The sequence below is a fragment of the Mus musculus genome, chromosome 8, assembly GCF_000001635.26.
Source record: "Mus musculus strain C57BL/6J chromosome 8, GRCm38.p6 C57BL/6J".
In the NCBI taxonomy this organism is placed as follows: Eukaryota; Metazoa; Chordata; class Mammalia; order Rodentia; family Muridae; genus Mus; species Mus musculus.
This window is the reverse complement of record NC_000074.6, coordinates 101,093,460-101,165,548: the sequence shown is the minus strand read 5'-3', so window position 1 is coordinate 101,165,548 and position 72,089 is coordinate 101,093,460.

Genomic DNA, 72,089 nt, shown 5'->3' with positions numbered 1-72,089 from the left:
ACAAAACAAATAAAAAGAAGAATAAGCAGTAAAGGAACAACACATCGATGCAAGCTTCTTAGAATATTATTTACTTAGGAAATCTCATGAAAACAGTGTCAATCAAACATGAGGCTCCCTTTTGTTTATGATCATACATTTGAAATCTAACAAAAACAAATTAACCAGACTTGGAAAAAAAAAGATGCACACACGTTTGATCCATGGGAATATTAAGGTATAGGAGTATTTAATCAGGTTTTTCTCCAGACATCACTTGGGTCTTACTATATAAGAATACCAGTAGTTCAGCTGCCTCTGGAATGAACAGTACCCAGGGCAACAGATTTGTGACTACAGCTCGATGATTCAGAGAATTATGCCATTACCTCACTGATATGCTTAGAGGAAACTTCCTTAGAGTAATTGATCTGTAGAGTCCTTGTCATTGTTCTAAGAATATGACATCTGATGTCTAGCAATCTGAAAAGTTCTTTACTGGAAGTCAGATACAAAAGATCACCTCAGGCAATTCTGTGCATACATGATATTGAGCAATTGTCATGTGTTCTCTACTCTTTGTTTGACTCAGGCACTAGGATAATCATTTGACTCAATAAAAAGTGCTAGTATTAATCCTCAGAAAACCCATGTTTAAAATTGATCACGTGGTACTTTTGTAAGTTCTAATTAAAATATACATCAACATAAACTCTATTGATCTTAAACAATTATTGAGATATGAGAGCATTTGGAGCAAAGTGGAGAAGTAATGAGAAAGAGATAGCAAAGCCAATTACTCAGATAGTGCAACATATGATCAATAGGTAATGTATGAATTTTCTAAATCACAAAGGATTATCACAATTAATTCATATGCACAGAAAAATATTGCAAGTAATATTTCAAAGAGTAAAAAAAATCACTGTGTTGAAGTAAGATATGTTTATCTCTATTTTTCATCATGAGACTTTTAGTGCTCTTCTGTGGTTATATTAAAATATACAAATACAACTAATGTTAAAATGTTAAAACATAATAATTTAGCCAAATACTATGGGCAATGTAAATGTTAAAGTTTTAATTTCTTCCTGTCTCTTTGCATATCAGGGGTCCTTTTTTATTGCCATGTTTTTCCAATGGCATGATGCATTTTCTCATATCATTATTAATCAATAAGTCTAATTTTGTGCATTTTATGTAATTTTTTATCTCTATATTTCTCTGTGATGATGGGTTTTAATGTAAATTTGTCACAAATTAGAACTACATGTGTAAGGAACATCAATTAAGTAATTTTCCTGATCAATTAACTCAACTTATTTGGGAAGACCCAAAGCAAATGTTGGGAGAACTATCTGATGATTTCCCCAATGGAAAATAACATGTCAGAAAGGTTATCCATATTTTGCATCTTTAGCCTTGTTCCCCTCTTGACAATGATTTGACATATCCTATTGTTTTTGCTATGGATTCCTTCAAGGATATCAAAACAGCTTCTTCTGGAGTTTCATCATTGACTGAGGACAAGTGGTTCTTCAGCCACTCCCCATGTTTCAGTGTCAGATTTGGACTGGTAGGGCACCCTACTTCATGGACTAAATGACTATCAGGTTGGGTTCTCAGGCTCTTCAGTGTGAGAGAGCTTTACTATTTCAGGGTAATATGATTTGATATGTGTGTCTCACTCATGTCATCAAGTCTGTTACTTTAAAGAACCTGGTTTAAACAATTACTGTGCTATATGTGGAAGCAAGGACAACTACATAAGCTAGAGCAATGGATTATGGTGTAAAATTGCCATTTTAAAACCAATAGAAGAAGGAAAAAGGCATAGGTGATGGGAAATACTTTTTGAGTGTATTCCATGAGGATGTTTGTCTAGCTGTATGGAGCTAACATTAACTTCAGCCAATGAATCTGTCTTGACTTTTAATTCTCTTAGCCTCCACCTGTTTTACATTATTTGCATCTATCTGTAGTCTCATTACCATTACCCATTTTTATATTTTTTCTGTACCCTTTCCACCAACTGTAAATGATACTGTGAATGACCCTCTGATCTGAAAGTTCTTCAGTCTTCAGTAAAGCAAACAAATGATGCTAAGTGGTGGAAACATGTGGGTGCTTTAGAAATGAAAAGTCTTGACTTGAAAATTATTTCAGACAATTTTAAATTGCCTTGCTTGAATTCTCTGACAGTTTCCCTGTTTTTTTCAATGGCCAGTAATCCAGCTAGTGAATGTAAAACATCATATTGCAGGAACATGAACATCATGTTTATTCTATGTTGGGCAATGCATTTTCCCAAACTCTAATATGCATACAGAACAACTAGAGATCTAGTTGAAATGATGGAGTTGTTTCAAGGGACATGATGTTGGTTTTGTGATTCTGTATTCCTAGTGAATGTGCAAATATTTCTCCATGTCACTATTTCTTGGACTCAGAATGAGTGGTCATTTTGTATTGGCATAATAATGTACCTTTATTCATTAATGTCAGGATTTGGCAGTGTGCAAGTTCACCTTCTCAACAGTTGATTTTATTATTATAGTAATATCCTCATTTACACTATAGACTGAAGTGGAAGTCTCTGGTAGTATCATGTGAAAGAGACTCATGTGGTTTTGGCTGAGGCAAGACCTGTGGAAGGACACATGAGGTTTGAAGAGAGTATAAACAGGCTTCAACTGGACAGTGGCAAAGTGCTTGCTTGCATAGCTAGCTTTGCATCACTTCCTTGGTCTTGCACCATTGCTGATCTTCCCTTCCTTGCAAGCAGCAAGACAGAGAACTTCTTCTGGTTTCCCAGCTGTTCTTGGTTGCCCCTGCTGACTCATGTTCACGAAGGGCTGGAAGTTTCTGCTTATTCATGCTTCCACTGATGATTCCTGTTTGGTATCCTGACCCTATTGAACTGGAATGCTGGTATTCTATAAAACAGTGATTGGAATTATCCCAAAAGAACTACTTCTAAACAGGTCCACATCTTGTTCTATTTATCGTCATTTCTCCTCTACTTTGGATGGTAGGCTAGAAGTGTGGTTGAAACATTTGAGAACCCTTAGGTTTTAAAAAATCCAAGCCTACAGTAGACTTAATGTTATTTAATTTAATTTGTACTTTACACAATTTTATTAAATATGTTATGAAATGAGCATGTTTACTTATTGCATCAGCTTTATAATTTAAGCCACTATTCAGATAAAAAAGAGAAATCTCTGGGGATCTGGGTGACTATATACCACTGGAAGAACAACCAGAGGGAACTGTATTTGTGTGAATTTTAAACATCTGAGAAGAGAGAGAAGCTTGTCTAGAGTTGCAGCTGTTGGAAGCATTCAGGAGAATGTGTGATATGGTCATTCCTATGGCATCAATTAATCAAAAGAATGTTTCCATAAGGCACAATACTTATCTGGTGCCATGTATTAGAGGAATACTCTTCCATCCACCCCTCTGCTCTCTCTCCAATCACGTGTGTGTGTGTGTGTGTGTGTGTGTGTGTGTGTGTGTGTGTGTGTGTGTGTTTGTAGATGAAACAGACTGAAGATGAGCATTCATTTTTGTCTGCTTTAATTTCACTGTTATTATAAAGAATCTCTGGTCCAGAACTGTGGCTGGCATCAATGCTCTGTTATCTATATCTGTATAGAAATAAGTGGAATCAGCTTGCAGAGCATTATCTGTCTCTCCTCTTTCCAATGCTCACTCAGGAGTTTGGGTGGCTATGCCAGCTGGAATTCAATACATAGTATTCACACACTGTAAATAAACTCTTTTTTTTCAGCCATTCAGTTATGCTCCCTGAAGTATTCATGTCTTAGTGGGTAAAGTTAAATAAAAGGTAGGTAGTGTGTGACTCTCATTTCTTAAAAGAAAGTTAAGTTTGTGAGTGTTCATTCTTTAAAAACATGATGTTGCAACCTTCTCTGTGATATCATTGAAATTTATTTTTGCTTCTTTTAAAACCTGTGAAGTATTCTTTGTCAATATCTAATAATAGAAGTAAATTACTTGGCTTTGCAAAGTTAGCTAATAACTGGTCATGGAAAGTATAATGGAAGTCACATGAAAAGATGAAAAATGAAATGATAACACTGACATATTGACAATGCCTGTTCTACCTTATCAAGACACTCAGTAATTTTATACCCTAGTATGTCATACCTAATTAATCAATGAACAGAGAAGAATCAGTAGTATTCTAATATGGACCTGTACACTGCTACAACACATCATTTGTCGACAAGTCAAAGAAATCTTAGAAGACAATGATTGAAGTGCCCCAATATCAGAAGCTATTTGAATCATTTTTTTTCTTGAATTTATTTATCTGATTTTGTGTGTGTATATATATATACATACATACATACATACATACATATATATGTGTGTGTGTGAGTGTGTGTGTGTGTGTGTGACACAGAGAGAGACAGAGAGAGATGTGTGTGTTATGTGTACACAGGTGAGTTAGCCTACACTTACGTAAGTGCATATGTGGGAATGTGCTACTGATCAAAGGGTCAGTTAACAATTTTCAAGAGCCCCTTCTCTTTTCTCACCATGGTGATCCTGGAGACTGACCTCAGGTCATAGTACTGAGTAGCAAGTATCTTTACATCACTACCAGCTGAGGCATCTCACCTACCCTAATTTAACATTGTTTTTGTTACTCTTTAAGTTAGGCACTGGTTTCAATGTTTTACCTTTTTGTTGTTTTATTATTGCTAGAAATACAATACAAGTATTGTCTTAGTTCATATAAACTTTTTTATAACAAGGGTTTGTTTGTGAGTACATATCATTTTAATCTCCTGATTTTTATTTACACCAAGTTTATGGAAACATTTTATCCAGTACATGTAAGAACTGCACCACTGTCAACAAGCAATACTGTGTTCTCTAAGCCTCAAGTTAGCTGTGCTCTCTCTTTCTATAATACAGCTTTCTATTACATATTGTCTAAGTTTACATAGGGTTTCATTATTTTTTAATTAAATCGATTTTTTTAAAAATTTTGGCAGCAAGGAAATCTCTCTCTCTCTGTCTTTCTGTCTCTGTCTCTCTGTCTTTCTCTGTCTCTGTGTCTCTGTGTGTTTCTGTCTCTGTCTCTCTGTCTCTGTCTCTCTGTGATTGGTGTGAGTGTGTGTATGTGTGTGTGTGTTTATTTAAGCCAAAAAAAAACTGTAGAAATCTGTTCTTACATTCTACTTTGCGAGTTATAGAATATAAAATGTCCAAGTTTCGCAGCAAGTACCTGTTAAGTCACCTTTTCAGGGAATATTCCTTTATTCCATATGCAACGGAACATTAGCTTTCTGTGAAGGGTGAATTTTCAGAAAGATGTGGAGCTAGAAGACAGTTCATTGTCTTAATGAAGACATTGACTTCTCTGTATATCTCTTATTTGTGGCTACCAATTGGTTGTCAAATGTTATTTACCTTTAATAACTTCAATTTTTACCATTGGATGTCAGGAATATTTTTAGTCAGCCCTAATGATATATATTTTGCACACTCTGGCTAGATTTGCATCTTTGAGTTCTACCTAGGGTATAATGAGGTGATAGAATATTTTAAACGACTGCAAGGACAACTTTTGCCCTAGCAAGTCCATCTGTATGCTCTCCTTACTTGAAACATATCTGAAGAAATGTCAAAGAGTTAGTCAGTAGTCCTCCATGTAGAGAGGGCTTCTGAATGTGACCAAAGAAAACTACTTTTGTGTGGGAGTCATTAATGTTTTATAATCACTAAAGGAACCTGTGGAAGTACTCTTGCTCAATGTTGACTAGTGTGGGATGTTTCAAAGGACCTCTTCAGTAGCCATGACCTTCTTTGTGACTGTGCCATGTGTACAAGAAATGCAAGCCTTTAAGAAAACCATTCTACCGTGGGTATCTAGCTCCTTGCATAGTGCTGAATAAATTCTAAAGCCCAGTAAATGCTTGCTAAATTGATGAAATTGGCAACTCACTCACTTTATTCTAATTAAATTTTTTCTCTCTAATTGGAAAATAGCTTTTCATTGAGCACGTTTCAGAAAAAAAAAAAATAGACAAAGAAAATGTAGCCACAAAATGAACCCAGATCTTGCTCAGTTTGATGAGCACATTTTATTATCTACACTTTGCTTGCAATTAGATGCAAAAAAAATCTGATTTTTGTAAACACAGGGGGGATTAAAGTAGGGCATGCTCACCAACTACATGTAAGGCTTTGCAGTTTTGTTACGCAGTTCAGATGAACTGTTTTGGTAGTGTTCTTATTTTGTGTGATATGGTCCTGAGGCATATCCTTTCTGCAGAGGAATTTAGTAGGAGTCATATTTAAATACTTAAGAAAAGATGTTTTGGAACTGTTAGTAAACTTTCCTTTATGCAGACAGGATAACCCACTTCAATTAACTTGCCTAAAGATTTTCATGTCAGCTTAGTTCCTGAATCTTGGAAGCTCATATATGTTTTGTCACAGCTGTGTATGAAATATTGTGTAATTAAATTTTACATTACATCAGACCAAATGCATAATAAAATGTCATCTGGTTAATTTTGGTTTCCAAATGTGTTTTATAGCTAACTCCAAAAAATATTACATGTGATTCATACCGCAAATTGTTATGTATGCATGTACCAGCATATTTATGATATTATGCAGAATGCCAAATGATGTACTAAATTCAAATATGGACATGCTAATTTCCCTTGCATTGACAATATGAGCATTTAAGTATTATTCTTTAATCAGAACACATTCAGCTTGCTAAAGCCATGGAATATGCTTCTCCAAAAATTGTTAATTTTCTTGTATTTTGACTAATAATGAGATAGTCTTTCAAATAAACAAGAAATTAAAGATTTTAATATGGCTATATAAACACATAACCAAAGCCAAGTTTTCAATTTGAGAAGGGACACATATGCAAATATACTGGACCAGATACAACATACCAGAGTATAGGTATCTTTAACATACATGGACAGATTGTCTAATGGTTTTGCCATTAAAGACTGTAGGTAGAATAGAGGACTGTGATATGGATTGTATTTTATGGAAAATTTTAACTCATAAAAGATTCAACTGTTCAAGAGTTGTTTCACCTCATAAGAAAAACAAGGTATTCTTGTAGCCACATGTGGCTCAGGGGTAGGGAATATGTTTACCATGCTCAAGGCCCCAGTTTTAAACAACTGAAGAAAAGGAAATTTTAAAAAATGTCAAATGCTCTTCATTTGATTTTTATTGGAATTTTAAAATGATCTGGAAGTATCTAGTGGTTTAATCATGTTTTTATTAGCTCCTAGGCATTGATTTATTTGCTTTATAATATTTTCTAATTTTATTCTCACCAAACTCATTGTGCTTGCTCTTTTATATTTGTCTACTTTTCTCATCTATTTCTTGTTTTTGTCATTAAAATTATGTATTTGCAACAGATACCTACATTTTCAGGTAGGTATAAATGTTGAGAAGTTTGAAGATACTATATAAATACAAATTAAAAGGAAAAGATTACAAGGTATCTAAATTAAAATATAAGAGTTATATAGGTGAAAAACATTAACATTATTTTCTTGAATATAAAGAAAGCAGAAGTACTGTGGACAGTAATAGAAGATTCTGTAGGAAATCCTTATATAGTCATTAATTCTCCAGCATAGAGTCAAGAAAGGGTGATTAGAGTGTCAATTATAGTGTGCATGTCACTTCAGCCGTTCAAATTCACCCAGGATCATAGCACAGTTATGCAATCTATTTGATATAAGATAAACTACAGTTTTAATACACAAATCATCAGAAAATCTTTCTAAGATAGATAGATAGATAGATAGATAGATAGATAGATAGATAGATAGATAGATAGATATGTAGATAGATAGATAGGTAGAAAGATAGGTAGGTAGGTAGGTAGATAGATAGATAGATAGATAGATAGATAGATAGATAGATAGATAGATAGATAGATAGATAAAGCCAGGGCTTGGTATATGGAAATTGTGAATTTTCCATATATAACTATAACAGATTACCTAAGCCTGACTTAGAATAGTAGTTATAAAAAGGAAAAAAATATTATAAGCCAACTATATATGTGGACACACAAACAAACAGAAGCACACTGTGGGGGGAGAGAGAGAGAGAGAGAGAGAGAGAGAGAGAGAGAGAGAGAGAGAGAGAGAGAGAGAGAGAGGGAGAGAGAGAGAGGGAGAGAGAGAGAGAGGGAGAGAGGGAGAGAGAGAGAGAGAGTCACAGAACAGCTCTACTAGTAGCAGCATTATTTTATTTTTTTTTTGCCAAAAAGCACTGTTTAGGTTTGCATATTTATTCTTAAAACTTAATAATTTTATAATGGTTCTTTAAAGAGTACACATTTACTCACTACCAATTATTGTTCCTTTTCATTTTTCCAACTGGTAAACTTTGCTTAAAAAAACAAAACAAAACAAAAACAAACAAGAAACAACCCCCCCCCCAAAAAAAAAGAAAAAGGAAAACTGTCCCTATCATAACAGCACAATGTTGGAAAGAAAAGGCATGTGCTTCTCTTCCAAAGATATCATGTCCTTGCTTTTGGAATATGTTAAGACAATTTACAAAATAAATATTAAATATGAATATATTGGCACACACTTGTAATCCTATCACTAGGGAGGCTGGAGTTCATAATTAAACCTTGAATGTCATACCTCACATTAATTTAGAGGTTATTCAAATAGAACTAAAGGGATATTCCAGAGAAATATGCTTTCAATGTTCAAGTTTGGGTTTTGAGCAACACAAATTCATTCATAGCAGAAAAGATATCTTTAACAGTCCAATTAAAGCAATTGAATTGGTATATGGTTGCAATTTACATTACATTGCTATTTTTAATGAAGTCATTACCTGCTGAGCATCACCGTGCAAATTATTTGATAATATGAAGCAGTAATTGTCTTATATATTTTTATTTGAACAATTTAAGGGAATCAAGCCACTGCAAAAGAAGAGGATAATTTGAGACTTTCCACAGTAGATGAGAAAGCATGTGAAGTATCTCCACACTATATGCTCTCATTTGTGAGGCCCAGTGAATATAGATTACCAATTAACCATAGCGGCACTCAGAGCTAAGACAAATCACCGGAATAAATTTAGAGTGGACAGTGTACTGTGTAGTCAGCATTGATCAGCTTGGAGGAAAGGACCTGGAAGATATTTTCAACTTGATGTGTTAAGAGAATTCTTAACTAATTCTTTGTCCAATTATACAATGAACTGTCATGTGACCTGCTGGAAAATGGCTAAGGAAGCAATTAGGCCAGGGACAGTTTCCCGAAAAGTCAAAATATTTGGAAATTTGAGGAAAAAAAACATGTTCATAATCTCAGATGATTATAATTTTATTTAGTTCAATAATTATATTTTCTCCATGGGTTGTCATTTATAAATCAGTAACTTCCCACTCAACTATGAACAACTTTGTCTTATTATTCTTTCATTTATATATATATATATATATATATATATATATATATATATATATATATGTGTGTGTGTGTGTGTGTGTGTGTGTGTGTGTGTGTGTGTGTGTGTGTGTGTATGTGTGTGTGTGTGTGTAAATATATATATATATATATATATATTGCAGTTGTTATTCCCCTCCTGATCTGTCCTCTGACTATGAACATCTTAAAGAAAGTTGTGTTTTTTATGTTTATACACTCAAACCAGGACACAGCAAAGGGAGAGTTAAATTGAATAAGGGATTCAATACTTTTCCAGAAAATTGGGAAAAAAATGAATGTATTGCTATTTCCTCATTTTGTCAATATTTCTATAGATTAAAATTTAGTAGAGGAGGATGGGGTTAGAGAGGTGGCTCAATGGTTAAGAGCACTGGTTGCTCTCTCAGAGGATCTGGGTTCAAGTCCCAACATTGGCATAGCCCTTCATACTTGCTGATAATTCCCATTCCAGGTGATTAAACACCCTCATACAGAAATATATGCAGGCAAAACACCAATGCACATAAAATAAAAATAAACATTAAAAAGGTAAAAAGGGAGATTTTTAAAACAAATTTAACACATGAGGAAAATCCCATGTCTGCCAATTTCTAAGCCATAAAGTCAATAAGAGACATTTTGTTGTTTTCAAATTTTTCCTAGAAAATTGACTGTTTTGCTGGTAGGGGGAACTTAAAAAAGAACCCATGCTTATGAAATAGAAAAAAGAAAGTAGAATCATATTTTATTATTTTACTTGGGAATTCATAATTAACAACACACATTTTATTTCTGCTAGGCTCAGGGTATAAATATTTGTGGTGGTTTGACTATGCTTGACCCATGGGTAATGGCACTGTTAAGAGGTATAGCCTTTTTGGAATAGATGTGGTCTTGTTGGAGGAAGTATGTCACTGAGTACTTGGGCTTTGAGGGTTCTTAGTGTTCAAGTTCCACCCAGTGTGGAAAGAGACCCCCCTGCTGGCTGTCCATGGAAGCCAGTCTCCAGCTGCTGCCTTTGGACCAAGATACAGAATTCTCAACTCTTCCAGCACCATATCTTCCTGCATGCTGCCAGGCTTTCCTGCCATGAAAATAAAGGACCTCTAGAACTGTAAGCCAACCCTATTAAATATTTGGTTTTTTGTTGTTGTTGTTGTTGTTGGTGGTGGTGGTGTTTTTTTTTTTTTTTTTTTTTTTTTTTTTTTTTTTTTTTCATGTTGTCTCTTCACAGTAATGAAACCCTAACTAAGACAATATCCAATAGCAGAAGTGTATAAGGCTATTTTATTTAAGACATGAGTTACTTTCACAAAACACAGAATTGTATTTTTTTAACTATAATATATAGTTTTTGAATGATTTGTGAAGTTTTCAGTACTTTTTATATAGTATACATAAAAAATATTAATTCTTCATCTGCATATAAAGATGTATGTACCCATACACAGTTATTTTATGAATGCTCAAGGGCTGGTATGGATTTAGTTCAAGAAATGCACAATCACATGTCAGTGACAGAAGATTTGAAATGAGAAAGCATCATCTAAATATCAATCATCTTTTTCTAAATACCAAAATGTGCATGATTCACAAAATATATAGTATCATTTAATAGTCTTCTCTCTAGTCTTATTTGAAAGGTGTTATAATTCTGGAAGAAAGCACTCCTTACAGGTTTGGTTTTTTTTGTTTTGTTTTGTTTTTGTAAATTTCTTCCTATAAATGCATGTTACATGTTCTGTGCTCAAGGAAATTTATATTAATTATTGACAAAATAAAGCTGTCATTCCTAAATAATGCTTAAGTTACATTATCCTCCATTGCTGATAGTTGTTTATTCTGTGTGAGGCATCTTCCAGGAACTCAGCTGCAGGAACTATGTTTGGGTAAAAGTACTAAAGGCAAAAAAAATAGCCTCAAGGAGTTCTCTGAGAACCCATAAGAAAAAAAAAATCTCCACAAGAGAAAAGAATGTAAGGGTTCTTGTGTTAATACTGAGGGGCCTTCATCATTGCAGGACGAATGAAGAAAGAAACATACATATATTCCTCTGGCATCAGGTATAATGCAAATTAATGTATGGCACTGTTATATAAATTAACAAGACCATGGCTCTATTGGCTTTAAATTACAATTTCAATGTCTTAACATAAAGTAATGAGCAAATCATTTATTAAATGACAAAGGTTTTGCATAACTTGGGAATCTCCCATCTAAACTTTGAACAGTAAATTTGAGAAAACTGTTGGAAAAAATATTTCCAGAAAAACGTATTTTCTAAAACAATGAGACTGACAAATGATTCAAGGGATTTGTACTAAAATATCGAAATGGGGCCTACAGTACAGCATATACTTAATAAATGGTTACTGGGTAAATATTCCTATTTTAATCAAATTATTATAGTATTTGGCAACCAACCATCCATCCACACTTCAACTTACTCCTGTCATATACTAATTTGAACATTTGAAATTCTTTTTAAAGCAAATTTGCATAATGAATTTGACATGTAAGTTCTCTTACTAATTTTGTTTGCTACTTTTATTCAGTATATATTTGGTAATAACTCATAATAGAAAACATCATATAGAAAAAATGTGATCAAAGCCAGCCACACCATCCAGAAAAATCTGAGAAGCTCACTGCAGATCTTCACCAATCTCTCAGCTCTTCCAAACCACCCCCCCTTCAGTCTCAGATCCAGCTCTGGAGCAGGCAACCTGCTTCAGACAATTTCTTGTCCTCCTTGCCTACATCTCAGTGGATCACATAAACCTTCTACAAACATCCTCTACCCCACTTAAGCAAGCACCCAACTCCAACAGGCATTTCTGGGCAACCTATAATCTCTATTGCCAAGGAAGTACTTAGAGTAATTGCAAATCTTCATCTATCTCACCTCTCTAAATTCAGCCTCTTAGGCTCATTCCAACTGTGTATCAAACCATCTGCAGTAGCCTCCCTTCTACTTTGCCCTGCCCCCATCTCCAGTTGATCACACAGATCTTATGCCCAAACTTCCTTCACCCCATGAATCACTGTAGCCCAGACCCCAGATTCAGCTGGCATTCTAAGAAGTTAAACCACCCAAGACTGATAGAGAAGCAAATAAGCCAGCCAGCCAGGTAGGCAAGCTACAGATCTGCACTCTCCCACCACCCCTCTATAATTAATACCCAAGTCTCATCTCAGCTGTGTAGTAGACTAACTGCTGTGGCTTCTCCTCAGTTTCTGCTCCTATTCCTCAAAGACCAAGTGACATCTGGAAAAAAATATGGATCCACTAGAGTCCAGGAGTCCCATCACAGTAGGGTCCCAGTATTGCAACAGCAAAAGCATGAAACAAAAACATTAAATAGCCTGCCTATACACATATGATAGAGGCCCATAAAGAACAAAGGAATAAATCCCTTAAAGAAATCTTGTAAATAAAAACAATGAAAGGAAAAGAATAAAACCACTGAAGACCTGAATGGAGAAACAGAATCAATAAAGAAAAATCAAACTATGAGAGATATGATAGTAAAAATATTAGGAATTAAACAGGAACATTAGAGGAAAGCATCAACAAGAGAATACAAGAGATAGAAGATAGAATTGTAGACATTAAACACACAATAGAAAAAGTGGATGAATCTGTCAAAGGACAGGTTAAACCTAAAAAAAAAAAAAACCCATAGCATAAAACACCCCCAAAATTGGGACATTATGAAACAACAACTCTAAGATGAGTAAGAAAAGAGAAAGGAGAAGAAATCCAGGACATAATTGCAGAAAGTATTTTCAATAAAATCATAAAAGAAATTTTCACTAACCCAAAAATGGATATGTGGCTGTCTATGTAAAAGAAGCACACAGAACATGAAAAATAGTGAACATGGCAAGGATCTGGGAGGATTCAAGGGAAGAAATACCAACACATGATATACTCATACTAAAATGTATTAAATATGTTTTTGCAATTAAAAATGAAAAAGAAGCAAATAACCCGCCCTCAAAAGAACAGTGAATTGTGTTTCTTACACTCAACAGCCAGTTGTATTTTTCCTTTTTTAAATTAATTATTTTTTTACACACCATATTTAATTCCCCTCCCCCAGATCCAACCTCTGACTGTTCCACATCCCATACCTCCTCCCCACACCACTGTCGCCACATGGATGCCCCCACCCCCATCCCACCTGACCTCTAAACTCCCTGGGGTCTCTAGCATCTTGAGGGTTAGGTGCATCATCTCTGAATGAACACAAACCCCGAAGTCCTCTACTTTATGTGTGTGTGTTGGGGGCCTCATATCAGCTGGCATATGCTGCCTGTTTGGTGGTCCAGTGTTTGATAGATCTCGGGGGTCCAGATTAATTGAGACTGCTGGTCCTCCTACAAGACTGCTCTTCTCAGATTCTTTCAGCCTTTCCCAATTCAACAACAGGGGTCAGCTGTTTCTGTCCATTGGTTGGGTGCAAATATCTGCCTCTGACTCTTTCAGCTACTTGTTGGGTCTTTCTGGGGGCAGTCATGATAGACCCCTTTTTGTGAGTGCTCCATGGACTCAGTAATAATATCAGGCCTTGGGACCTTCACTTGAGTGGGATTCCACTTTGGGCCTGTCACTGGACCTTCTTTTCCTCAGGCTCCTCTCCATTTCCTTTCCTGTAATTCTTTCTGACAGGAACAATTATGGGTCAGAGATGTGACTGTGGGATGGTAACCACATCCCACAATTTATGGTCTGTCTTCCTGCTGGAGGTGGGCTCTATAAGTCCCCTCTCCCTACTGTCAGGTATTTCTTTTAAGGTCTCTCCCTTTGAGAGTTTCTCACCTTGAAGGTCTCTGGTGCATTCTGGAGGGTCTCTCCAAGCTCCTGTTTCCTGAGGTTGCCTGTTTCCACTCTCTCTGCTGGCCCTCAGGGCTTCAGTACTTTTCCAACATACAATACCAGATCAGGTTCCCCCCTCCCCTCAACCCCTACCCCACCTCATCCACTTTCCCTCCCAGGTTCCTTCCACCCTCCCCACTTGTGATTGCTTTGTTCTCTATCCAAAGTAGGACTGAGGTGTCCTCACATTAGACTTTCAGCTTGTTGAATTTTTTGAGTTCCATGGACTGTACTTTTATTTTATTTTATTTATTTAATTATTTATTTTTGGCTAATATCTACTTATTAGTGAATACATACCATGCATGCCCTTTTGTGTCTGAGTTGTGTCAGGATGATATTTTCTAGTTCCATCCATTTGCCTGCAAAACTCAAGATATCCTCATTCTTATTAGCTGAGTAGCATTCTGTTGTGTAAATGAACCACATTTTCTGTATCCTTCTGCCGTGGGACATCTAGGTTGTTTCCAGCTTCTGACTATCACAGATAAGGCTACTATGAACATACTGAAACACTTGGCCCTGTGGCATAGTGAGGCATCTTTTGGGTGTATTACCAAGTATTTTTTTTTTTTTTTTTTTTTTTTTTAGACAGGGTTTCTCTGCGTAGTCCTGGCTGTCCTGGAACTCACTCTGTAGACCAGGCAGTTCTTGAACTCAGAAATCTGCCTGCCTCTGCCGACCAAGTGCTGGGATTAAAGGTCTGTGCCACCATTGACTGGCTAGTATTTTTCAATCCAGCTGTCTACCCAACATCTAAATAATGCAAAGCCAAGACCATTGATACTTAATGTTGTTATTCAGAGGTATTTTCTAATTTAAGTAATTAGGTTGCATGGTTGTGGGTTTTTTTTTTTCATACTAAAATTAGGAGTGTCCCAGTTTATTTTTTTTTTTAATTTTGTACATGATAAATTTCTTTCTTCCTTCCTTCCTTCCTTCCTTCCTTCCTTCCTTCCTTCCTTTCTTTCTCCTCTCCTCTCCTCTCCTCTCCTCTCCTCTCCTCTCCCCTCCCCTCCCCTCCCCTCCCCTCCCCTCCCCTCCCCTCCCCTCCTCTCCCCTCCCCTTTCCTTCCCTTCCCTTCCTCTCTTTCTTTTTCTTATGAAATTTATCCTTTCGGTGCTTATGAGACTATTTCTATATTTGTTTTAAATGTAACTCTTGAAGTATTGGGTTGGTGGTTATAAACTGACTTAGTTTATACTTGTCTTGAAATGTTATTATTTTCTGTCAACGTTAAAAGATAGCATTGCTGTACAGAGTAATCTTGTTTGGCAGTTATTTACTTTTAAGTCTATAACTATATCATTTCTTGGTTTCCTGGAAGATAGAGTATCTGATAAGATATTTAATGTTATTTTGATGTTTATGCATTTGTGGATAACTTGGCATTTTCCCCTTACAGCTTTTAGTATGTTTCTTTGATTTGTACTTTTGATATCGTGACTATAAATGTCATGGAGAACTTCTGCCCTGGTCATGTCTATTTGAGGTTATAAATAACTCTTGTGCTTGCATTTCTTTCTTGAGATTTTGCAATTTTTTCTGATATAATTTCTTTATGCTTGTTTGTTTCCTATTTTGAATCATTATTTATTTTAAAGGAAACATTTGAATACTTCACTCAGAATTTTATTTTTCCACTTAGTAGTTGAAAGTTGGAATGAAAAGGTTATTTTTATGTTTTAGTTTTTTCATTTCTGTGTTCTAAATTATATAGTTCTTGGTCTATTATTACTGCCAGTTTTCTCTGAGGACCTTACTGCTGCATTGACAATAAAGAATAAAATAAACAAAAATTTAAAACTGATACATAAAGTGTGATGAAATTAAAAATTACTTAGGATAAGATGGAAATAGCAAGTGAATTAAAGAAAGAAATAAGCCAGAATGAGAGGAAAAAAGCAAAGAAGAAATGCTGAATTAAAAATAAAAAGAAAACAAGGAATTGAAATGAGTGTGAGAGAAGGCAAGAGAAACATCAAGCAGAACTACATATTATGAAGCTGACATCAATATTAGGCAAATAAAGGTAAATCATTAAAAATAAAACTATATAGTAGAGAAAAGATAAAAATCAAAGTACTACTAAAAATAAAGAGTAGGGCAAAGGAGGAAACACAGGGGGCAGAAAAGGAAAATAAAATATTTGCCAAAAATGAACAATGTGTTGACAAATTTAGATGAGTATATTAAGGGAAATAACCAAATTTAAAAATATATACAGCAGTATTTTGTCAAGAATGTAATAAAATGAAAGGAGAGAATCTTAATTTGGGCCAAAGTAAAGAGAGAACAAGAATAGGCTGAAATGCTACAGCATTTTCCTTATGGTCCTTCAAAAATTGGAGACTTCAAATTGAATGCACGGTTGTTAATAAGGATACTTGAATAATGCCTATTTTCTTTTATATGATTTTTTTATTGAAGAAACTAGATAGATCAAATAACCAATGTCTACCAGTGCTGTCATGATTTTGGCAGTTCTCTTCCTGCTAAGAAAGTTTTGGCTTTTGCTAATGATGTAGTTTAACAGTTACTGAACTGGACAGATTTTTTTTTCATTCTCCCAAGACCGCTGTAGTTCATATGCTGAGTGAATGGGTAAGGTCCTAGATGGGACCATCTCAGAAGTTCATTGGTCATTTTTTAAGCAAACACAGAATTGACTAAAGTGCCAAGGACCAGCCTCTGCTTAAAGAGAACAGGGGTTTCTGAGAGCAGTGAAACAAAGGACATGAAGTCAAACTGTGGGTCAAAGCTGGTGGCCTGTGCTCCACTGGAGACAGCTTTCGAGTCCCATTTCTCTCTGTTCTGCTCTCTTTTCTGTTTATTTCGCTTTCTCTGGAGTTCTACAGACAGCTCTCTCTCTAAGTTCTGCTTGAGACAGTTCTCCAAACTGCTCTCTCTTGTGATTCTTAAAAATTTCTCTGGAAAGTTCATTTTCTGAAGTCTTTTTTATTTTACATATCAATCCAGTCATTTACTTTTTTGATGATTCTATGAATCAGGATAACATGACCTCTGCCCCTTGATTCTTCAAAGAAGACAAGCACACATTTCCTTTAAACATTGCAAAAGAATTCAGAGATCTGCCTGACTCTGTTAAGCATAGATAAACTAGCTTGGTGGAACCCTATCCTGAAATTACCATTTCTACCCCACCTAGGCATGGACTCACTGTGTTCCTGGGTGACCTGAACTCAGCAATCTGTCTGCATTTGATTCTGCCTTCTTTATATCTTTCTGACAAGCTGGCTTATTAAAGGATCTGCCTTTGATCCTTTAGATTTGTGAAGTCCCTCATGTAATTCATATTGCATCTTTACTTTTGTATAGTTGAGAAATTATATATCTTGAACTCATGTTTTAAGAGTTCTTTAACACAGCCTTATGGGCTGTCCTGAAGGTTCCAGCATTTACCATTTTGCTGGGACCACCAGTCACACCTTCACCTCCTGGAATCTGTTGTCACTGAATATCATAGCCATTAATATGACAGGGAGGAATGTAAAATATGTACATTATTACACAAACAAGCCTTATAGCCAAGTTAGCCATCAAGACTTGTGGAGGCTCATGTCTACTCCCCCTTTTCCAGGAGCAGCAATGATGTCATTATGTCCCTACCTAGACCATGTTGGATCTGACAAATAAGGATATCAGTTTCCCAAGGCATCTTGATTATTAATTACCCTGTTTAGGGGATAAAGTTGGAAATTTCATCTATAATTCTTGAAATTCAGAGTTTCTGAGCTCTGCAGCAGTGAGTGAAAAAATGTAAGTCACATATTAACCTACCCACTGGCTTAAGTATAAGCACTATCAATCTAAGGCTATTTTCAGTTAATGAGACAGACCCCTAGCCAAAGACCACTGAGGGCAGCTTACTTGTCCCTATACCTTTCAGCTAACCTTATATTTCTTGTAACTTTATGTTTCTATGTCCGATTTCCCTGCACACACTTGCTTTCTTGGGCCTACTGTGTCTTTGGGACACAAATAGATGTCACTGAGGATCCCAGTCTTGTGGTTGTCCTGTTCTTCGGTGCTGAAATAGCTAATGTTTGTTGTTACTGTTGTTTTGTTTTGTTTTTGTGTTTGTTGTTTGTTTGTTTTATTTTTTTTCTTTCTTCTGTGTTGCTATACTCTTGTGTGCTCTTATATGGCATATGACACGTAAGTATAGAAGAGAAAGGTCCACTCAGGTGTGTTTGTTGTTCTCCTCTGACTTTTACTTTCTTTTTTGAGACGAGGCTTTTTGTTGTTGTTGTTGTTGTTTGTTTGTTTTTGTTTTTACTGAATTGAATCTAAGGATTGCAAGTTCTTCTAGCTGATGAGCCACTGGGAACTTGTATTTTCTGCACTGTCAGTGCTTTGTTTACTGGAATCCACCAACATGCTGTCTTTTATCTGGGTTCTCTTGATTTGAATTCAGGTTTGCATGTGTATATATAGATATCAGTTTATTCACAGAGCTATCTTCTAAAATCCATGGCTACCTCAGCTCCTAACAGTAGATTCTTCCTTCAAGCTGATAGCCAGCAATTTCCCTCTGAGTAACAAAGAATGGCAAAAGGGATTTATCTACATTGATATCCCATAGGAAGAGTGACTACTTACAAAAAATAAGGTGCAACTGGATTTGAAGCTTGTAAGGACTGTTGGACTATCTGAAGGGCCCAGCCTAACACTTATGAACACCATTTTGTATTCAGACTCCATCTTATGTGAACTTGTTCTCAGGCTGAACTCAGAAACTGAAAAACAAAACAAAACAAAACAAAACAAACAAAAAACAAAACAACAACAACACCTTGTTTCAGGAACCAAGAGACCCCCTAGCAACAATCTCAATTCCTAATAAAAGCTAGTCTACCCTTAGTGACAGCCAATCAGCTCTTAGGGGGAAAATACCTAATGTCCCAGGTATCTCAAAATAGATTGCTCAAGTTAGCCACAATTGTATATAACAAGCTAAAAATCACTGCTAGTCAACAGGAATGCACCAGGATGTAATTTCTCAAAAAAAAAAAAATTTTTTTTTTTTTTTTTTTTTTTTTTTTTTTTTTTTTTGGTTTTCTTGAGACAGGGTTTCTCTGTATAGCCCTGGCTGTCCTGGAACTAACTTTGTAGACCAGGCTGGCCTCGAACTCAGAAATCCGGCTGCCTCTGCCTTCCCAGTGCTGGGATTAAAGGCGTGTGCCACCACCTCCCAGCTAATTTCTCAAACTTTAACCAATCCTGTAACTGCTAAGTTGTAAGGTCCCTGACCATGCTGAAACTATGATAAAAAGGCAAAGCTTTAGCAGTTTGTGGGTCTTCTACACCCATCCACTGCAGTTGAAGAGGTTGGAGGGTCTGAGCTCAAGCTTGAATAAAGAATCTTTGTATTTGCATGTGACTTGAACTCCTGGTGGTCTCTGCTGTTCTGTGGGGCTGCTGCAATCAGGGCATAAAGCTATCCTGAAGCTACTAGGACTGCCTCTTCTGCCTACTAACCTGGTTTTAGAAACAGAATATATTCTGTCTCCATTTGCCATCCTAGAGAGGCATGCATTGATGAATTAAAATTATTATAAAATAAAGGTATAGAAATACATTCAGTTTTTATGGATTTCATGAATAAAAAGTAATAAAGAAGGTGGAAAATTCTGGATGATCACTGACTTATTGTTTAACTAAACACCAGAAAATACAGAACATAAAAAGCTTTAATGTTTGTTTGTTTTTAAATCAACACACAGAGGAAGATCGACTTGCCTGTATGCCTTCTGTGATATTCAGGACATGCTGCACGCTGCTCTTCAGCACTTAGATTCCCTTACACAGTTACTGTCAAGTCTTGTCACCTTTTCTATAATCAGTTTCCCAAGCATCAGTAAACTGATAGAGATGTTAATCTCTTTTGTACCCAGCTGGTAGATAAATTGATTGAATCAAAAGAGACAGGGTCATAAAAAAAACTTGTTTTTCACTCAGCTCCAGAAGCAAATCTTAAGATAATACAACTCACAAATATTTTGAGGCTTGTAACTATGTCAAAACCCATACTAGCTTCCATTAGATCAAATGTGATGACATCTAAAATCTCTTTAACATCATAATTGGTGATTCATGACAATATTCATATTTGTCTATCTCATCCTTCTTTGAATTAATACATACCTTGGGCAGCAAAGTCACTAAAGGCTACCTCACAGCTGTTAAAGATAAAAACTAAGACTCACCAAAAAGCAAGCAATGTAAAGACTTTGAAACTGAACATACAAATGATTTAATATAAGCAGTCATATTTAACAACAATCTAGATGTATACAGAAATTATTCCCAGGTTACTTATCATTACCAACATTTTCTGTTTCAACCCAGACCATATTCACAATTGAGATTAAACTCTAAAGGTTAAATAAAGTCCTGACAACTGTGACTTTCTTAGATGAAGTAGGAACAATAGTTCTAAGGTCAGCATGTGCCAGCAAAGGTTGTTTATTCATCCAATGACCCAGAAATGTGGATGCTAAAAATGAAGCATCCTTTCCTGTTTTGGTTTCAATCTGTATGATATATTTTTTGTTATTGTATAACTGAAATTATAATTATATATTATATATTTTTTACTCCCTTTCCTCCGTTCAAACTCTCCTTTTGCTTCTTTTTTACATTTATGTCCTCAATTGCATTAATTATTGTTAAATATAAAATACATGCTTTACATACACACATATACATAATACATACACATATCTACATATATGTGTATATGTGTATGTGTGTGTGTGTGTGTGTGTGTGTGTGTGTGTGTGTGTGTGTGTAATCTAGACACACACACACACATAAGTACTCCTATATACTTTAAAAATAAAAATAAATAAATAAAAACTTTCAGGTCTATAGGTTCCAGCCCTGTACAACGCAGGCTGAGGCCACTCAGATGAAGGACTGTGTGATGGAGAGGTAGCAAAGTGGTAGAGCAAGAGGAGTGTATGCAGTGTAGAAAGAGACATAAGGGCAGTGAGTGACAGGTGTGAAAGATGCCTTAGATGTGTAGTAGACCATGACCTTGCTGAAGAGCAAAGGTGAGGGAGTGTATAGCAGTCTGGAGCTTATGCAGACAAAGACTCAACCCCTAAGCTTGCTACCCAGCAATGAGATCACCCTTGCACTGGGCAACAAGAGAGGCCCCAGATATGTTATGCATCATTTTATGGATTGACCCTCCATGAAGAACAATTATGATCTATGATGCCACCAGAGGCTTGTGGTGTCTGTTGTCCATGCTAATGCTCCAGGTTGTGAGGAAGCCTGAGATCCATATGTATACATGTGTTCTGTGCTGCTGACTGAAGTCTTGGTGATGTCCTCCAGCTTTGCTTACTAGAGATCATATTCCTATAACTCCCTGTGTAGGAACCTGAGGCCATGTTGAGACCCATGATCCATGATGCCACTGAGGGACATAAGTGGGTCAGTGCTCCTGATACAACCAGAGGAAGTTCTGATGTCTGTGATCCATGTTGCCACCCAAGCCCCTGAAGATGATAATGGTCTAAGCTTCCATGAGAAACCACATAGAAGCTCCATGATCCCAATGAATGTAAAGAACAAGGAAGCTACTTTGCCATTGACATCAGTGACTGCAGAGTTGAAAAAAAAGAGGAACAAGGAAGGCTTCTGGGACAACCACTACACCTCGGCCCACCCCCAAGAGTAACAGCCTAAACAGGAAACCATTGAATGTTCAGCATCCTTAATCATCAGGGAAATGCAAATCAAAACAAACCTGAGATTCCACCTCACACCAGTCAGGATGGCTAAGAACAAAAATTCAGGTGACAGCACATGCTGGTGAGGATGTGGAGAAAGAGGAACACTCCTCCATTGTTGGTGGGATTGCAAGCTTGTACAACCACTCTGGATATCAGTCTAGTGGTTCCTCAGAAAATTGGACATAGTACTACCAGAGGATCCCACATTACCTCTCCTGGCTTATATCCAGAAGATGTTCCAACTGGTAAGAAGGACACATGCTCCACTATGTTCATAGCAGCCTTATTTATAATAGCCAGAAGCTAGAAAGGACCCAGATACCCCTCAACAGAGGAATGGATACAGAAAATGTGGTACATTTACACAATGGAGTACTACTCAGCTATTAAAAAGAATGAATTTATGAAATTCCTAGGCAAATGAATGGAACTGAAGGGCATCATCCTGAGTGAGGTAACCCAATCACAAAAGAACTCACACAATATGTACTCACTGATAAGTGTATATTCGCCCAGAAACTTAGAATACCCAATATATAAGATACAATTTGCTAAACACATGAAACTCAAGAAGAATGAAGACCAAAGTGTGGACACTTTGCCCCTTCTTAGAACTGGGAACAAAACACCAATGGAAGGAGTTACAGAGACACAGTTTGGAGCCGAGACAAAAGATGGACCATCTAGACAGTGCTGTATCTGGGGATCCATCTCATAATCAGCCTCCAAATGCTGACACCATTGCATACACTAACAAGATTTTGCTGAAAGGACCCAGATATAGCTGTCTCTTGTGAGACTATGCCGGGGCCTAGCAAACACAGAAGTGGATGCTCACAGTCAGCTATTGGATGGATCACAGGGCCCCCAATGGAGGAGCTAGAGAAAGTACCCAAGGAGCTAAAGGGATCTGCAACCCTATTGGTGGAACAACAATATGAATTAACCAGTAACACCCAACCTCCCCCCCCCCCCCGATCTGGTGTCTCTAGCTGTATATGTATCAGAAGAAAGGGAACCATTGGTCGTGCAAACTTCATCTGCCTCAGTACAGGGGGATGCTAGGGCCAAGAAGTGGGAGTGGGTGGGTGGGGGAGTGTGTAGCTGAGTGGGTAGGGGACTTTTGGGATAGCATTGGAAATGTAAATGAAATAAATTCCTAATTTAAAAAAATTTTAAAAAAGTGTGTCAAGGGTGCTGAAGTATAGCTCTCCTCAATTAACAGCTTACAAGTGGGGTCCCGGAAGGAAAGGGATAAGCTCTGTTAAAGAGGCAGGCCACTGAGAAATTGACCTCACTCCAGTGATAATAAAGATAACACAAATAGGACCTTTCATGTTTTGTTTTTAATTTGTTGTGGAAGGATCAGAGGGCAGACATGGAAGGACTAGAAAGTGAATGGCATTCGGGTGTACGATGTCAAATTTCCAAAGAATAAATAAAAATATTATGTCCAAAATGTTTCAAACTGATGAATCGGTGAAGGGGACTTTAGTGAATGAAGTGAAAATAAGGAACTGAAGATCAAAACTTCTTAACTATAGCCCTTATCCATTATTTCTGTTCCTACTTCATTTCCACTCATGAATTTTAATAGTTTTTTTTTTTCTGGAAATGTGTTTGTTCTCCAAATAGCCCTGTTTTCTGTGTTAGGGTTTCACTTTTTACATGCTTTAAAGATAAACTCTATAAAGTCCTTCTTAAAATTCTAGTCAAGTGTTAATCTCTAAACATAAACACTCCAGTGAAAGTTTTGACTTTCTATAGAGACTAAAAGTGGACACAATGATCAGTGCATTACACTGTGTTTACAATGTATTGAAAGCCCAATACTAACCCTCGTGTTAACACTAATCCTAACCACAACCACTCCTAACCCTCGCTAAGCTTAATCACAACAATGCTTGCATCTTAAACCACGAAGTTGTCATTATACTACAATGTCTAGTTGATGGATTTTTCTTAAAAAAAATAGTTATTTAGATTCTCCAAACTCAAAACTTTGAAGTTTCTGCTAAGTGACTAAAGAAAAACAAATTAAACTGTTGGACATGATCACAATCTGCTCAGAGTTGATTATGCAAAATTGGCAGCATATGGCAATCTTGCCATATCTTCAGGCAATGTGCTTTGGTTTGATGTTCAGACTAAGGAGATGTTGCAACTCCAGCAAGGGAACACTAGAGTTGCTTAAAAGTTCAGTTAAAAAATGTATCAACATGGAGCAGAGACTTTTTGGCGCATATGAAATGTGAAAAGACAGTCAACAATCTTTGATAAATACTCACGTTACAAAGCTATCAATTAAATGACCTGAAAATTACTTTTTCTTCTAATGATGGCCAGTAATAATACACATTAAATGCACTATATATTTTTAGGTGCTCATTAGTATTGCATGTTTATAACTATGTGTAAATTATTGTATATAGCTAAATAAAGACAAAGTGGAAAATTTCAAGTATTGAATATTTTTTCAAAATTATATAAATAAAGACAAGACTGCAAAATAAAATATTTTTCAATCTCAACTTTGAGGGTCTTGCTTGGAAGATGTCTGAGCTATACCATGTTTGTTAATGTATTGACTCTTCTAATATTTTCCAGTTAAAACCCTTCTTCTGTCTTTCAAAAATATTGACTTGAGTATTTGTTTAAAATATAATATGTGGTAAAAAAATTGTCTGTGCATCATTACCTAGTTTCAAGTATTGGTAGAATCTTGGGAGAGTCTATGATAGGACTATGATGTATGGATGTTCCTAAGATGTGGGTTAAATGGTGTCCTGCATCCAGTCCATCACAGGGTTAGGACTGCTCATGTAGGTGGGACTCAGGAGTTTTGATTGCCCATTCCCCATACTTGGAGGAAAACCTGATCCATTACTCAAGCACAGCGAATTTCAATGAGAAGAGACATTCCATGATTTTAAAGCATTTATTGTCATGGCTGAGAGTTGTGATGAGTGAAATCGTATCCTACTTTCTCAGGGTGGACTTGAGATTAAATACCTTTTGCAGGGAGCAGTGTTCTGGGTACGGAGAGCTTAATTGGCTTTGTCCTTCAGGCCTTTAGGTACCACATTAAAATGGATATCTGTCTTGAAGCTATGTGATCTGTGGTCACATCCTCTACCTGTGGAAGGGCTTGGAGCATTGCCCTACATGACTGATAGCCACAAAATTATGGAGAGCTGAGGCCTCAAATAAGGAGCCTGGTGTCCAGGAGTGTACCAAAATGCCTATTGTCCCTTGCAGAACTATCTGCTGCACATCCAGAGTTTTAAACCTAGCTCAACCAGAAACTAGGCTGCCTTTCGCAGTCCCACACTAAGAGATGACGAAACTATAACTGTGATGATATGAAACTGGAACTATGATATATCACCAATAGTTGAAGCCTATTCCCATTATAAACATTACACTTAAACTAGTCAAAATGGGAATGATCGCTTCATTCATCTAAGAAGTCAAGTCACCTCTGATCTTAGGAAAGCCAGGGATGAGAGTCAGACACTGAATGGTTGACATGAAGAGGAAGGGAAATTGGAAATGTTAAGTACAGACCAACCCAGCTAACATGGCCTCTTCAGGCTGTCAGTTCTGAGTCAGTATCCAGTGACAGTGATAGAATATTGTAATTTGCATCACAAGAGGACTCAAAAGGCCTACTAGTTCAGCCGATCTACATACATACATCACTTACTATATATGTGTCAGTGGTTTAGATTTGGAGGCTACCACATATCCCTGCATACAGAAAATGTAGGTCAACATACAAACACACTGAATCCTAAGAAACAAGATTTTGTTGCAGTATAGTTTCCAGGTTTCAGTTAATTTTAGATGTATGATATCTTACATTGTGCAGCGCCCATGTCTACTTATTACTTCTGTTATTTATATTCCTAATTAGATATAACAGGGAAAACCTTTAATGAACGTATTTACTCTATGTTGATGGATTTGAATGTGATCTTATAATATTAGATATTGTTGCTTAAAATTAATTCTGAAATTATAATGTTAAAAATGATTGGATTTTTTTCTTGTATTTGTTCAATGCCCTAAATATTATCTGAGATAGATTGCTGATCATAGGTAATAAAATATACACACATTTTTCTCAGACAAGCAATGTAATAGTTCTTAGATAAAGACCCTGAGTGTTCGATATCTCATTCCTTGTCCTTTTATTTGATTTAGTGGTGTCTATGTCTTAACATAAATGTGTGTCGTCCCTATAAGCTTTCAGGGATCCTTCTGTTTAGTAGCAGAAAAAGTAAGAGGAATTTCTAGCATCTAAGTTTTCCCACTTTTGTCTCACTACAGAGTGAGAAATGCCTATTCTATTTGCACAGCTTCTAAACTGCCTCACAGGAGAATTCATGATTATTGCTTTGTTTACCATCTGAAACCAGTAGAACTATTAGACTGCAGACAATTTCTACAGCCAAATTGATTACTGTTTGTAATATTCACCTAGGTACACATTAAGAACACCATCTATAGTGATAACTCCTTCCTATTCATTTTAAACCCATGCAAGTAAAATTTTACATGGAAACCTCTTACTTCTGTGCTTGATATATATGAGGCCCTTAATTGCTAGCTTCTTTACCTGATAAATAGATTCTGCAGAGGAAGTGTGGAGCGGGGAAACAGCTCTCTTCCTAATTGAATTAGGCTTACCCAGTCAAAGTTTGTTGAACTAGGATATATCAAGATTCCAAATACATGTGTATATCTTTGTGATCTCAGTTTCCACTTAGATAGCAGCTTTCAGCTCTTAAGTAAAAGCGGAAATGCAGACCTCTAACCTTTTACTCTCTAGCTGGTCGTCTCCCTACATCCTATTAACCATCTATGTGTCTTTGCTTGATTTGCTTTATTTTCAAAAAAGTAATCTCAGATCTTTTGTGTTGTGTTGTGTTGTGTTGTGTGGTTTTGTTTTGTTTTGTTTTCCAAGACAGGGTTTCTCTGTGTATCTCTGGCTGTCCTGGCACTCACTCTGTAGACCAGATTGGCCTCGAACTCAGAAATCTGCCTGCCTCTGCCTTCCAAGTGCTAGGATTAAAGGCGTGCACCACCACTGCCCAGTGTAATCTCAGATCTTAACCTTCGTACTTCCTTTAGTATTTAAGAAAAAGAAATTAAGATGTGTTTCTGGGTGAAAGAGATATTTATCTAGACTTTCTCCTCACATTTTTATATCTAATAACTTTATCAAGCCAGATAAATGTATGTACAGATCTGGGAGCATACCATTTCTCATGGTTTTAAAGCATATGTCTCATTAAAGAAGTTATTGTAATCACCACCTTTCCATTTAAAGCAACTTGATTTTTCACTTAGAGATGAACAAGTTGATTCCCTGTATATTGCTTATTGATTGTATGACACACTTTAGTAAAATCAAGCAAGAAGGGAATGGCAGTTGTTATCTCAACTGACTTTAATTGTTTGCAGTAATATCAGACAGAATCAGCATAGGTACTCTGAAATTTTAGACTTTTCCTCATGCATAGCAACAGCAATGTTATTTCTGCATGTTATTGGGCTTTACAAAAACAAAGTACTCTTGCTATTTCTTTTTTGAAGCCCAGATCCTAGCTGATGAGTAATTGGCAATTGATGACTGCTGGAGAGTATAGATGGTCAGTTTAAGGGTTATTTTGCTCCAGGAAACTAGGGTATGAGAGGACAGCCCTTTCTCCTATTAAAGATTCTACAGTCAACTGTATATAAACATCACTATGTGGATTCACTGCTGTGAAGAACTGAACAAAACAACAACAAAAACAAACCCAAAGTGCCTGAAATGGAGGGGGGGGGGTCATGTGATGTGGGAGCTTTTCAGGAAAAGAAATGGAAGGTTGATAAGATAAAACCCATTGCATGGATATTAAGTCCTGATACAATATAAAAAGGAGAAATAAAGCAAGTTGTAAAATCTTAAACTGAAACTATGCCTAATTATTATGGCATCAAGCCTTCTAAGTCAAATGTGTGTGTGTGTGTGTGTGTGTGTGTGTGTGTGTGTGTGTGTGTGTGTGTGTGTGTATGTAATTGAAGTAGCTGAAGTTTAAAGAGGCTGAATATCTTTCTATGAACATGTGAATATAAGGGAGTAAAGCTTCTATTGAACCTAAATCTTCTGTTGTACAGAAACTGAATATGCTGATTTATCTCCAAGATATACTAAAATAATAAACACTCATCACTATGTTCACTGGATTTGAAGTTCACTTAGTTGCATATGTGTTTGTGTGTCTGTGTGATATGTTAGATGACTAGGTTATATGCACAGGTGCAGACATAGATGTCGACTATAAAGAAAATTCCAGGGAGGTTTTATATATACATTCATGCTAGTTTCTCATCATTTGGAGCTTGTAAGTTTTGGGTTGAATAATATAATATAGAGTGACATCATCTCTTTATTCCCTAAGATAAACCAATAACTAAGCAATTCGTTGATGTGGTCAGGTGTTTTGTGGAAAAGTTCATAATAATTTTGTATAACAATGAGATGTTTTGATACAGATAAATAACTGCATTAAAAAACAAACAACTGCACTGAGAAAGTTCTATTCTTGGTGCAGCTTCTCTTACAGCATCTACCTTTACAAAGCTACGATCTGTTTCACCCTCATTCAGCCCATATCTGCAGAGATTGAAAGGTATGAATTTGATCAATTGGATTCATTTGTCTTTTTTTTTTAATTTTTGAACTTTTATTGAAAATATGTGTTCTCTCACATAATGTATTTTGATTAGATTTTCTTCTCACTCCACTCCCCCAAGTTCTTCTCCATCTCTCCTCCCATCTGGATCCAACCCATTTCTGTTTCTCATTGGAAAACAAACAGACTTCTAAGGAATAATAATAAAATAAAATTAGATTAAAAAAATTAACACCTCAGCATTGGACAAATCATACGAAATAGAACCAGGAGAAAAGGCAAGAAACAGAGACCCACGTATGTGCACATGCAGGAATTCCACAAAAACATTCTAAACTGGAAGCCATGATATGTAGGCAAAGAAAACAGAGAAGAAAAATATTTGAGGAAAATATTTAAATATTTTTGTAAATGTTTTTATTTTTATAAATATATAAATTTTATAATTTAAAAATTATGTTTTATAAATTTCTTTAAATAATAAAATATTTCTAAGAAATAAAAATATTTAAAGAAACTAAAAATAAAATAAAAATAATAAGATGAAATTAAAAAATAAAAATATAATAAAAAATTGAAAAAATAAAACTTTCTGTCAAAATATAATAAGACAAGTAACATATAAGGTGAGTTTGAGTTCATTCTTTATCGCCCATTATCTCATGGCCTACAGCCTCTCCTCGAAAAGTACTTTGTTTCTGTCACAAGGCTAGCTTGTTTGAAACTTGATCTTTATTTGCAAGTGATGGTCAATTGGAGATTATTTATGTATTAGTAACATGGGCATGTGCCGATTTCTTCTTTCAAATCTATGGTGTTGGTCAAACTGGATCATTGCATATAGAAGAACCCAAATAAAGCTACATTCATCTCCCTGCACAAAACTTAACACAAAATTAATCACATAGCTCAGCATAATACCATATACACTAAATTTAATAGAAGAGCAAGTGGGGAATAGTAAAGAATTTCTGAATAAAGCATCATTAGCTCAGGCACTAATATCAACAATTGATAAATGATATCTCATGAAACCATGAAGCTTCTGCCTGGCAGAGAATATAGCCACTCAGACAAAGGTGCTGCCTACAGGCTAAGAAAACATGGCTACCATCTCCACATATGATAGGAGGCTAAACTCCAACATATAAGGAGAACTCAAAAACTAGATATCAAGAAAACAAATGCCCATTTAAAAAGTGGATTACATATCTAAACAGAGAATTCTCAAAAGACTTTTAAATGGCTTAGAAACATTTGAAGATGTTCAACATCCTTAGTCATTGGGGAATTGTAAATCAAAACTACATTGAAATTTCATTTTATACATGACAGAATGGCTAAGATTAATAGAAAAAAATTGAAAACTCATGCTGGTAAGGAAATAGAGTAAGGGGAACATCTATCCATTGCTGGTGAGAGTGCACACTGTGCAGACACAATGGAAATCAGTCTGGTTGTCCTTCAAGTAGATGAAAAAAGGTCTACCTCAAGAATCAGCTATACCACTCTTGACCATATACATAAAGGTTGCTTTATCCAACCACAGAGACACTTGTTCAACCATGTTCATTGCTTCTCTTTTCATAATATTCAGAAACGGGTAACAACTGTGTTTTCTCTCAATAAAAAATGGATAAGACTATCTTACATGTACACAGTGGAGTATTACTTAGTCATTCAGAAAATGAAATCATGGAATTCACAGATAAATGAATGGAAATAAAAAAATATTCTGAGTTAGGTAACCCAGACCCAGAAGACCAAATACAGAATATATACTATATTCACTTACACGTAGATGTTAACTGTAAGATGCATGTTAAGCAAGTAAGAGAATAGGAGGGAACAATAAGAGATCCCTAGGAAAGAGAAATAAAATCAATAATTATGGATGGATTGGGTGGGCTAGAAAAAGAGAATAATGAGGAGAGACAGTGGGAAGAAAGTGACTAGGGAGGAAACATAAGTAGAGCGATCTAAGCAGAAGGATCATTTAAATCGCAGTATGGAAGCCTAATATAGTAGGAACTCCCTAAAATATTAACATACATAAAGTCAATGTGCTTGAAATTGACAAACAATTGTGTGAGGCAACTATTCATCTCATGTTTCAAAATGAAGCTTTGATTACTGAGACTGAGTGACATCTAATTGAGTTGTTGACCAAATGGGTCCAAGCACAACTAATAAACAGCCCAGGTTCTTCCCAAGAATATAAATTGCTCCTCACCGACCTACTACATGGCTCTATTGCTGAAGTTAACACGTTTACAACTCATTGAACATGGGACTATAGAGCTGGTACCCATATAGAGCCTCTACACGGTGGTCTAGTTTCTTTGGAATAGCAAAATACTCTGCATAGAGTCCGGCCACAAATCCTTTGATATACAATGCTGTCCTACCTGCAAGATATGTTCATGGAATGGAGGCACGAAATTAGTGAGAATAGCCACCTAATATCTGATTTGACTTAAGAACCATTCATGTGATAGGACCAACACCTAACAGGGCTTGAGTGATCAAGAAACCGAGATTAAGTCCAGAGACCTAGAGCATAACCAAGTACTACTGTTCTAAAAAAGATTAACTATAAAAATAAATTATCAATAAAATTAGCCCTAATTACGTTCTTCTCTACTCATTAATCCATGTCTTGCTCAATCATCTTCAGAGAAGGGTTCTCTCCAGAAGCTGATGGGTATAAACACTGCAATCCATAGCTGGACACTGTGAAAAAGTGAGAACACTAAATGTCATGTTTCTACCAAATACTTCCCTTCCACATCCAGTGAAGAATCAGAATTAATGGAAGAGTCAGAGGGGATGGATGATAGCAAGATAACAAAGTCCTCTAAACCAACAAGATCAATGCACTATGAAGTCAGAGGGACTGAGAAAGCATGCACATATCCTGCAAAGGCCAGAACCAGGTAAGGTGTTTTCTATTTCAATTGGCTTTAGCCAATAGGGATGTATGTGGGGACAAATGTAAAGATAGGGAGAACATTGTTCATTTTCTCTCAGAGCAATCAGCGAACACCAATGGATAATTAAATGAAAGCTCATCTCAAAGAGATACTCAAAATTAGGTGGTTTCTTTTCAGTCTCTTAATCTCTCCTGTGGAGTTATCCCTTTGAGTGTGAAACAAAGATGTATGCTGTGGATACAGTATAAGTTTGATCTTTCTGCACTTTGCAAAAATGTTCTAAGAACATCTTCCCCCAAGTATTAATTTCTCAGTTGAATGGTAATTAATTATTTTTTATTAGATATTTTCCTCATTTACATTTCCAATGCTATCTCAAAAGTCCTCCATACCCTCCCACCCACCCACCCCCACTTTTTTGGCCCTGGTGTTCCCCCGTACTAGGGCATATAAAGTTTGAAAGTCCAATGGGCCTCTCTTTCCAGTGATGACCGACTAGGCCATCTTTTGATCCATATGCAGCTAGAGTCAAGAGCTCCAAAGTACTGGTTAGTTCATATTGTTGTTCCACCTATAGGGTTGCAGTTCCCTTTAGCTCCTTGGGTACTTTCTCTAGCTCCTCATTTGGGGGCCCTGTGATCCATCCAATAGCTGACTGTGAGCATCCACTTCTGTGTTTGATAGATCCCGGCATAGTCTCACAAGAGACAGCTATATCTGGGTCCTTTCAGCAAAATCTTGCTAGTGTATGCAATGGTATCCGCGTTTGGAAGCTGATTATGGGATGGATCCCTGGATATGGCAGTCTCTAGATGGTCCATTCCCTGAAGAAAGCACCTTAAGGGAGAAAAGGTATATTTTAACTTATAGTTTGAGAGATGATAATGTATATTATAGTAGGGAAAATTTTCTCAGCCTCTCAAATTGTTTGGGTATTCATAAAGCTGATATTAATAAAACAGGAAATAGGCTGAACTGTAAAACCAGAGACATATTTCTTTCACAAAGGCGCCACCATCTAAAAGGTAAAAGAAGGAGGTTAAGTTCAAACACATTAGCCAATGGGGATATTTCACATATAAATAAAAATGCCTGTTTCTTAAAAATATACTAACATAGATTTCTTTCATTTAAGTTAATTTTTACACTTCAAATTTTATTCCCCTCCTGGTCTACCCTCTGACTGTTCCCCATTCCACACCTCTCCCCTGCTCCCAAGTCTCCACAATACACACTGGAACTTCTTATAAGTAAATACAAATTTTTTATAACAGAATTCTTACATATTTTCCACAATGAAATGTACAAGTTCCAATATAGAAGAATGGAGAGTTGATATAGATTATATAGTTACATTTAGCAATAGATCAAGAGTCATAACATCTAACAATACATGACATAAGGTTGATCTTGTGGTTTCTATACTGTCTGATGCCTTTTTCTTTTTTATTTTTTTACTATAACTTCTGTGTCTGGGTACAATTGTTCATGTTGACACAATTCAAAATCTTATACTCTATCTGTAAAATTGGATCATTGTACTTATCCCATAATATTTCACGGAAACATGCTGCCCTGAACACATTTGAATTCTTCTTGTTTCAAAACAAAGAAATACAGTGTGAGATTTAAATAAATAGTTTCACTTAAAATGTCATTTTCACAATTACTATACTTTTGCTCTGCTGTGGAAGGAATTTAAGTTAGAGCAACAACAGATTGACTGCAAAGACTATCCCATTTGACAGGTATAAACTCTGAAGCACAAATATATTTTGAGTCTGTTTCAGACATGCCCTGGTTCTCTTGAGTGGCCAAATGGATTGTCCTTGATAAATTAGTCTAGTCAGGTATAAAATGGGTCTAGAATTACAGAGTTTAAGGTTTTCTTTTTCTTCAAGTTACAAAGCTGATCAGATTTAAACCATCTTTACCAACTAAATCAGAATGGCATTTACTCAAGTGAGTTTCAAAAAAGAATTATTTTATGAGAACACATATTTAGTTTCATATGCTGGCATTACAAAATAATTTATCTATTCCATACTATAAGTTTTCATGTCTGTGGCATACCCACTCAGAAATAATTCTCTTTGGTGTGGGTAATAGATAATTAAAGTTCTTAAGTTGCCTCTTGGCTGCTTGATTTTCTCTCATATATTTATATGATCTTCACTATTAGGGCCTATGCTATGTGGAGTGAGTATTAATTACCAGTACTATAATGACAACAGAAATCAAAATTGAGAATATTTTAACTTTCACTTTAGATAAAGAACATGACAGAATTCACTATCACAAAACTGCATAATTATAATGAAAATAGGTATTCAAGCTTTTTCATTATTGGACAATATCTTAAAGTATGAAGTGTGCTCTTGTCTTTGTCCATGTATTCTTATCTTTTTTTGTGTCCTATAATTTGCTTTTTACATTATGTTAACTGGCCTTATTATGATTGAAATTTTTCCTCTCTGTAGTTATTTTTAATGCCCCATTTTAAGCAATATTCAATCAACTTTATTCTGTGGATGTTGTTATTTGTCAGTTAATGTTGGAAAACGTTTTGCTTTGGCTAATAATTCAGGAAAATGCCTCTTTCTTAATGTAATTGCTTGGTCTTAATGCTGGTTTGATTCATAATACAGTTTTTAATATAGTAGAGCAGTCTTGCTTAAGTGGTGTCTGACCCAAAGGATGCATTCTTTATTAGCACCAATAGTAACAGACTCGGCAGAATTTACCCTGTGATTATCTACATGTACTTCACCACATATTAGATCTCATTATCTCACAGTAATAGAAATCTAATTTATGTCTTACATGTGTGTGTGTGTGTGTGTTTGCACAGTTATGTTTAATCTTGTTATATGACAATTGAGTGTATTAGTGTTGATGTCATTTCAAATATGAAAGCCATATGGTTAAATAATATACAATGGACAAACGTTAAATGTTTAAGTGAATTTCCAACAACACCCTGACTGTGTTTCTGCAATTGATATCTTGTTTCAAGGCTGTTTTTCCAAGTTCAAGTTTCCTTACCTTAGAAAGAAGGACGATGCTAAATCTAATAGGCAGGTTAGTTTGCTATTTTGATATGTATGTACTAGAATTCTCTGAAGACAAAGTCAAATTAAGTTATCCTTCTCACACCATTCTTTCACTTGTAATATCATTCTTTCACTTATAATATCTTTTAATTTAATTCCTTTTGACAACATTTAACCTACTAAAATAATATTTAATTTTAAAAAGCATGGAGGAGATCCTCTGTGAATATACATTGTATAGACTTCGTAGAGCCCACAGTGCTGCAGCCCTTTCCTTCACTTCCCATGGTTCTGCTAGAGAAGAGCATATTCTAAGAGCCACAGTAGTCATGTACTACAGTATCATGAAATTGGGACAAGAGAAATATTTCTATAAAGATATTTCCACTCTGCTTCATGAAGAAGAGAAATAAGAACGACTTGTTTTCTTGGATGGTCTTGTTTTAACCTAACCTACCTCAGAAACTCCTGTGTTCTTATCATAGATGTGTCTTTTATTAATTTCAACTAAGTAAACAGTTCAGCTCCTGCTTATGGCAACCTATACAAGTATCTGGTATCCTACATGATCTGATCTGATATTTAAGAATTAATTTCTCATAACTCCAGATTTCCTAATTGGTGGTGGCTGGGTTTTAGGTTACTGGCACTTGTGTTCTGTATACTGAGTTCTCTACTACTGCTCTAAGAAGAATTATAAACAGCAATTTATCTTAAATAAATTTCTTTCTAAGGATACCATAAATGAGAAGGCAACTTATCAGAAATATGTTTCATCTTTAAAAGTGTACTAACACACCAGAGAGGTTGCCCTGAATTAAACATTGGAATGAATTACATATAATTCCATGTTCTCTCACATTACCTCAGCTACTTAGATCTTAATGTGTAGTTTAGCAAGATGTTCTGCTTGTTCTAGAAGGTGTTGTGAGAGACCACACTGCAAAGACTACTAATCATGAGGGTAGTTTTCTTCAGCGTATCAAATATAAATGAAATTCTCTGCAAAGAGAAAGCCAGGCCTGACCGTTTAAGCAGATTGGAAAATAATGCTGTGTGATTTCCTATCTTCTCATTGTATACTAAGCATAGAGCAGTTAACATTTTGTTGTGTTATCTTGTATCATACAATTCAAAGATAAAATAATCATAATGTAGTAAGTTCATACAATCGTCATAGAAATTTATAAACATAAAACAGCCTGAGTTGTCTATTTCTCCAATTGATTTGAGATCCATCAGCTACTTAAATTAAAAGTTATGAGCATAAAATAAAGAATATAAAAACATTACTAAAGTTTTGTCAATGAAATTTGGAATTGTGATTTTTAAAGAATTATAAGTCCTCTGTTCCATCCAATAGATAACTGTGAGCATCCACTTCTGTATTTGCCAAGCATTGGCATAGCCTCACAAGAGAGAGCTAAGTCAGGGTCCTGTCAGCAAAATCTTGCTGGCATATGCAATAGTGTCTGGGTTTGAAGGTTGTGGGATGGATCTCCAGGTGGGGCAGTCTCTGGATGTCGTTGCTTCCGTCGCAGCTCCGAACTTTGTCTCTATAACTCTTTCAATGGGCATTTTGCTCCCCATTCTAAGAAGGAGCGAAGTATCCACACTTTGTTCTTCCTTCTTCTCTAGTCAGCCATCAGTGGGAGGAGAGGCTCTTGGTATTGTGAAGTTGGGGAGCATGGCAGGGAGAGGGTATAGGGGGCTTTGGCGATAGCATTTGAAATATAAATGAAGAAAATATCTAATAAAAATGCCTTTAGAAAAAGAATTGTAAGACAAGGTTCTACAAGGTAGGGCATCCTGTTTTATAAATGAATGTAAGATTCACATACCAAATTAGTGAGTGACGTGTTTATTATTTTTCTTTTTTTTTTTTTTTTTGATGTAGAAAACATGGGATTTCCAGATGTTTACCAGTGAGTCATTGCCCAGATCAAGACACTTATTTTTCCCAACAATCTAGCACGTTTCCAGTAGCTTACAATGCATTATTTCTGTGCGAGATTGATATTTTTTTTTCCTTTTTAATTGAAGTTTGTAAATTCATGGAGTTGAATTTGTGGTCAAAAAGCTGGTGACTGTGTTGCCACTGACTTGTTCTTCAGTGCTGCAGTGAATGAATGGAAGAGCAGTGATGTAGATGATTTTCATTGAAAGTCCCTGCTCTCGATGACAAAGAATGGCAGCACGACGTACTGTACTAAAGTATAACATTTTTAAAAAAAATTTTTTCACTCCGTTAAATAATCTAGTAAGTAATTGGACTCCCTTTGACGAGGCAGAAGAAATGTAAAACCTGGGAGACAATTTGGGGGTTAAGCTGTAGGACACAGAAGTATAGGAGTAATGCATTGATGAACTTGCTTCTACTCATGTATAAAAAAACAAAAACAAAAACAAAAAACAAAAAACAAAACAAACAAACAAACAAAAACCTTGTTGGATGATCACCAAACAACATATAGTTGGTAAAATAATTTTCTAGTTTAATTCAGTGGAGCTATAAAAATGGACAGAGAGCGATATTAATTTGTAGAAGTTTCTTTCCAATCTTCTGTTTTGAGATAATATTCTCTTTTATTTGTCCAATTTGTCTTTGAACTCACTCTTGTAGTCTGGGTTGACCTTAAAGTAATGCCTCAGTTGAGATGGTATGTGTGCATCTACATGCCTGTAAAACATGTACTAAGTTAATTTTTTCTAACATTAAAGAATTGGTAAGTTTATACTTATATATGTCTCTAAATACATACATTTGTATGAATAAGTGGGAATATCAGGCAGATGACAGAAAGATGCTACACACATAAATCTTCAAACAAAGATACATTTTTATTATTATAAGTTGTTGTCAGAACTGTGAAGTACTCATGCATTTTTTAATATTAATTCTAACAACATTTTGCTAGACCCTGCTTTAAATGAGGCCTTAAGGGAATCACTGAGAAATATGCAAAGATGAGTAATACCTGGCCTGTTGCAATAGTAAAGAAGTATTAGATCATTGCACACATAACTATGTTTTTAACACTTGGCAAAAATGAAAGAGAAGGCTTTGTTGAGGATCAGTGACCATAATTGATTGCTCTTTGTTTTCTATGGTTTACAACAAGTAGCATGATAAATGACACACATTTCATTTTTATCAGTCGGAAATCTTGTTTTTGTTGTCAAGATTAGGAAAGACAAATCAGAAGTCAAAGAAGACTGACATGGAAGTCTCTCTGCATTGTACAGACCTTTAAATTAAATGTTCCATGACGGGGGAGGCAAATAACTCCAGGGCATAATTCAAATTTGCTTCCCATCCATTTCTAGTGCCAGGAAAAAAGAAATACATTTACAAACAGAGTGTTATATAATATTTTATTTTGCTTATAAAACTAGGAAGGCCAGCCTTTCAATTCATGTAAGTAGATGTCATTAATTGTGTAAATCATTTAGAGAGGCCTGATTCCGTTTTGGCATGGGAGGGAGGCCTTAGTCACAAGCATATTTATTGTCTAATATAGAATAAGGCAAGAAAGATCCATTATAGGAATCATAGGTATATAACACACACAAACACACACACACATACACACACAGGGACACAAAGACATACACAGACACACGGAAACACACACATAGGAAAGCACAATTACCACCAGCAGCAGCAACAACAGCAGCATCAAAAACAACCATATGGTATTTTCTGTAATGTGTCTGGATAAGTAGAAAGATATTTTTTAAATTTGTTTTTGTCATGGAATATATTGGTTTTTCCGTCTATGGTGATTGAGACTTTTTCTGGGTATAGTAGTCTGGGCTGACATCTGTGGTCTCTTAGGGACCACTCTTTCCTGGCTCTTACATGATTGGTATCTCTCTCTTCTGAACTTCTCAGGCCTGCCCTTCACTCTTTTCTGTCATGGCAGTTCTATATTCTTCCTCTATCAATCCCCTAGCCTGTGAATCCTAAAGTCCCATCTCTGTTTTCCTGCCCAACCATTGGCTGCCAGCAACTTTATTTACCAATTAGAACCAACTGGGGACAAAGACCTTTAGCATTTTACATGTAGATTCTTATTTAATTTTAGGAATCCAATTAACATAATACAAGTGATAGACAAAATCCACAATACAGTGGGATACTATTCAGCCATTAAAAACAAGGATATCCGGAATTTTGCAGATAAAACGGATGGAGTTTGAAAATAAATATCATCCTGAGTGAGGTAACCCAGACCCCAAAGGATATACATGATATGTACTAACAGAAAAGTGGATATTAAACAAAAAGTACAGAATACCCATAATGCAACAAAAAGACTCTCAGAAGTTTAACAAGAAGAAGGGCCTACGTGAGAAGGCTTCAATCTCACATAGAAGTGGGAACAAAATAATCATGGGAAGTAGAGGAAGGGAGGGATCTGAGTGATAGAGAGGAGGGAGATGGAGAAATGGGGCAGGAGCATATGGAGAAACAAACAGGAGATAAGTCCTAAGGGCCAGGAGAATGAATGGAAATATGCAGCTGCTGGGGGCTAGAGGTTCTGGTGGTCGGGAACCTCGAGAAAGTCCCATAGACCTGGGTGTGAGAGCCTCCAGACCTCAGTGTGAGTGACTTTGGCCAAAATGTCCAACAGTGGGGAGATGGAACCTGACAAGTTCAACTCCAATAGTTAGATTGAGCCCCCAGTGGAGCAGTGGGAACACCAACACACACTCAATTTTTTTTTTTTTGACCCAGAATTGTTCTTGTCTAAAAGAAATGCAGGAACAAAAGTCGAGCAGAGACCGAAGGAATGACCATCCACTGACTTGCCCAACTTAGGATCAACTCCATGGGTGACGCTATTACTGATGCTATGTTGTACTTGTAGACAGGAGCTTAGCATTGCTGTCCTCTGAGAAGCTCTACCAGCTGACTCATACAGAATTAGATATTTGCAGCCAACTATTAGACTGAGCTCAGGGACCCCTACGGAAGAGTTAGGGTGAGTATTAAAGGAATTGAGGTAGATGGCAACCCCAGAAGAAGACAAAGAGTGTCAAATGACCTAGAACACTGGGCTTTCTCAGAGACTAAGTCACCAACCAAAAGAGCATGCCTGGGCTGGTCCAAGACCCCCAGCATACATGTAGCAGAGACTCAAAGGCCTTATCTGGCTACAGTGGGAGAGGATGCACCTAGTTCTGCAGAGACTAGATGCCCAGAGATGGGGGATACCTGGCGATATCCTCTCAGAGGTAAAGGGAAGAAGGGATGGGTTGGGGAACACTGAGTCCAGGAGACAGTCAGGGGAGCAATATTTGATGTACATCAATAAATTAATTTTTAAATACACCAGCCAGCCAACCTATTGCTCCCCTTGGTTTGATTTGGGCAGAGACCATTGCAATAAATAAATAAATAAATAAATAAATAAATAAATAAATAAAGACCATTGCAATAAACAAACAAACAAACAAACAAATAAATAAATTCTAACACTATCATGAATCCAGAGACTAGAATCCTTTTTATTCTTTTTAAATATTTTTATTAGGTATTTTCCTCATTTACATTTCAAATGCTATCCCAAAATTCCCCCCATAATCTCCCCCCCACTCCCCTACCCACCCACTCCCACTTTTTGGCCCTGGCGTTCCCCTGTACTGGGGCATATAAAGTTTGCATGACCAATGGGCCTCTCTTTACAGTGATGGCCTACTAGGCCATCTTTTGATACATATGCAGCTAGAGACAAGAGCTCTGGGGTACTGGTTAGTTCATATTGTTGTTCCACCAATAGGGTTGCAGTTCCCTTTAGCTCCTTTGGGTGCTTTCTCTAGCTCCTGCATTGGGGGCCCTGTGATCCATCCAATAGCTGACTGTGAGCATCCACTTCTGTGTTTGCTAGGCCCCGGCATAGTCTCACAAGAGACAGCTAAATCGGGCTGCTTTCAGCAAAATCATGCTAGTGTATGTAATGGTATCAGCGTTTGGAGGCTGATTATGGGATGGATCCATGGATATGGCAGTCTCTAGATCCTTTTGTCTCAGCTCCAAACTTTTTCTCTGTAACTCCTTCCATGGGTGTTTTGTTCCCAATTCTAAGAAAGGGTAAACTGTCCACACTTTGGTCTTCGTTCGTCTTGAGTTTCATGTGTTTTGCAAATTGTATCTTATATCTTGGGTATTCTAAGTTTCTGGGCTAATATCCACTTATCAGTGAGAACTTATCATTTGAGTTCTTTTGTGATTGGGTTACCTCACTCAGGATGATGCCCTCCAGGTACAACCATTTGCCTAGGAATTTCATAAATTCATTCTTTTTAATAGCTTAGTAGTACTCCATTGTGTAAATGTACCAAATTATTTTGTATCCATTCCTCTGTTGAGGGGCATCTGGGTTCTTTCCAGCTTCTGGCTATTTTAAATAAGGCTGATATGAACATAGTGGAGCATGTGTCCTTCTTACTGGTTGGAACATCTTCTGGATATATGTCCAGGAGTGGTATTGCAGGATCCTCCGGTAGTACTATGTATTATAATTTTGTTGCTTAGAACAAGTGGCTTAAATTTTTCTCCCAACTCCTGTATAGAAATGGTAAACACTGATACCTACCTTATTGATTATCACATGTATTTATTGTTTAGCAGGCCTATGTATCAAGTTCACACAACAGCACTCAGGGTTTTTATAAAGCTAAAATCTGACTTATGCATGTTGAGTGGAAAACAGATATGCAAAATGAAATAAAAATATTATTATGTTTTTAATCTCTGTGTGTGAATATGTGTGTGTGTGAGATCCTGTGTGTGTGAATGTTTGTGTGAGTATGTGTGTGAGCATATTTGTGTGTGAGAGAGCATGTGTCTGTGGTTGTGAGCATACTTGTATGTGTGAGAGCACTTGTGTGTGTGTGTGTGTGTGTGTGTGTGTGTGTGTGTGTGCAGGTACATGTGGACCACATTTCACATGTGGACGTGAGAATATAATCTAAGCTGGTGTTTCTCACTTACATCAAGGAATCAAATGTTTCTTTGCTATTTTGTCAAAGATGCCTCAGGTATTACAGCAACATCATACCCTGCTTAGTTATCACATCGTCTCTAGCAATTTGAACTCCATTCTTAACCTTTCTGCTTTTACACACTGATCTAGATACCTGGCACAAGCCATTAATTTTTAAAATGGTAGAAATTCCATTATACCAAATTACTATTATAACAGTGATTCAACATAGTCTTCCTATTCTATGCCTCATACATATTGTTAAAGTGTTATTTTCCAAGTGGATTAAGTACTCCAAAGCAAAAAATAATAATAATTAATGGACTATATACAGAAAACAAATACCTAGAGACATCTCATTTGTTCAGTGCTTCAGCACTGGTCTCATGTCCCTTTCTGTATTTTTCTTCCTTTTTACTACTTGCAAAGCACTTTTCTATTTTATTTCACCTCAATTATTTAAAGCAAATAGTTGAAGACTAGCTAAATGGGCATTTTGAGGCTTTGACAGAAATATTCCAAATTAAATGTTGTCAATACACTTGGGAGTTTAGTAGTAAATATCGACCGGTTGCAGCTTGAGAGTTAAACCAACTGAACATCAGCAAACATTTTCATAGCTAACCCAAAACTTTCCATGAATTAATATTGACTTTTCTTCCCACGAGTTATTTAATGAGCTTCATGAAGGACAGCATGACATTTGTGAAGAAAGACATATGACAAAGGGAACCATCAGAGAAAATAATTGCTTGACAAATGGGCATTCTGCTCTGTCTTTTTTCACACTCTAAGTAGTTTTGTTCCAATATGTGTTTTGTTGCTAGAACACTAATGAATACATTGAGCAGTGATATATATATTTCCAGGATGGTGCCTTGATTACACTATTGTGAACTGAGTAAGTGTGAAGACACTAGCCCCTCATCTCCCCATTCCTTTTTGTTCCTCAGCATTGGCTCTAATCACATGAATCAGACACTATCTGTTTATTTCTTGCCTACTCTATTGTACATAAGGTGGGAATGATCAAGAAAACCACATGCTTTCCCCAATTCTGGTCATTATAAATTAACACAATTAGAAAAATAACATGAGAGTTCAATATTAATTTTCCATTCATTAATGGACAGGAAACTTCATTAAAATCTTGAATTACATGTTTAGAGCAATTGTTGGAAGGGCCCTTTTAAATCCGACACTTCAGCTAATTAGTAATTCTTTTTAATCACTACATAGTCAAGGCCAACAAATTAAACAATAGTATAACAAGTCTTTAGTCTTACTGTATAGTGAGCTAAACTCACTCTTAGAGCAAGGTAAATTAGGCTTGATTTTCTTTTCCTGTTCAATTTTGTGTATTGGGTATGAATATGTAGAACGTCTCTTTATGTTTATTTATAGTCCAGACTTCTTCAGATATCTCTGATTTGTGATTTCAGTCTGCTAGTCATTCAGTAACATTTTATTTGACAGTACTAAAATATTTGAATGCTAAGTAGGATAATTGTCTGTCTTGTCCTTTTCCTGTTTTCTTCTAATTAAAACAAGAGGCTGAGACAGTTAGACTTTATTATATAAGTCATTATCTTGAGTAAGTGATAAAAAGAGAACTCAACTGAGGCAGAAAGTATCTTATTTTAGTGAGAAAATTATTTATATCATTATAATATCAGATTAGCCTTTTCTTGAATGTCAAGAATCTTTTCCAGCAAACTCATTGTGTAGTAGTTCTATGACTGAAAATGGCATTGCATTGTTATGCAAATGAACACACAACAAAGACCCAGATACAGACACACATGCACACATGTACACACATGCACACACATACCTACAAACACACACACACACACACACACACACACACACACACACACACACACACACACACACACAGACACAGCAGTATTTCTGGTGATTTGAATAGGAAGAGACTGTTTTAGAGAATGACCAGATAAGTGGAGACAGCTTATCTAGGAGAATAATATTTACTCCTCTCAATTATGTCTTTCAGTGCACTTCTTTTGACCACAATATCAGTCTGGGAAACAAAGATTTCACTTTTACTTTCAGAGGACATTATAAAAAGGTATTTTAACTTAAATTGTCCAAGAGGTATCTAGGTCACATTCACAGCTTTTAACTGGCATGGCATAAGCCTTCCTTTTTCTTCCTAGATGACAGGGTCTATGTAAGTGTGTAGGTAGATGGAAAAGGAGTCATGGCTTCCTGGGCTGATTCTCACATTTTCCTTAGTCCCCAGGGTGTTTTTTTTTTTTTTCAGCTTTTCAGATTCACAAACTTAATTTCACTAGTTTACAATGTGAGAGGCTCTCTCCCTGCTGAATCGATTCATGCTGCTCTGAATCACAAGAGCCAGCTGGAGGAGCTATAAAGCAGAGGCATTAATTTATATTTTTAAAAATACCTAATAGAAGAAACATTACTGCCTGATCATCAGAAACACCTGCCTTCAGAAGATAAAAGTCATAAGAATCTATAACTATTGCTCCTCTGCTGAACACCACTCAGCGTGAAGAACATTACTGGTGCATTTTGACTTTACAGGAGAACTTGCAATAAGAATCAACATTTTCTATACAGTTTTGACTCACAATTTACCAATAGTTTGTGGGTTCAAATAGTCAAATAAAACCTCAATGACATGTCAGTCTTTGTGCCATCAAAAATCCCTGTGACCTGACTTCAAAATTATCTCTGTTTTAGTTCTTAGGCCAAATCAGAACACATAAATATGGAAAGATGGCTATCTAGTATGCATTATACAGGGATTTGTAGCCATAAATCTGACCTTATAACTTGGTTAAGTCAATAGGTGTCCTATGGAATTTTTTTGGGGGGGGGTATTTATTCCATTTACATTTCCAATGCTATACCCAAAGTCCCCCACATGCCCCCCCACTGCCCCACCCACCCACTCCCACTTCTTGGCACTGTCATTCCCCTGTAATGAGGCATATAAAGTTTGCGTGTCCAATGGGCCTCTCTTTCCACTGATGGCCGACTAGGCCATTTTCTGATTCATATGCAGCTAGAGGCACGAGCTCCAAGGGGGTACAGGAGAGTTCATATTGTTGTTCCACCTATAGGGTTGCAGATCCCTTTAACTCCTTGGGTACTTTCTCTAGCTCCTCCATTGGGGGACCTGTGCTCCATCCAATAGCTGACTGTGAGCATCCACTTCTGTGTTTGCTAGGCCCCGGCATAGTCTCACAAGAGACAGCTCTATCTGGGTCCTTTCAGCAAAATCTTGCTAGTGTATGCAATGGTGTCAGCGTTTCGAGGCTGAATATGGGATGGACCCCCAGATACGGCAGTCTCTAGATGGTTCATCTTTTCATGACAGCTCCAAACTTTGTAACTCCTTCCATGGGTGTTTTGTTCCCAATTCTAAGAATGAGGAAAGTGTCCACACTTTGGTCTTCGTTCTTCTTGAGTTTCATGTGTTTTGCAAATTGTATCTTATATCTTGTGTATCCTAAGTTTCTGGGCCAATAACCACTTATCAGTGAGTACATATTGTGTGAGTTCCTTTGTGATTGGGTTACCTCACTCAGGATGATGCCCTCCAGGTCCATCCATTTGCCTAGGAATTTCATAAATTCATTCTTTTTAATAGCTGAGTAGTACTCCATTGTGTAAATGTACCACATTTTCTGTATCCATTCCTTTGTTGAGGGACATCTGGGTTCTTTCCAGCTTCTGGCTATTATAAATAAGGCTGCTGTGAACATAGTGGAGCATGTGTCCTTCTTACCAGTTGGAACATCTTCAGGATATATGCCCAGGAGAGGTATTGCGGGATCCTCCGGTAGTATTATGTCCAATTTTCTGAGGAACCACCAGATTGATTTCCAGAGTGGTTGTACAAGCTTGCAATCCCACCAACAATGTAGGAGTGTTCCTCTTTCTCCACATCCTCTCCAGCATCTGCTGTCATCTGAATTTTTGATCTTAGCCATTCTGACTGGTATGAGGTGGAATCTCAGGTTTGTTTTGATTTCCATTTCCCTGATGATTAAGGGTGTTGAACATTTTTTTCAGGTGCTTCTCTGCCATTCGGTATTCCTCACGTGAGAATTCTTTGTTCAGCTCTGAGCCCCATTTTTAACAGGGTTATTTGATTTTCTGGAGTCCACCTTCTTGAATTCTTTATATATATTGGCTATTAGTCCTCTATCTGATTTAGGATAGGTAATTTTTATGGCAAATCATTTTACTAGATCAACTTCACATGTATTTCTATGAAGAACAGACATATATTTTTAGATGTATTATAGACAACGTAGGTTCTGTATCTCTAAACTTGAAGTTCAAGATCTAAAATATGTTGTTGTTGACCACTATTTTTATGCTAGTGAATTCAAGCTCCATGTGTAAACCATCCAAAATGTTATAGCAGAGAAGTCTTGGTTTTCTACCTTAAACTTCAATACTGGGCAAACATTTTTAAAATTCTGTGTCTACTGCAATGGCTTTGCATCTCTTAGGAATAATATGTAGCTTACAACCACAACTAGGTAGGTAATATCAGATTAGACTCATATGAATAGATAGATAGATAGATAGATAGATAGATAGATAGATGATAGAGAGATAAATATGATATATGTGTGTATATATATATGTATGTGAATGATTTAAGATATGTGTTTAAACACAACACACCTATATATATATATATATATATATATATATACATATACACACACACACACATATAAGAATGATTTAAGATATATGTGTACATACACAACACATATATTACATATGTATCTATATGCATGTGTGTGTGTTTAATCAGACAATGAAGAATGAGTGGGATATGTGTGTGGGAATTTAAATAAAAAGTAAGATTATTGTAAATAGATTACTGCTTATGAGTAAACACATGGGAGACACTAGATCAACAGAAAGATTACCGTTACAACATATGAAATTTGAAGATAGTCCAGCAGGCAGGACTTTTGAAATATTATTCAGCCATGAATTATGGTGAAGACTTTAAATAACCCACATCAAGGCTAATTCTAGGGAGCAATGTGCTTCTTGAATGGAAATAGTTGCAAAAGGTTACATATTAAATAATTTTATTTAAATAAAATGATGTTTTTGTGGAGAAAGAATGTACTGAATGTGACTAGAGAAAGGGTAGTGTTTCTTTCCGGAGTTTTCTGGTTAGAATTAGATGGCTCAAATAGGCTTAGATTTGAATTTTCTACCAAGGAGTGGCACTGATCAAAAGGATTAGGTAGTGTTGCCTTGTTGGAGCCCATGTCACTGAGGTGGGCTTTGAGGTTTCATGTCGTGAAACAAGATGAGGAGGTTCTGTGGATCTCTGCTCCATCTGTAAATAATCAAAGTGTTACCAGCTCTGGGAAGGAAAGCAGGGAGGTTTGCAGCCTGCTCAGGACAGGTAGGAGGGGGTTCCACATAGTGTCTGCTACAGTGGCAGTACCAGTACCAGTGGCAGAGGCAGAAGCAGCTGCAGAGAAAAGCAGCCAGTGGCAGTGGCCTTAGCATGAGCCTGACTAGCCAGTTCGGTCAGAGGTCTAGTTATAAAAGCGTTAGGAGAGAAAAGTCTTCCCCAAGTGTTTTCTGCTCAATAAAACACTCTCAGAGGATTCTACATGAAATAACATGTAAACTTTATTCCATGTGGATAGGGACTTTAATAAACGTTGAAGTGTAGGGTGGGATCCAGAGGTAGATGCTTCCCATTGGCTCAGTTTGAGATGCTGATGATGCTTGATTATTTATTTATTTATTTATTTATTTATTTATTTATTTATTTAATAGGGGGCAGTTCTGGGAGGACTCCAAGTGTTTGCGCTTTGGGACTGATTATCATGGAACTCACAGTGTGGTGTCATGATTATGAGTTCCAAAGGCAGCAGAGTTAGGCATGGATTTGGCTCCATTCCTACCTTTCTCAAATTTGAGATTCACGGGGTTTAAGCTCACTCAACCTTACAGGCTCTTCCGTGTAGTGCCATGGTCCACTTGCCCCACAGTTTCAAAAGCACATGTCAGGTTCAGATTTTCTCTGTCAGCCAGCAGAAAAGGATGTTGATATCAACTACTTCTCTAGCACCATTCCTGTCTGCATGCTATCATGTTTCCTGCCATGATGACATAATAAACTAAATATCTGAGACTGTAATCAAGTCCTCTACTAAATGCTTCCTTTTATGAAAATATTGTTGGTCACAATATCTCTTTACAGCAATAGAATACTGCTGAAGGTAGGGACTATAATAATGTCTGAAATTCTTAAGATTTATTTAACGGGTAGCAATGATATTCCAAATAATGTATTTTTTATAAAGAAGGACTATGTGGGGAAAAATTTTTGTAATATGCTCCTAATATGCTACCAGTACCAGTAATCTGTTGAATTAGGTACAATCATATGTCATATATAAGGATAAAGTAACCACGGATCTTAACTATGAGGTACAAAAATAATCTTGATTCACAACATTGTTATTACTATTCAAAGGTATATTTATTTGCTCAACCAGTAACTGCAAGTCATTGGCTCTAGATGCAGGAAAATGAAGACAAAAATCAGGATTTCATCACAGAACTTCAAGAAGACAAGCTAAAAGAAAAATGCATTAATGCAAATGCTTATAAAACAATAATAAATGGTAAAACACTCATAATTGAAGTACTAATGAATATTGATTTATTTCAATGTGTAGCATTATGCTAATGTCATTATAATTGAATATGAAGTATTCTGCTTTGTTAGGATAGAAAAAAATAATTACTACAGAGTGAAAAGTTTTGACATTCCAAACTAAACACCCCATATTTGTGAACTTATTGTTGCTAAGGTCAGTGCACTGCTCTTTTGGACTTTTCTAAGACCTCCATTAATAGATGAACGTTCACTATTATCTAAATATGAAGTTTTTCATCCCTGATCTGCAGGTATATATTTACTAACTTGTTCAGAGAAGACCACCTATACACTGAATCAGGGGCAAACCAAATACTCACTCTTAACCTAAATACCTCTTCAAATATGTTCTTTCCAAGGACATGGTTAGGTCCTGGAGCTAAGGCCACCACAGTGAGAGTGTGGCAGGATCACCATTTATTCTACATTAGTTAGGTTTTGGTTCACTGTCTTTTCTCATCTCTAGTATACTCAACAACTCAGCAGATAACTGCCTTAATATTGAAAAAAAATCCCATCCTTTCAGCTCTAAAATTCTTTATAAGGATAATAGCACAAAGCTTCCTCAAAAGCCACTCTATTTCATTTTATTCATAATTGAAAGACAAAATTATGTTGATGGCAAGGAAAATGGAACTGCAGATGATTATGTTAAACAAAATGCATCAGAGTCAGGTATGCGCAGACAAAGTTTCTTCTCAAATACAAAATTTAGGACAAAGTACATGAAGGCCAAATTTGGAGGCAATAGCATGATGTAAAACTTGTGTATAATTGTGTGAATTATCCTCTACAGTTAGTGTATGTCACAAAGGCAATTCACTCACATTCTTCACTTACAGTTTCATCTATACTATCTTACATAGTACCCAAACAGTGCTAGAGTGTAGGAAATTACATCAGTATCCTTTGCCAAGTGATATTCTGTTTATGCATGGTGATCAGAAGCAAATGTGAGCCCCACTTTTTTTGACACTCTAAGCTACCATTTAAAAGGTAAAGAAAAGTGAGACCTTTAAAGTGGAGTGCAACCAAATCAGTGCCTCATAATCAATCTGGGTGGAGACTGGTTCCAAATAACTTTCTAGTCTACAAATGCATTCATTCTTTTCTCTTTTCTGGACCCTGCTTTTTGCAAGCATGGTAACTTGTGAAAATACATCAGTGTGCATGTGTTAAAATGTTTCCTTTGATAAAATTGCTCAACATGGGTACATTTCTAGGTTTAGGAGTTTGGATGAAAAATATAGGTGTCTACTTGAATGAATTAAATCACTTGTAGAGAAAAAATGATCCTCAGTCTTGAGAGAATACCATCAAAATGCAATGTGTTATGTTCTCAATGGTTAAGTAAAAACGTTGTTTTAACTAATATGAAATGTTATAGAAACCTTTATAATGAACTATTCTAAAACATGAATTATATATACATATGCACATGTATAGTATGAAGTAACTATTGCATTTGCATATATGAGCATACACTGTATAAATTTATAATTAAAATCTATCATTTCTCTCAATACATTTTGTTTTGTTTTGTTTTTATGAGACAGGGTTTCTCTGTATAGCCCTGGATGTCCTGGAACTCACTTTGTAGACCAGGCTGACCTTGAACTCAGAAATCCGCCTGCCTCTGCCTCCCAAGTGCTAGGATTATCAGTAAATTGTTTTTGAGGAATTAATATTTTAAACTGATTCTCCTATTCTCCAAATATTCTTTTATTTATTATAGGAAGGGACTTAGAATCCTTAGCAATATACAAAGTGTCTTGACTAAAGTTCGTCCAGTATGCTGTAATCTAAAGAAGACAAGAAGAAAAAACACAATCAAGAAAGATACAGTCTCCCAGAGTATAATGGGCAATGATATAAATGAGCAGGCTACTCAAAGGGAAAATGCACACCCGAATTCTTGAATTTTCACACTGCCAGGTTGTAGCAGAACGAGAGCTTCCATCTGGCTGAGGAAGAAATGTGTGACCTCCAGACGAGTAGGAGAGTACTGCTTTAAAGATGAGAAATGAAAATGTCACCAAATTTTTGAGAAAATACTGCTTCCCAGGAGCAGATTAATGAAGCAGAAGCCCTACCTCCAACTGTCAGCAGCTGAATTATTAAAGGGAGAAGTGGAACCTGAGGACAGGTGCAGGCTTGTCCAAGAATTAAAGGATCTTACACAGCATCTCCAGGTGAATCACAAGACGCTTCATCTGACTTTTTCCAGGACATTTTAATGGCTCATGTATTTGAGACTTTAACATTTTTAATAGTTCATATTTTTGCATACATCTGTATCAATTTCCTTCCATAGAGGAATAGTCATAAATTGTAAGTGGCTAAAAATGAAAAAAGAAACCAGATTGATATTACCACATGGTACTCATCTTTAGATCTGTTTCCAGTTAAACATCACAAATGTTAAGTGCCTCTTTGAACAATTTCTTAGCTAGTGAAATAGAAGAATCTATTAAAATCTGCCCCTTTGGTCAATGATACAAAGTTTGAAACCTGTTTCTGTGAAAATATGCCATGTATTACATTCACAAGATTATCTAAAAATCTCTTACTCCAATTTCTCATCTGGAAATAATTCTTGATTCACGTTTATATTGAACATTAGGCTGAAGATTCAGTAGAGAGCTGTTTTGACTTCCTTATTCTAGCACCTCAGAGTTTGCTATATTCTGATTTTACTTCCCCAAGCCATCTGATATAGGATCCTCTGGTATTTTATAACCAGAGAAAAGTGTTTGTTGAGATCCATGTTTAAGAAGGAAGTCAGAGAAGTTGACATCTGTTGACAACTTTAATTGTAAAAGGCAATTATCTTTTATCTCTGAACATACAATTTGGACATTCGGAATATGGGGTATTTGTTTTCCTTTATTTTTTTTAAATATAGTTCTTTAATTGGATGCAAAAATCAAAAATCTTGTTTATATTGGACCAAAATGAATAGAAGTGCATTTCAGGCAACAAGACAATTCATAGCTACTAATAATCACTCTACATTGAATATTGTCAGGGATGAAATGCAACTTTCATTTCTCTCCTGTGCCTGTTCAAGCAGGTATTTGTAACCAAAATGAATACAAGGTTACAAACTTCTTCATGGTTTCAGTGTTCCAAATTAGATGGACTGGCGCCAATTCCTTAAGGATTCTAGGTTGAGGAGTAGTGCCTAGAAGAATGTGGCCATGTGCCTGTGTGCACAAGTAAACAAAACAAAACAAAACAAAACAGCCCTGATGGGTGAGTTAAGGCCTTCCTCTAATGAGTTAAAAACTTGTTCTGCATAACTAGATTGGTTATCATGAAAACATATTAGTACACCAATGTGTCTTCACACATGATGACTTGGTACGAGGAATTTAACACCATAATATTGTTACCAAAAGGCAAGAATAATGAAATAGAAGTCATTTATTTCTTTTTTTCTTTTTTTTATTACATATTTTCTTCAATTACATTTCCAATGCTATCCCAAAAGTCCCCCCACCTCGCCTACCCACCCATTCCCATTTTTTGGCCCTGGCATTCCCCTGTACTGGGGCATATAACGTTTGCCTGACCAATGGGACTCTCTTTCCAGTGATGGCCGACTAGGTCATCTTTTGATACATATGCAGCTAGAGTCAAGAGCTCTGGGGTACTGGTTAGTTCATAATGTTGTTCCTCCGATAGGATTGCAGATCTCTTTAGCTCCTTGGATACTTTCTCTAGCTCCTCCATTGGGGGCCCTGTGATCCATCCAATAGTTGACTGTGAGCATCCAGTTCTGTGTTTGATAGGCCCGGCCTACTCTCACAAGGGACAGCTATATCACCGTCCTTGCAACAAAGGCTTGCTAGTGTATGCAATGGTGTCATCGCTTGGAGACTAATTATGGGATGGATCCCTGGATATGGCAGTCTCTAGATGGACCATCCTTTTGTCTCAGCTCCAAACTTTATCTCTGTAACTCCTTCCATGGGTGATTGTTTCCAATTCTAAGAATGAGCAAAGTGTCCACACTTTGGTCTTCATTCTTCTTCAGTTTCATATGTTTTACATATTGTACCTTATATCTCACTATACTAAGTTTCTGGGTTAATATCCACTTATCAGTGAGTACATTTCATTTGAGTTCTTTTGTGATTGGGTTACCTCACTCAGGATGATACCCTCCAGGTCCAATCATTTGCCTAGGAATTTAGTGAATTCATTCTTTTTAATACCTGAGTAGTACTCCATTGTGTAAATGTACCACATTTTTTGTATCCATTCTTCTGTTGAGGGAAATCTGGGTTCTTTCCAGCTTCTGGGTATTATAAATAAGGCTGCTATGAACTTAGTGGAGCATGTGTCCTTCTTACCGGTTGGGACATCTTCTGGATATATGCCTAGGAGAGGTATTGTGGGATCCTCCGGTAGTACTATGTCCAATTTTGGGGGGAACATCCAGACTGATTTCCAGAGTGGTTGTACAAGCTTGCAATCCCACCAACAATGGAGGGGTGTTCCTCTTTCTCCACATCCTCGCCAGCATCTGCTGTCACCTGAATTTTTGATCTTAGCCATTCTGACTGGTGTGAGATGGAATCTCAGGGTTGTTTTGATTTGCATTTCTCTGATGATTAAGGATGTTGAACATTTTTTCAGGTGTTTCTCTGCCTTTCGGTATTCCTCGGGTGAGAATTCATTGTTTACCTCTGAGCCCCATCTTTTAAAGGGCTATTTGATTTTCTGGAGTCCACCCTCTTGAGTTCTTTATATATATATTGGATATTAGTCGCCTATCTGATTTAAGATAGGTAAAGATCCTTTCCCAATCTGTTGGTGGCCTTTTTGTCTTATTGACAGTGTCTTTTGCCTTGCAGAAGCTTTGCAATTTCATGAGGTCCCATTTGTCAATCCTCGATCTTACAGCACAAGCCATTGCTGTTCTATTCAGGAATATTTTCCCTGTGCCCATATCTTTGAGACTTATCCCCACTTTCTCCTCTATAAGTTTCAGTGTCTCTGGTTTCATGTGGAGTTCCTTCATCCACTTAGATTTGACTTTAATACAAGGAGAGAGGAATGGGTTGATTCGCATTCTTCTACATGATAACAACCAGTTGTGCCAGCACCATTTGTTGAAAATGTTGTCTTTTTTCCAATGGATGGTTTTAGCTCCCTTGTCGAAGATCAAGTGACCATAGGTGTGTGGGTTCATTTCTGGGTCTTCAATTCTCTTCCATTGGTCTACTTGTCTGTCACTATACCAGTGCCATGCAGTTTTTATCACAATTGTTCTGTAGTAAAGCTTTAGGTCAGGCATGGTGATTCCACCAGAGGTACTTTTATCCTTGAGAAGAGCTTTTGCTATCCTAGGTTTTTTGTTATTCCAGATGAATTTGCAGATTTCTCTTTCTAATTTGTTGAAGAATTGAGTTGGAATTTTGATGGGGATTGCATTAAATCTGTAGATTGCTTTTGGCAAGATAGCCATTTTTACAATGTTGATCCTGCCAATCCATGAGCATGGGAGGTCTTTCCATCTTCTGAGATCTTCTTTAAGTTCTTTCTTCAGGGACTTGAAGTTTTTATCATACAGATCCTTCACTTCCTTAGTTAGAGTCACGCCAAGATATTTTATATTATTTGTGACTATTGAGAAGGGTGTTGTTTCCCTAATTACTTTCTCAGCCTGTTTATTCTTTTTGTAGAGAAAGGCCATTGAGTTCTTTGAGTTAATTTTATATCCAGCTACTTCACGAAGCTGTTTATCAGGTTTAGGAGTTCTCTGGTGGATTTTTTAGGGTCACTTATATATACTATCATATCATCTGCACAAAGTGATATTTTGACTTCCTCTATTACAATTTGTATCCCCTTGATCTCCTTTTGTTGTCGAATTGCTCTGGCTAGGACTTCAAGTACTATGTTGAAGAGGTAGGGAGAAATTGGGCAGCCTTGTCTAGTGTCTGATTTTAGTGGGATTGCTTCCAGCTTCTCACCATTTACTTTGATGTTGGCTATTGGTTTGCTGTAGATTGCTTTTATCATGTTTAGGTATGGGCCTTGAATTCCTGATCTTTCCAAGACTTTTATCATGAATGGGTGTTGGATCTTGTCAAATGCTTTTTCTGCATCTAACGAGATGATCATGTGGTTTTTGTCTTTGAGTTTGTTTATATAATGGATTACATTGATGGATTTTCGTATATTAAACCATCCCTGCATCCCTGGAATAAAACCTACTTGGTCAAGATGGATGATTGCTTTAATGTGTTCTTGGATTCAGTTAGCAAGAATTTTATTGAGGATTTTTGCATCGATATTCATAAGGGAAATTGGTCTGAAGTTCTCTATCTTTGTTGGATCTTTCTGTGGTTTAGGTATCAGAGTAATTGTGGCTTCATAGAATGAGTTGGGTAGAGTTCCCTCTACTTCTATTTTGTGGAATAGTTTGTGCAGACCAGGGACTAGGTCTTCTTTGAAAGTCTGGTAGAACTCTGTACTAAACCCATCTGGTCCTGGGCTTTTTTTGGTTGGCAGACGATTAATGACTGCTTCTATTTCCTTAGGGGATATGGGACTGTTTAGATCGTTAACTTGATCCTGATTTAACTTTGGTACCTGGTGTCTGTCTAGAAATTTGTCCATTTCGTCCAGGTTTTCCAGTTTTGTTGAGTATAGCCTTTTGTAGAAGGATCTGATGGTGTTTTGGATTTCTTCAGGATCTGTTGTTATGTCTCCCTTTTCATTTCTGATTTTGTTAATTAGGATGTTGTCTCTGAGCCCTCTAGTGAGTCTAGCTAAGGGTTTATCTATCTTGCTGATTTTCTCAAAGAACAAACTCCTTGTTTGGTTAATTCTTTGAATAGTTCTTCTTGTTTCCACTCGGTTGATTTCACCCCTGAGTTTGATTATTTCCTGCTGACTACTCCTCTTGGGTGAATTTGCTTCCTTTTTTTCTAGAGCTTTTAGATGTGTTGTCAAGCTGCTAGTATGTGCTCTCTCCTGTTTCTTCTTGGAGGCACTCAGAGCTATGAGTTTCCATCTTAGAAATGCTTTCATTGTGTCCCATAGGTTTGGGTATGTTGTGGCTTCATTTTCATTAAACTCTAAAAAGTCTTTAATTTCTTTCTTTATTCCTTCCTTGACCAAGGTATCATTGAGAAGAGTGTTGTTCAGTTTCCACGTGAATGTTGGCTTTCCATTATTTATGTTGTTATTGAAGATCAGCCTTAGGCCATGGTGGTCTGATAGGGTACATGGGACAATTTCAATATTTTTGTATCTGTTGAGGCCTGTTTTGTGGCCAATTATATGGTCAATTTTGGAGAAGGTCCCGTGAGGTGCTGAGAAGAAGGTATATCCTTTTATTTTACGATAAAATGTTCTGTAGATATCTGTCAGGTCCATTTGTTTCATAACTTCTGTTAGTTTCACTGTGTCCCTGTTTAGTTTCTGTTTCCATGATCTGTCCATTGATGAAAGTGGTGTGTTGAAGTCGACAACTATTATTGTGTGAGGTGCAATGTGTTCTTTGAGCTTTACTAAAGTGTCTTTAATGAATGTGGCTGCCCTTGCATTTGGAGCGTAGATATTCAGAATTGAGAGTTCCTCTTGGAGGATTTTGCCGTTAATGAGTATGAAGTGTCCCTCCTTGTCTTTTTTGATAACTTTGGGTTGGAAGTCGATTTTGTCCGATATTAGAATGGCTACTCCAGCTTGTTTCTTCAGACCATTTGCTTAAAAATTGTTTTCCAGCCTTTCACTCTGAGGTAGTGTCTGTCTTTTTCCCTGAGATGGGTTTCCTGTAAGCAGCAGAATGTTGGGTCCTATTTGTGTAGCCAGTCTGTTAGTCTATGTCTTTTTATTGGGGAATTGAGTCCATTGATATTAAGAGATATTAAGGAAAAGTAATTGTTGCTTACTTTTATTTTTGTTGTTAGAGTTGGCATTCTGTTCTTGTGGCTGTCTTCTTTTTGGTTTGTTGAGGGATTACATTCTTGATTGTTCTAGGGCGTGATTTCCATTCTTATATTGCTTCTTTTCTGTTATTATCCTTTGAAGGGCTGGATTCTTGGAAAGATAATGTGTGAATTTGGTTTTGTCGTGGAACACTTTGGTTTCTCCATCTATGGTAATTGAGAGTTTGGCCGGGTATAGTAGCCTGGGCTGGCATTTGTGTTCTCTTAATGTCTGTATAACATCTGTCCAGGCTCTTCTGGCTTTCATAGTCTCTGGTGAAAAGTCTGGTGTCATTTTGATAGGTCTGCCTTTATATGTTACTTGACCTTTCTCCCTTACTGCTTTTAATATTCTCTCTTTATTTAGTGCATATGTTGTTCTGATTATTTTGTGTTGGGAGGAATTTCTTTTCTGGTCCAGTCTATTTGGAGTTCTGTAGGCTTCTTGTATGTTCATGGGCATGTCATTCTTTAGGTTTGGGAAGTTTTCTTCTATAATTTTTTTGAAGATATTTGCTGGCCCTTTAAGTTGAAATCTTCATTCTCATAAACTCCTATTATCCGTAGGTTTGGTCTACTCATTGAGTTCTGGATTTCCTGGATGTTTTGAGTTAGGATTTTTTTGCATTTTGTATTATCTTTGATTGTTGTGCCGATGTTCTCTATGGAATCTTCTGCACCTGAGATTCTCTCTTCCATCTCTTGTATTCTGTTGCTGATGCTCGCGTCTATGGTTCCAGATTTCTTTCCTAGGGTTTCTATCTCCGGTGTTGCTTAACTTTGGGTTTTCTTTATTGTGTCTACTTCCCTTTTTAGGTCTAGTATGGTTTTGTTCATTTCCATCACCTGTTTGGATGTTTTTTCCTGTTTTTCTATAAGGACTTCAACATGTTTGGTTGTGTTTTCCTGCTTTTCTTTAAGGACTTGTAACTCTTTAGCAGTGTTCTCCTGTATTTCTTTAAGTGAGTTATTAAAGTTCTTCTTGATGTCCTCTACCATCATCATGAGATATGCTTTTAAATCCGGGTCTAGCTTTTCGATTTTGTTGGGGTGCCCAGGACTAGGTGGCGTGGGAGTGCTGCATTCTGATGATGGTGAGTGGTCTTGATTTCTGTTAGTAGGATTCTTAGGTTTGCCTTTCGCCATCTGGTATTCTCTGGAGCTGTGCAGGATACACTCGGCGGGATCCTGGAACCAAGATGTCTGTGCATGGTACACTTGGCAGGGTCCCGGAACTAAGATGTCTGCTGCCAATGCTCAGGCAAAGTGCTCCCGCACCGGGCAGGTCCCTATCCTCTGGCAGCGAAAATGGTCACCTGCCTGTACAGGATAAACTTGGTGGGATCCCGGAACCAAGATGTCTGCTGCTGATGCTCAGGCAAAATGTTCCCATGCTGAGCAGATCCCTATCCTCTGGCCGGGAAAATGTCCAGCTGTCTGTGCAGGATACACTCGGTGGGGTCCTCGAACTGAGATGTCTGCTGCTGATGCTCAGGCAAAGTGCTCCCGCACCGGGCAGATCCCAATCCTCAGAATTCTTAAGATCGCGTGGCTGGTGTTGTGAGTATCTGGAGGTAGTCAGCTGACTGTGCGCCCTAGCTACCCCGGTGCTGCTCGGACCGAAAGGGGCTTGTGCCCCTACTCAGACGGGGTTTTTGCTTCCCTGACTAATGCAGTCTTAGGTCCCGCGCGATTGAATTGGAGCAGATGCTGTGTTCCACTCACCAGAAGTCTTAAGATCGCTTGGCAGGTGTTGTGGGTAGCTGGAGGTAGTCAGCAGACTGTGTGCCCTAACTACCCCGGTGCTGCTCCGACATTTATTTCTTTTAAGGTTGCCCAGACTCAAGCATTGTGTTATAGTAACAGAAAATGAATCATGCGTATCCCTAAACCCTAGCCTACATGCAACACTTCCATGTGGTCAATATATCTTCTGAATTTCATTTTGAAGAACATTCATGTTAAAAAAAGATCTTTCATGGTTTCATATTCTTCTTAAGATTGATTTTATAGCAAACAACACCTGAAGAAATGCCAAGGTAAAAATTTTGCCAAAATGATAGAAACAAACAACAGAAGCAAAGCATTTTTAATTTTACAAAAATAAAGAGAAACAGAATGTACCATGCAGTTATTTTCTCATATAAGGAGGTGGGATCCACTTTACAGAGTGCAATATTCAACTGTGCTAGTACTGGAGACCATTTGTATTACAATTCAGCCTCTGCTTGATTCGTTGTGCTTACATATATGGAGCAAGTCACATAAATCTTCTCACATCCATGCTGATAAATAACTGAGTACCTGCCTGGCACATAGCAGCAAGTCTAATATGTAGAAAGTAACTAAATGACAACATTAATTGTCCTGGTCCTTCCAGCCGGCAGCGACACTAACAACACGGACACCAAGTCGGGTTCACGCAAGGTTTCTTTACTTGTGGCTCTTTCCTTTACAGCTCTCTTCCCCGGCAGCTTCTTCATAGGGCAAGGCCTAAACTACAAAACTCCTTCTACTCCCATCAACTGACCTCATCTAGCTCCACCCACCTCATCCAATCAGAATTCACACACACTTCAGGCATGAGCTCAGGTCATTCACAGATAGGCTGACAAGTCCAGATCACGAGGAACAGTCCAGCCTGGCAGACAGCCCACGCATGCAGCCTCACTGTGCATGCTCGGGCAAGGCAGTAAACAAGTGGGTTTCACGGGGCCTGCAGCAGCACCTGCTTCCTACAATTAATTAATCAATTAAACTATGAAAATTACATGTATTAGTAGTTACATTACTTTCCAAGCTGAGGCTAGATATTTTATTTTCTAAATAATGCATTTTTCTATTTTACTCTATAGTACAAAATTTTTCTAACCACCCATATTCATATAAGTTAAAAACTGAAAGGGTGGTTATAAACTTCTAAAGTAATGGTCTTCCCTCCCTTTCACATACAAATATCACGTCTAGAAAGTCTAGATTTGTCATATACCTAATTTTAAAATGTGTCCATTTTTTTTTTTTTTTTTAGAAAACATGTATCATTTATTACATGGACTTAGAAATCAACACAAATCAATGTCAGGCACTTTTTAAGTACACACTATGAGAAATGTCTACCAAGGGTATGCACAATGAGCAGGCAACACCACAGAGACTCATTCATCCGTCTTTAGGAACAATACAGAGTTAGAAAATTAAACAGATGAAATATTGCATAATTAGCCCAACTGTATCCTGTCACACTTCTTCCCAATTTCAAACCACTTTAGGGTTAAATCCAAGCACTTACTTTTTAAGCATCCAGAGCGCTACATCTCACTCTTTCCCTTACTCCACTATCATGGTCTTAAAGAGTAACACCTGCTGTGAGGAATGTGGCACAGACTTTGTCAGAAGCAATCTGAAACTATGTTTCCTATTACATCTGATTCTACAGAAACACATGATGGTTGATTGCTGGCTTTTTCTTCCTTCCTTTCCTCTGTGGCAATCTTTCGTTATGTAGTCCTGGTGGCTGATATTATTTAGCTCCGGTTGACTTTGTACTCCCGGCAATTCTCCTGTCTCAGCTTCCTGAGTGCTGGGATTACAGTCTTAACACCACTACATATGGCTTATTTTGCTGTCTTTTAAAGCCTGTTTTAGCAGGTTTATTGTGTAAAAATACTAGGTCTCAAATTACAAATTCCTTTAGACATTTAGTGTTGATTTTTGCTATTTAAGCAAACATAAGGAAAAATAGAGTGTGGGAAATCATTGTAGGATGTCTTCAGGTTCAACACTACATACAATGTTGTCATCTTTCCCCATGTTAACTAGGCTGGACTGCTATTCTCCAAAGCATTGCCACTCTTGGTTCTGTGAGGATAATGTGAATGCAAGTTAATAGTCGTTGGTCCTAACTCATAACTTGAGGACCTGACATAGTCTATTTTTCTTGTATTTCTGAATCTAGTTGTCAGCTTAAGAAGTAAATGTTAAGTAGAATTAAGGTGCTAAGTATAGTATAACATCCAATTCTTCTACTGGTATCTGGATACCATAATCTGATCCTGCTCTCCTGATAGACGCAGCAGCTCTGAAGATGCAAAGGTGCAGAGCAGTCAAGTCACTGGTGGGTGGGAAGACAGAATTAGAGAGGTCACTCAGAGCCTGGTGGTCTTGGGGGATAATGGTTATGGGAAAGTTCAGAGCAACCTTGACTGGTGGTAAGCATTTACCAATCTATAGACTTGTCTTTTAATTTTACTTTTTGTTACTTACATTTATATCAGCTTGTGTGTGTGTCTGTATGTGTATTTGTGTATCTCTGTGTGTGTGTGTGTAAATGTACATGTGTAAGTGTTCCTAGTACAGCAAGATGATATTGGACCCTTTGGAGCTGAAGTACCGGTAGTGGTGAGGTTACTAACATGGGTTCCCGGAACAAAATTCCATCCTCTACCATACTAACAAGTATTCATAATCACTGAGCAATCCTAGCAGACCCCAGAAGCATCATAAATATCACTACCTTATTCTATTTTAAAAATTGATCTCTAGAGATTTGCTTTATTCCTACCTATAATATGGCTGCATATAAATAATACTAACAAGTAGTAGAGACTGTGGTAGATAGGAATCTATGTTCATGTACTAAAATACTGTAAGCTTCATTTTGTTCACTATGTTTCTTAATAAAGAGAATAGCTCATACCAGGACATCTGTCTCATTTTTGTTCCATTGCCTACTCTATCCTCTCATTGTATCATTTTGTGTATTAAATCTTCACTATTGCTAGCCCTGGGGTGTTTTTCTTCTGCTTTCTGGTTTTCCTATAATGTGTATGTACACATCTAGATAAATACTGACTTTATTAAACTTTCTGCAAATTACTAAGCTTGAATGCTCCATCTCACTCTTGCCTGCTATTACATTAACTAACCCCAGAGTGTATGCCTGGGGATTAAAAATGTGATTATATTTGCAAAATTCTGTTTTCATCTATACTTTTTCATAATCAGTTTTCTTCCTAATATGGGGTATGAAAATAAATTATCTGAGCTGCATTCAATGTGAAATTCCTATAAACTTTATCTAGTAAAGACTCAGTTATAGTTAACCATGTGAAATAGGCAAATGGATAAATAACATTATTTTGAAATGAAGAAATGACAATATTTTACTAATAAAGAAATGAATTTATAAAATATGTTTTATACTTATTACCTCTACAGTAAGAAAATAGATGTTCCTATTTTGGATTACATGACATAAATGTTAATCAATTATTACAAATACAAGGAAAATGACAAAATAGAAAAGAACTACATATTGGTTCAACACTGTAATTTTCCCACAAGTTCATTTTATACAAATTATTAAAAGAAAACAATTAGATATTAAATGAACAATAAGAGGAAGGTTTTGAGTGAAGTAGAAAAACTTGAGGAACTATGTCTTCACCACAGATGGGAAAAATCAAGCACTCGAAACACCATGAGTATTTTTAAAATATGTAACAAACAGTATACAAGGATGAGATACAGAGGGTAGAGGTTGGGTTACTTCTTCTCTTAAATATATAAACTTCCAAGTTATTCCTAAACAAGAACAAAATACATTGACACAAAATACATTAATTACCTAACTTCTAATATCAAAAATAATTGAATATAAAGGTTTTTCATACTTTTTGTATATGTGTGTGCATGTGTAATAAAACTGCATGAGTATGTGGATTGGCACATCGCTGCACACCTGTAAATGGCTACAGCAAAATTTGGGTTTCTTCCTCAATTAATCCCTGCCTTATTGTTTGGAGACAAGGGCTCCTTCAACTAGAAGCTCACTATCCTCCAGTCTGGCTTAATGACAAACTCTCAGTATCTGTCTATTTTTACCTTTCAATGCCGAGTTTAAACATTATATATAGAATTCAAATCCACTACTGAGTCATCTCCTTTCTCCCCATATGTTTTATTTATTAAGATATATATCCCTGAAATGAACTTCTTATATGTTTGTAGCTAAACTATCTTGGCAATTAAATTTTGAAGGACAAAAGTAAGTTTCTAAAACTGACTATATTTTATAATAAAGACGAAAATAGCCAACAATTATTCTATGAGAAGAATTCAAGAAGGACTGCCTAATTGCCCATTTCCTCTAAATTGTACTTAATTAATGCATGAGTCTTGCTATTCTTTCTTAGAGCCAAACTTTGATTTTTAATAAGAAACCATACGAGATCTATATACTTTTAAATACAAAGGGTATAGTGCTGTAAAAAAGCAGGAGATTTTAGAACAAAATCACTTTAATTCTCTGGGATTTAACTAAGTCCTGTTTTGTCTTTGTTATCTACTTTCGTTTCCATCATCAGGAAAATAAGTACTCTGGTATTAATGCGACTAACACTAACAAAAATTACTTATAACAGCATGAGAGTCAGAAAATAGACACACCAACTTTGCTAGAAACATCCGAGTTTATCCTAGGAAAACGTCCATGCCCCACCCCACAGTATGTGTGTGTGTGTGTTTTTGTGTGTGTGTGTGTGTATACACATGTGCGTACACTTGTGACTTTGCTTGCACATGTCAGAAGTCTGTGTACTTGTGTATGTTTCTGTCTCTTTCACTTTATCAAAGCACTGACATGTGTACTTCCCCACCTGGCATTTCACATGTATGTTGGAGATATGATATCAAGACTTAATATAGAGGAATTTTAATCCAGCAACATAGCAGCTCTGGCAACAGATCATATACATAGTCCCTCCAAGTCTGCATTATCTGGCTGAAATACAGACACACCTTTAACTCTAGGTAACAGAGGGAAGCAGATCTCTGAGATCGAGGCCAGCCTGGGACAGAACAAGTTCCAGGCAAAGAAAAGCTTACATCCAGGCAAGGTGGACTCCCAGAACTCTGGACACACAGGCACACAGATCTCTCATTTCTAGTCAGTCCAATCCATTGAGCCAGTGAGTTGAGAGCCATTTTAGGGTAGTTGAATTTATAGAGTTCAGTTCATGTCAGTAGAGGCAGTTGGAGCTATAGAATAAGAAGCAAGAAGAGTTCAACAAATTGTGAGACTTAGTTTGAAGCCACACAGAAAAACTCATTAAGAAGCTGATAGAAGACATATTGAATCAGTCAGATTGGGAAAGAGTTTTGATCCAGAATAGTTGAGTTGAACCAGCCAGCCATAGACCAGGAGGGCTGACCTTATTCATATGTAAGCCTCTGAGACAACAATTACACAAGGCAAATAAAAGTGAATTTCATACCCACACTTACACAAAAAGTACTTTAGCCTTGAAGCTGTCTTCCTAGTCTCTTCAGCTGTATTTTATTATCTAATTCTTAGACTATTATTAATTCAATATTTGGCTCATGGAATACACTTAAGATCATTTAGTATATTTTAAATAAACCCTCACAATTATTTTATCAGTGCTTAAATTTTTAGTGTCTGTTGTTTCTCTAGTGACTTACACAACGCTAACACTATAGGAATCATAGCTGCTCAGAATGATGTTATCTAAGGTAATTGAATGTAATCCCTTTTAACAAATTGATGTTCATGCTTACATCACCAACAATCTCCAGATTAGTAAATATTAACTATATTTTAATTCTTATTAATCCATACACAAATATCATTGCCTGTTTTTGCCTTAGTCACTGTGTAAATTAAGATGACTTGTCCACCAAAGCCACAAATGTGTTTGCACTTCACATCAAATAGTTGTAATGAAAAGAAAATATATAATTCCTAGAGTATCTGTAAGATTATTAAAGTGTGCAGTTCATTAATTGAAAGGGAAATAAGATCATTGGCAATAGTGCTGTGGGTATTCATACTAGTAAAGCCGGGATATTGCCAATTTATTTATAAGTGATTAATGACAACAGATACTGGGAATTAAAATTGTATAGTTGTTAAAGCATTAAATATTTGGATAACAGGGAGCATAAAAGATGGTAGAGATGGTATAAATGAGATCAATCGTTTTGAGTGCTTAACACATAGACTGTGTAATCAGAATACAGTCAATGGAGTACAATATGAAGCAAGTCAGATGCAAATAAGGAATACTCCAGATTTTGATTGGAAAAGCATGTACAGATGTATTTATTGTAAATGATCAACTGCTTACTGAAAACTGATGATAATTCAATTTAGTCAATAATTTAATTTCGAGTGAGAAAAATGTTCAATTCTTGGAAAAAGATAAAACTACATTGTTTTTCTTCAAGTTGTATATTCATTTAGCTAAGAAATATGCACATATTTTGTTATTTTTAAAACATGTTATTAGATCTTTGTGAATTTCACATCTTGCAGCACAACCCCACTTGTCTCTCTTTCACCTTATACCTTCCCTCTACCCCTGCTGCTTTCCCACCAGCTCCCTAGCACCCACAACATCAAGGCAAGCTCTCCACCCCTAACCAGGCCAGTTCATCTGTTGTAGCAGCCAACAAAGAGTAGAGCCAGCTCTTCTGCTCTCAGGCCCTCACTGCTAGATCATCTATTCCCACACCATCTAGCTCTTTTTTACTGTCCAGGAAAGATGCAGCTTCCCAAATTCTGCAACAAACAAGGGGTCGGACACATTGTTTTCATGACAATTTGTAGAGAGTGGTCTTAGATTCAGTCCTTAGGATTACTCAAAGGAATATATTTGAAGAGAATTTGGGCATATTTCTTAAACAAATCCTCAGCATTCTTGTCTAAAAAGAAGGAGAATGGCATCCCCAGAAACATATACACCTGCAGGTCAGGAAGAGACACACCATATCCAGTCAAGCATCAAGAAACAAACAGGGTTGTGGATGAAGACAAATTGTATAACATAAAAATTTAGAGTGAAATCAATAGATGTATCAGAGAAATACATATTATGTTCCTTAGGTCTCCTCCAGGTATAAAGCTGAAGAAACAGTGAAGATAACAACAAAATAGACTAGGGACCTAAAGGCATTTCAAATAACACTCATTGCACAGAAATACTAATGTGTACCTTCTTTAGCCTCTAAGCACACACATAGTTAAGTGAAGTGACAGAAATAACTACTAATCAAGATGTCTAATTATATATGTCTAGAATTCTCTATTTCCCATCTTTGTGTTAATGTATGAATGTATCTTTATATAGCAAGAGAACTTATATCAGCTAGGACAATATCTATGGCTCAAGGGAGATTTCTCCAATTTTCTTTTTCTTTTTTCCAATTTTTGATTAGGTATTTACTTCATTTACATTTCAAATGCTATCCTGAAAGTCTCCAATACCCTCCCCCCCCCCACTCCCCTACCCACCCACTCCCAATCCTTGGCCCTGGTGTTTCCCCTGTACTGGGGCATATAAAGCTTGCAAGACCAAGGGGACTTTCTTTTCAATGATGGCCAACTAGGCCATCTTCTGATACATATGCAGCTAGAGACACGATCTCTAGGGGTACTGGTTAGTTCATATTGTTGTTCTACCTATAGGGTTGCAGACCTCTTCAGCTACTTTCTCTAGCTCCTCCATTGGGGGCCCCGTGTTCCATCCAATAGCTGACTGTGTGCATCCACTTCTGTGTTTACCAGGCACTGGCATAGCCTCACATGAGACAGCTATATCAGGGTCCTTTCAGCAAAATGTTGCTGGTGTATGTAATAGTGTCTATGGTTGGTGGCTGACTATGGGATGGACCCCCGGGTGAGGCAGTCTCTGGATGGTCCATCCTTTCGTATCAGCTCCAAACTTTGTCTCTGTAACTCTTTCCATGAGTGTTTTGTTCCCAATTCTAAGAAGGGACGAAATGTCTACACTTTGGTCTTTGTCCTTCTTGAGTTTCATGTGTTTTGCAAATTGTATCTTGGGTATTCTAAGATTCTGGGCTCCAATTTTTCTAACCACATTTTGAAAAGAAATTTTTAATGCTTCCAGTACTCTGTTTGAAGTATGAATCCATAGGCAGTGTAATTAAAGCACATATCCTTCCTTGTTTGTAATATTACCGTGTACATGACAAAGTTTAACTTTGGCATGTCATTTTATTATTTAATCCCTAGAAAATTTATGTAAAATGGCTAGTTTTTAAGGAAACATGCTTCTGTTTTCTAGTTCGTTCATTATCTTCATTTCTCTAAAAGGAGATTAGAACACTTTCTGTGTGGGTTTTTCATGGATCAGTGGTAGTCCCAGATTATCCATGCAAATAAGACTAACAAGAGTTCTGAGAAAATAAGGAGTTTTATTTCAATATACTGTGAATTGGTTATGTGAACTAAGGATGAAGGTCATATTTTATCAATTAAAAAGTATTGCCTGTGCTACCCATAGCCTATGAGCTACACTTTGTCAAAAATTAAACAACTTGACTCCATCTAGAAAGTGTTCATTCTTTTATTTTTTATTTATTGAATTATTTATGTAGTTTCCTGAGGGTTGTACATTGAGGTGTTAAAATGAATGGGGCATTAGTCCAGACAATCAGAGCATTTAGCCCATTCTGGAGATTAATGGGGCAGTTGATGTCATATCTGTCTGTATTTACATTCGGGAAAAATCAATAGAAAATATAAGTGGCTAAAATAGTGAAAGAGACTGTTGGCATCAATATTAAAATGAGTTTCTTAATGATAAATATGTGAATGAAGTACTACCAAGACGACCAGACAAATACATTTTTGAACTATGAAGAAAAGCATATAACATAAAGAGAAAAAAAATATACTATCTTTCTTCAGTTGTAAGATTATGTGAGGTACACAACAGGAGGTACTTTGCGAGTTTAAGACCTATGAATGACATATTTGATTTTAACTACCCTTTAATGATGTTCTGGCTGAAGGTTAAAAGCATAAATGTATACAATCTTGCAAAAGAGAATTGACAGTACTAGTTCAGAGTGGAAAGGGAAATTCAGGACGAGTAGAAGAAAACTTCTGCCTGGCTTCCCAGGCCAGGAACCAGGCCCGAGATGGAGTGCTATGGACTTCTGCCATCTCTTCGGCTCAGCTGAATCCCTGCCATTTGCCTACATCTGCCAGTGGCACAAAGCAGATTCTCTTGCCTTCTACCCTCCTACATCTACTTCCATCATCATCCCAGCATTTCGAAATATAGTTCATTTCACTGTCTCATTACATACTGGAGACAAGCCTTGGAACCCCTCCTCCCACCAAAGCAGCCCACTCCCTGACACATGGATAGTTAAATTCTGCCTCAAGCAGCCTTTATTGTTTAAAAATACTAAACAAAGTCTTTTAACAACTAGAAAAACCAGAGATTTAGAGACTTTACCTAATTGCCATAGCTAATAACATTAGGAAATTTGATCTTACACCTGACTACTCTTCAAATTTGCATAAATGTTCACTGCTTTCAAAGGAAGCAAGACATTTGGTCCTGTTTCACTCAAGAGAGGGGCCCTGTCCATCTGTAGAGCATCTTACTAAAAAGTCATAAGTCCTTATTTTTCTCAAGCACAGGGCAAAGTAAGGAAGATTTTACACTAAAATACACAATGTATAAAATAAAAGTGACAGAGGAAGCTTATGTAAGAATCTACACACACACACACACACACACACACACACACACACACACACACACACACACAGAGAGAGAGAGAGAGAGAGAGAGAGAGAGAGAGAGACAACACACACACACACAAACAATTTCATATAACTGTAAATCTAGGATCACAAATTTTAGAAAATATGGCATTTGTCTTCTGAATGTGATTTACTTTAATCAATATAATGATTCACAATTGTGTCCGTTTCCCTACAAAAATGAATAATTCTTTTTTTAATCTTCAAATAGAGTTCCATTGACATAAAGGCTATACTCTCATTATCTATTTTTCTGTTGGCAAAAATCTAGGCTGGTTCCATCATTTGGTTGTTCTGAATCGCCCTGAAACAAACATATATATGCAAGTAGGTACATCCTATGTTATTTTAAGTCCTTCAGGTGTGTGTGCCAGGAAGTGTTCGTGAACCCTACAAGGACCACCAAGGAGGTAATTCCTATGCAGTCTAATGCAGTGTATCTCTTTATTCAAGCTCCAGCTTGGGCTCTCCACCACCCCTGAAACAGCAGGAATGTGGAGGCCTGAGCCTAGTTGTAGGCAAGCTTTTCCATAGGCAAGAAGTGGGGGTTCTACCTGACACACATCTGATGGGGCTGTCATTACAGCCTCTGTTGCTGGGAGCCAAACCATAAGCTTAACTTCTGTTCTCCTCCTGATTGGTGGTTGTTGGGAAGTGAAGTGTCAGGGGCGGGCTTTAACCTGGAGGTGCACATTTGTTGGGGGATAACATGGAAACTTGTGCTAGGTACCAGTTTGTAAGTTATCTTGAGTTGAACTTTAGGTCATGCTTTTCTTTTCTTTTCTTTTCTTTCCTTTCCTTTCCTTTCCTTTCCTTTCCTTTCCTTTCCTTTCCTTTCCTTTCCTTTCCTTTCCTTTCCTTTTCTTTTCCTCTCCTCTCCTCTCCTCTCCTCTCCTCTCCTCTCCTCTCCTTTCCTTTCCTTTCTTTTTTTCATTTTGTATTTGTTATTTTACTTATTTACATTTCAAATGTTATCCCCCTTCCGAGTTTCTCTTTTGCAAGCCACCATACCAACCCCCTGCCTCTGTGAGGCTGCTCCCCCACCAACCCACCTACTCCTACCTCAGCACCCTAGGATTCCCCTACCCTGGATCATTGAGCCTCCACATGACCAAGGTGCCCCACTCCCAGCGATGCCCACTAAAATAATCCTCTGCTACATATCCAGCTGGAGCCAAGAGTCTCTAAATGTACTCTTTAGTTGCTGGTTTAGTCCTGGGAGTTTGGAGGTTTTGGTTGGTTGATACTGTTCTTCCTATGGGGTTAAAAACCCCTTTAGCTTCTTCAGTCCTTTCTCTAACTCCTCCGCTGGGGGTCCCCATGCTCAGTCAGATGTTTGGCTGCATACATCCCCCTATGTCTTGGTCAGTCTCTGGCAGCTATACAGGCTCCTGTCAGTAATCCCTCCTTTCATTAGCAAAAATGTCTGGGTTTGGGGTTTGCAGATGGGATGGATCCCGAGGGGCAGTCTCTGAATGACCTTTCTGTCTCTGCTCCACTCTTTGTCCTTGCACTTGCTTTTGACAGGAGGAATTCTGGATTAATATTTTTGAGGTGGGTGGGTGGCCCCATTCCTCAACTGGGGGTTGTACTTATCCACTGGATATGGCCTCTACAGGTTCTATGTCTCCTTTGTTGAATATTTCAGGTGATGTCCTCCCTGTTGGGTCTTGGAAACCTCTTGGGTTCCTGGTATCTGGGACTTTCTAAGTATTACCACCAATTTCCCTTCTCCCCCACTGCTACACACCTACTTTCAAATTTCTGACCCTCTGTACTTCTCCCCTATCTCCTCCAATATGTGAACTGCCCCCCTTTTCCCCTGCTCCTCCTCTCTCCCTCCCAGATCCCTCTCTTCTCCTACTTGCCAGAGATTGTTTTCTTCCCCTTTCTGAGTAGGACTGTAGCCACCTTACACCAGTCAGAATGACTAAGATCAAAACCTCAGGTAACAGCAGATGCTGGTTAGAATGTGTAGAAAGAGAAACACTCCTCCATTACTGGTGGGACTGTAAGCTGGTACAACAACTCTGGAAAACAGTCTGATGTTTCCTTAGAAAATTGTTAATAGTTATACCTGAGGACCCAGCTGTACCGTTCCTGGGCATAAAATCAAAAGATGTTCCAACATATACAAAGCCACATTCTCCACTATGTTCATAGCAGCCTTATTTATAATAGTCAGAAGCTGGAAGCAACCCAGATGTCCCTCCACAGAGAAATGGATACAGAAAATGTGGTACATTTACACAATGGTATACTACTCAGTGATTAAAAACAATAACTTCATGGAGTTTGCAGCCATATGGATGGAACTTGAAAATATCACATTGAGTGAGGTAACCCAGTCACAGACGAATACACATGGTATATAAACACTGATAAGTGAATACTAGCCAAAAAGAAGTTCAAAATACCCACGTTAAAACTCACAGACCTCATGAAACCCCAATAGAAAGAAGATCACACCAAAAATGTGGATGCTACAATCCTACTTAAGTCAGGTTTTCTAAGATGAAGTCTGAACCCCCAAAATTTGGTCTCTTAGGTATATTTCAAAATGCAGTGTATCTGGGTCACTTGTTAGTTCTGTCTTTATATTTTTGTTGTGTTTGGGTTTGCTTTTGTATTTGAGCCTTCATACTGATTTCTACAGTGGCTGGAATAATTTGTATTCCCACCAAAAGTATACAGTGCCTGACAAATACAGAAGTGGATACTCACAGGCATCCAATGGATGAAGCACAGGGTTTAGAGAAATTACCCAAGGAGCTGAAGGGGTTTGCAGCCCCATAGAAGGAACAACAATATAAACTTACCAGTACACCAAGAGCTCCCTTGGACTAAACCACCAATCAAAGAAAACACATGGTGGGACTCATGGCTCTAGTTGCATATGTAGCAGAGAAATGGCCTAGTCAGTCACAATTGGAAGGAGAGGCCCTTTGTCCTGTGAAGGTTTTATGCTCCAGTGTAGGGGAATGCCAGGGTCAGGAAGCAGGAGGGGATGGGTTGGGGAGCAGTGGGAGGGAATAGGGGACAGGGGATTTTCAGAGGGGAAAGTAGGAAAGGGGATAACATTTGAAATATAAATAAGGAAAATATCTAATTAAAAATGTGTTCTTTTTCTTTTGTCTCACATCTTTACCAACAGTTATTTATTTTTTATATAAACTATGATGAATGCTATGATGGAGTCTTAATGTAGATTTTGTGTGTGTGTGTGTGTGTGTGTGTGTGTGTGTGTGTGTGTGTGTGCGCACATGCATTTAATTTTAAATTATTTGGAAATATAATATCATTGTTAAAAGGGAAAAAAGGCAAAAGTACATAGAAACAATAAAAAGTGATCATACCTAGCTTGAAATCAGGGTGTCAATACATTTGGTGACCATGGAAGGCAAAACTGAAAAGTTAGATGGCAGTTGTATCACAGGGACCTTGAATGTAATCAAAACTTCAGAAGGTATGCAGTAGATATGGCTGTGACAATATGCCTGGCAAGAAAAAGATAAGGAAGAATGTATTTCATCTTACAGATAGATCAAGGAGATGCAGTTCATAATACTGTGACTTCATGAAAGAGATGACTATTCACAGGGTCTCCTCAGTTCAGAAATAGAGCAGTGAATAGTGGTGTTGTTGAATATTGAGTGCTTTTGCATTGATGCTTACAAGTGAAATTGGTCAGAAGTTCTCTTTCTTTCTTGAGTGTTTGTGTGATTAAGGTGTCAGGGTCCATGTGGCTTTTAACTCCAATGTCATTTGTTTAGTATGTTTTTTGGCTCCTGTGGTATTTGTACAACATACACTTGATGCAAGTGTAGAAATACACATTTTAATATGATAATATAGATATTTTGTTTTACTTAAAATTATAAAAATGTAGATCTTTGTGTGTAGTTGAGGTTAATGTGTATGTCTGTGGATATATAAGTCTTATGGAAAGACGATGAAAAATGACAAGATGTTATTTTTCTCTGTACCAATTGTTCATGATATTTTTGTTGCTAAAAAATTCTAATTTCTTTCCTTAATGGT